Genomic DNA, 72089 nt, shown 5'->3' on the forward strand with positions numbered 1-72089 from the left:
TTTGTCTTAAGTTTAATGGTTCCTGCACTTTGAAGAGTCAGCTAATGAGCTCCAGGATGAAAATCAGTAGTGAGAGGCTTTGCTTTGGCTTATTGTTTACTGGTATTTATGCCTATTTTAATTCATTATATTTCTGAATGCAGTAGAAAGCCAGACTGAGTCTATTCAACATTGACTTATCTGTGAGGATGTATTAAGGCACAGAAGCACTTTGAGCTGGGCAAATGTCAGTGAGCATGCTCACATTGTCTATGTTTGTATGCCTCTTACAGGTATAATATTTACTGGTTTTACCATATCACCATTGTGATATAGTTAGTTTAGCATAGTCTAGCTGATGTTGACTCTATACAGAATTTTGCTGTGTTCGCCCATAAGCCACAGTAGCCTATTGGACAAGTTGAAATGTTTGTGAGAAATGAACTAAACTCATCAGAGTAAAGTTATTTAAGACACACAAACAAAGTCAAGTATATTTTCTGCAGAAAGGGCCAGGCTTCTATCTCAGTGATTGAGGAGGATAGAATGACAACAATCAGTCCCAGTTTGCAACCTTGTATGCAGTAGAATTACGTGCATCTGTTAAAACAATTGAAAGCCACCGGACAGGTGATGGGATCAAACTCCTTATTTTGACACCATGACGAGAAAAACTTTCAACTTCGTTGGTAATTGGCTCGTGTGGAAGGTGCCCTGGCACTTTTTATCGTCTTAAGGACGGCCTCGCTCAGATCCTGAGAGATGGACTGAGGAGGGGCCAGGCCCACAACTGCATTACAGTGGGGTTCAGATGCCAAATTTGGCAGAGAGAAGGTCTGCCCTGTGGGCCAGGGTTGGCAGTGAACAGGGCGGAAGAGGGCCGGGAACCAACGTCCCCCCCCGGTGAGCGTTGGCCCACTAACAGGACCCTATAGCACCTCTGTGCAATCCTGTTCAGCACATGGCGTACCAATAAAAGTGGAGGGAAAGCGCGGCACAAGCCTTCCGGCCACCCTAGAAACAGTGCATCCAGGCCAAAAGGGCTGCATGGTTGTCTCAGGGGGAATCACCCATGGCAAGGATTTGTCTCCCTGGATGCAAAGAGATCCACTTGGAATGTTCAAAGGTGAGCTGACATGTACGCCACAACCTCTGGGTATAGTCCATTAAAACTATAATAATACGTGTTCGTTTGTTCGGAATTATGGAAGGTAAAAAAATAAAAGATGACAGAAAAATGTTTCCAATTTCTCAGTTGTTGTTTAATGAAGTCAAATCACAGGACAGCGGATGCAGGTTTCAGAGACAGCAAAAGTCAAAAAAGTGAAAAAGTGATCTGCCTTCTCAACAGCAAGGCTTTTTAAACATCTCTAAACAAAGGGTAATGATTGGTCTTTATTGTGTTATGTGTTTTCAGAGATCATCCTCTTCCTGTCGTCTTCTCCTTGCTCCCGACCTGCACTATGCTGGAGAAGGGAATTATGCTTCTGGCCTTGAATGTATCTATGGCTTGGTCAGCTGAGTACGGAAACTACAGAAGGCCTTTGTTTAAAAAAGATACATCGCCTTGCCTCTAGCCTTATATTATGGGAAAAACATCGTAAAGTTTACAACAAGTTTTTATTGCTACTTCTCCCCCTCCAACTGTCCCTGCTCACGAGCCTGAAATGAGAACATTATAGATCACATGTTATGAATGTATCGATTGTTCAATTGATTATATAAGAGTAAATGCAATTAATGATGGGGGCTATAACATCATTAACATTTAAAAATTAAAATCCTAACAAATTCCCTCAATAAATACGTAATAACGTATTTCTAATTAAGCTAAATAGAGGTTGGGACTAAATATCAATATAAGTCTTGTCCACCTAGCAATCATCTTTATTAGGTAAATACTAAACATCAGACCCTCAATACGTTCTAGTGAAACAACTAAAGTAATTACCAACATACACAACAATGAAAGGAAAATCAGTGAGTGATACAGAGGGAAACATTAGACTCATTTTTACATTTATCAGAGTAAAAACAACACTAAACAGTTTAATTAAACATTTTAAACCTTCATGATCAGTGGCATTAGTTAATTTAAATGGCGCAGTACCTAAAATGGGTCTAACCTTGGCGCAAGCCAGGCAATCAGTTTTACCAGTAGAAAAGGCAGTTTACGTTACCCGCACCAGGCATTCGTAATTTGTCATTTTATCCAGTTTCAAGGGGCCAACTTGCTTACAAAAAATGACGTTAGTTAGATAAGTGACAAATCTCAGTCTGAAAGTTAGAAGAAACAGTATTAGACATTACATTGATTTTCAAACGACTAACACAAAACATAGAATCTTTCACTTCAGGGGTTCAAAGTCAAATACAAAGGGTTAACATTTCTAATTTCACATTCTAGTTGTGGTTTACCTTTACTAAGGGTGATTCTTTTGTTAATATCAAGAACCCACCCCCACCCTTCACATGCACATCTCCCCATAATCCCAGATGGAAAACAATTACCACAGGTTATTGTATGGTGATCAAGGGGTCAGTGGCTCTGAGCACGTCCAGAGCATGCATTTACCTTAAGATTGGGGCCTATCAAAAATGGGCAGGACACTTAATCAGTGATACAGTGAGTAATACACAAGTTGGTGGCGGCTTTTTTCTTTTTAGACAATTAGTTTAACTTATCCGTTTTAGAGCCGACACCTGGTTGCAAATTATTTAACTAGCCTCTTCTAAAGGAGAGGTCGGTAGAGAGGAAGGTGCACAATTTGTGAGGTGGGGCCAAAATGCTCCAGCTTTACCTTTTACTTAGAAGTACGTTCAATTATTGCTTACCGGTTTCACCACCTAGGTTCAAGCTCACCTTCTCTGTGAACGTGAACTTTGACCTGCACCCACTCTCCTACCTGTAGGTCTGGAGTCTTGCTAGGAGTTGCTCCTGGCCCAGCCTGCGGCTGCACCTGGTCAAAACAAAGCTTGAGACAGACAATTAGCACAGTTAAATCTCGTAACAGTTAATTTGCCAGACATCAGAAGAAGGCACGTGACCTCCCTCTCCTGACGTCCCTGGCTTAGCAGCAATTCATGTGGTGTGAAGTGCGTGTGTCTGTATGTGTATGTGTGTAGCCCCTGAAGAGGTTGTCATTGACATGAGCGCCAGCGGCGGGGTGTCGGTTATCTTACATAACCTATATAATCTTAACCTATATAATCTCCCTCTTTTTTACACCATGTTGTGGTGTAAAACTCAATAAAACAAAACAAAACTGAAAAAGAAAAACTTAACTGACTGAAGTCCCTCAATTGGAGCAAACGTAACTACATTAACTTTAATGATACCAAAAAAATAAAAGTAAAACAACCTGTGGATTTATTCAAAAACCTAAAACATAAAGAAAAACTATTCTCATCCTCTTCGTGAAGGGGAAAAACAAAAACAGTCTGCGAAGAATAACTAAAACTACCCTAATGTGCTTTACTGGCCTGTTTGGGTAACATGAGGAAATCAAGGGTCAAATTAATTTTAACCTACAGCATCTAATCGCTATCTAATTTTGTAATGGCAGAAGGGGCAATAACTCAGTAAGGTTCAAGTAAACTAATCACTGCCTGAATAGAGCTAAATTCAAAGGGGAACACAGGGCCAAAAAATAAAATAAAATAAAATAAATCTAGGGGATGGACGGTGGGGCCGGCAATAGAGCAGCAACTCTAGAACATTATTGTCTCTGGTGGCTTTGAGGAGCAGGCAACAATTGGTTCTGCAAGTTGTGGACAGAACTGGCCTGTAGCGGGCACAGGAGACCCATCAGTCCTCCTCTAGGTAATCCAGTGTATTCTCTTTTCCCTTATCTCGTATTAGTCCATGGCTGTGAAGTTTATTATTAACCCTCCACCGTTGTGCCGCGCGAGGAATTCCACAAATCATTTTCTCTTTGGGGGTCTCAGTGTCCCCCGCTCGTGGCACAAACACTGCTGTGTGAGGATATGCACTTTTTTGCGTCCACTTTTATGTCGGATCGCTTCTCTTTATTTCAGCCACAGCGTTCACAGAGATCGCCACACTCTGACGCCTTTGTGCTCACAATGTGCCACCAAACTATATTTTCACTGGTCGCCACTTCTCCAACGGGTACTTCGGCGTGACCGCAGCGATCCACACCCTGTGGAATCTATTTTTCCATTTCCCTTTCAGTCTGCGATTGCAAAACAACAACTGAAAGAGGCTTTGTTGAAAGCCTGGAAAAGCATCACAAAAGAATAATGCAAAAGTTTAGTGATGTCAATGGGTCACAGGCTTGATGCGGTTATTGCAAGCAAAGTATTTGCGACAAAATATTACAGTTTATTCACTTTAATTTATTTAAGGTCTATCTGTTCCAATACTTCTGCTCGCCTAAAAATGTGGTGTTCCTTTACAAAAACATGCTATCTTCTAAGTTGTGTATCGGATCCAGATGTTAATACCTGGAAATGACAGCTGAAATGTTGAGCTATTGTCTCATATTCGTCGTTTGGTGTCAAACCCAAATGTTTCCAGTCTACAGCAGAAATGGAATTGGCCTCACCGTTCCAATACTATTGGAGGGGACTGTATAAAAGCACATTTATAACAGTTTGCACTGTCCAAAGTGCTGAACATAGTGCAATCAGTAGGTAAACAATTAAGGTAAAATAACAATACCCAAAATAAAAGACATAAAGCCCATACATCCATATATAAACAAAGATAGTAGTGCAGAGGTAAGATATAATGGGGAGGAAAAACCAGGGTGTACAGATGGGTTTTGAGCCTTGATTTAAAGGCAGAAATGGAGGGGGTATCGCATATGCCAGGTGGCAGTTGGTTCTACAAGGGCGGAGCAGCTAGTGCAAAGTACATTTCTGAGAGTTGTGCCATTGGCATGGCTGCATACACTGGTCACCAAAAGAAAGTGATTGTCTACAGTAGACTTAACAACACCACTGATGAGAGTTCAGATGGCCAGAAAGATGATGATGGTGACTTTGTCATTGTGAGCTTTTGCAGGTAAAACCATTAGATCTGCTAGGCCTTGTTTAAGAAAATTGTCTTGAATCTTTGTCAACTATTTACTTTATTTACTTTAAATACACCTTAAATAAGTGATTGTCTAATGGATTTTTCTTGCATTACAGTTTGAGATATATATCAATGGCGCAATTTACCCCATGGTATTCTCTCCAACGGCACAACTTACACCACACCGGGGGCAAGTTGTGCCACAAGACAACTTGTTTTTCGAAAGCTAAATTTCTTCAACAGTTTATTCCAGATCCCCTATGGGTAAATATGGGCGTTACATGAAGCCCGCAAAGGCTGCGCCACATTTAGAGTTGATTGTGATTTATAAAGGGAAACAGGCGTAGGACGTGAGTGCGCACTGTTTTATAAATCCTAAATTTCTTCCGTACGCCAGCTTCCACGTGAATCCCATGCAAAGCTTTATAAATGAGGCCCCTGGAGAGGAGGTCTGCTCCTATCTTCAAAATACACTGTTGAGAGTCATATTAACTTCATACCAGCAGCAGTCGCTGTAGTTTCATAGGAATTATTTATGAAAACTCTATGTAGTAAGACAGGGCTTTTTAGAAGCAGCGCTGCAGCAGCTGCAGCAGTTGAGACATTCCATGTGTGGCCAAAAAAAGCGCAAAAGGCAGCAGTAACGGATGGCAATGCACTCCGAATCGTTGCGTTCCGAATCGCATACTCTTTCTTTTTTCTATTCTACATACTACATCCGACGATAAAAATAATCTAGTTAGGATGCAGTAGGCATACTATTGGGACATACTTTACTCTCTTATTTCATCATAACATTGCGCCTTGATCTTGCCTCTTGCATTTATATCCGTTGCATCCCTGTTTGTTTTCATATGGAGGCTTCGTCGATGTGACGTCACTTCACGTGCGCACTGGACTGTGGGTCAGAATCGCCCAAATAGGATGCAGTTTTCAACACTAACAATCTTGGCCGCATGAAGTAGGACATCTGGGTACTTCTAACCATCCTAAATCTGGCCACAAGAATCGGGACATCCTGAATCTTTTTTCTACATACTATATAGTAGAAAGTATGCGATTCGGAACGCAACCGCAGTATGTGTGTGGAGGCTGTAAGACTAAATGTTGCAGCCAAACAGGCAAACTTTGTAGTTTGGATGATAGGTTGTGTAATGGCTTTTCCTGTAGCATTACTCCGAGGGGTAAGGGTTAGATGGAAGTCTGACGCGTGTGTGAATTAATGCAATGTCCAAAAGATGCGTATAGTTGGATATGTCAATCCTTTTATTGACTACAAAAAAAGCATACTGTTCCAAAGGTTATTGCTCTTTCGTATTAACACAAAATAGGCTCTTTCCAATACAAACATTTAGCACGATAGAGAGCCGCTTTTTTCAGTTTTGTGTGAAGAATTGTGTTGATTTTGAAGTGTTATTTATTTCAATACCACCAGATAATGTCCAAGGATTTATTGTCATGTGCAGAAATAAACAAACTGGGGGCGCCCTTAGCTCAGTTGGTAGGGCGTCCCACCCCCCCGGGCCGGGCCCAGCAGCAGACCCTGGTTCGATTCCCGCCCGCGGTTCTCTGCATGTCACTCCCCTCTCTGCCCCATTTCACCTCTGTCTCTCTGCACTATCAATAAAGCATAAAAATGCAAAAAAAATAAACAAACTATAAGTGCAATTTTTGAAACTATATGCAAACTACTGCAAATGAACACTATAAGCACACTTTTAACAGTATGAACCGGAAACCAAAAGTAAACAAGCCTATGCCTGGGGCAAAGCTGACAATGTGGGAAGCACCTTGATGGTGACGAGTCGCTGCCTGTCTCAACTTTATTGTTTTTTGTAAATATACACAATTTTTTTATTTGGTGCCTGCAATGTGGGAGGCACCTTCACACACTGGCTGTATGCAATTGCACACAGACACTGAGAGTCAGAGTGAGTAAGACCATCGAACCTCCATCAGACGTATAGAGGGTAAGACAACTTTCACACTCCTCGTCTGTCTCTCTTTCTTTCAAACTTATTTTTATTCAATTTACAATTTAAGAAATATTAACAAACAACATACTTCTCAGCCAACAACAACAATTGTGATTTGCTGTCAATCTGTTAAACTTATTCCTCCGAAGTATGGAATCTTGTGAGGGGATTTGCGAAAAGACAAATTTCAATGTAGCCATTAACTCATAAAGTAACTTTACCTATAACAGTGGTTTTCAAACTGGGGGGCGCGGGGTTATGGCAGGGGGGCGCGGATGAATATGTGAAAAAAATAAAAATAAATGTAGTTTGTTTTTTAGATCACGGCATAGCTGGACAAGAGTTATTATGCTTCATTCCTCTACTGAACCAGCTGATCGTATTTTAAGGCTAATTCAAATTTCAGTTGCAACATCTGCCTTTCATTACCCTACACAAATAAATACGAAAAATAGCCAAACGAAATAATGGATAAATAAAGCCAGCTCAAATAGGTAGGCTACAGTTTGTGAAGGTAACGGAAGTAGGCTATCCTGTAAACCCTGTTGGCTCACGCATACGCCCCAGTGAGGCAGAGGAACTTCATATGTATTTCTGATCAACTTTATTGGAAGCACTCCACAACAGCTGCCTGTCTCAAGGACTACACTGATGCCACAGAACTATGGGAGTCGGCCCATGGATGACTGCCATGCAATTAGCACAGACACTCGTGGGGCTGCAACGGATGTCAAATAAAGGTGGCAAGAAACTGCTTAATCCAGCAATCATGAAAACCCAGAAAAGGAAGGTTCTTCAAACAGTTAATAATTCAAGATTAATCTGGGACCCTAAAGCAAAGCCAAAAGGCATATTATGTGGGCATTTAAACATATGCAGTATTAAATCAAAAAGTGACCAAGTTCAACATCTTCTCCATGACACAAATCTTGACTTTCTTTGCCTTTCTGAAACCTGGCTTCATGAATACTCACCCTCAGCAGTTTTTTTCTGCACCTGGTTATAATATATATATAGGTATATAGAAGGGACAGATCGGGCTTCTCAAAGTGCACCAGATTGAGGAATTTTACTTTTAAAAGGTTAAAAAAATTTATTCGGGGGAGCATTCCCTCAAACACTCCTAGGTGTACACGCAGCACACGCAGCTCACGCAGCACACGCAGCTCACGCAGCACACGCAGCTCACGCAGCACACGCAGCTCACCTGAGCAACAGCAGTAGCACGCTCACCTGAGCAACAGCACAGGCTTCACCATCCCCACCAGGCCAGGCTGGGCCAAGGCTCTACCATCTACACGGGATATCACCAACCCTGCACTGAACGCAGCAGCTCCATACAGCAAGCTAGCACCAGCTACCACTATGCTACAAACGTGTGAATGCAATCTTACCTTAGGTCGACTGAAGGAGAGGATCTCTGGTCTGCAAGCTGAACTCAGGGGTAAAAACGACATCATCATGGAGCTATCCTCTGTTGCTTCCACTCAAATGAAGCACCTTGTCGCCCTAAGATCCTCTGGCTGCGGCTCCCTCTGCATGGCAGGCGATGATCCTACTCTCCCGTGGCCCGGCTCCGCCATTGTGGGATCCTCTTCTCCTGTCACTGTGCCCGGGCCCGTGTTAGCCATACCCAACGATCAGTGGAGTCTACTTGGTGCAAAACCTAAGCTGGCAGCGACTGTCAACAAAGGGGATGGACAATTCCCGCTGAGCTCGACCCCTGTTAAACCGATAAATTGGTTAACAGCCCGCAAGGGTAAACATTGTGGTCGTCCGCGGACTCCCCCAACACCGCAGCGCCTGGAGCTTGGCAACAGATTCGAAGTTATGAGCCTACAGGAGTTTCCATCAATGGCAAATGGCTCTAGCTCTCCTCCCCGGTTCCAGCCACGTCCAGTTGGCCACGGTTCACCTGTGGACAGGGATACCACCACTGCCCTGGCACGCGCCACCACGTCCTACCCCTCCGCTGTTCCGATACCCGCCGCCTCCTCTTCCTCCGCTGTCACTTCGCTGCCCGCCGCCGCTTCCTACGCCGCCGCTGTCTCCTCTCCACCTGTGGCCGGTGTTTCCCAGACGTCTCGTCGTTCCAACACGGGAGAGAACCGACGCAGGATGCTGCAGGATGCCATCATCAGACGATCAGAAGGATCCACCAGACGCCCGGCTCAACCTACGCAACTTTGCCGCTCTGGACCGCGGGCATCAACACTGCAGGCTAATGATCCAGCCCGGCCTTCACCTGGTTGCTCTGCAGCGCAGCAGGGCCGAGCAGCGGAGCTCCAGTGCCTCCTCATTGGCTCATCCATGGTCCGACAAGTTCTCCTGCCGAGGGCGGAGACCTTCTGCTATCCCGGTGCCCAGGTATCCCACATCAACTCAGTGCTACCACACATTATCCACAGTAATCCCGCTGCATCTATGGTCGTGACACATATCGGCTCAAATGACCTTAAGTCAGAAAAGTCAGAAAGTCTTAAAACTGATTTTAAAGCCCTAATCGATTCCGTCTTGACCGCTGGGAAACAATGTATCGTCTCTGGTCCCATGCCTTCCCCTCGATTTGGTGACATCAAATTCAGCCGCGCACGCCAACTTCATGTTTGGCTCAAACAGTATTGTCTCTCCATGGGCATTCCCTTTGTCGACAATTTTAACGTTTTCTGGAACAGACCGTCTTTCTTTGCCAGCGATGGTTTGCATTTAAACAAACAAGGGAAACATCTTCTGGCCAGCAATATGCTCTTAAAAATAAAATCGGTTCCTAGCGTCACTCCTCTTGCAAACTCTGTCCAGCATGATTGACTATCTCCACACCTGGTCAGTCAAGAGTTAGTTAGCTCACGTGACACAGCCTCCATGACCACTAGTCCCCATGCATCTAGCGCCCCCTCCAGGCCTGGAACATCCATTACTATAAAAACTCACCCAATCCCTGTATGTCAGTCTGTCAGATCATCATTAATCCCTCCTCATAGATTTTACAGGTCACGCCACAGACCACTTGGGATTACAAGTAACTTGAAAAATGTACCTATTATGTGTAATAGGTCAATTGTGTTGGACCACCCCGCTGTTGATAACCTGGACATGAGCATATCAAAGCTAAACTCACCAAACATCCTCAAAACAAGAAAGGGTTTGGGTTTTCTTCACTTAAACATAAGAAGTTTGCTTCAGCACAATAAACTAGACCATGTTAACATCTTAGTATCTCAGGCTGACCCAGATGTCTTGGTTCTGACTGAATCATGGTTGAAGAGCAGTACACATGACTCTATGGTGGCAATAAATGATTATAGTTTATTCAGAATAGACAGGACCACACGGGGTGGGGGAGTGGCTGTCTATGTTAAATCACATTATTCTGTATCATTACTACATGCTGTCTCTGTTCGAAGCTGCTTTGAATTTATTGCTTTGGAATTGTCTTTATCATCCAATGATTGTTTTGTTGTAATTGGTGTGTACAGGCCCCCTTCAGCAGTAAATAGCTCCTTGAGTGAGCTAGCACATTTAATCTCTCCATATGTAAATAGAGAGGTCATTATGATGGGTGATTTTAACATTGACTGGCTTTCTGGTGCCTCTGAACCTTTTAAAGAAATATGTAGCAACCTAAATCTTACACAAATAATAACTGAGCCCACAAGACCAAATCTAAAAAACCCAGCAAAATCAACTTTGATCGATTTAATATTATCAAATCAAAGCAATAAAATAGTTTCTGCTGGTGTCTTTGAGCTTGGAATCAGTGATCACTGCCCGGTGGCCTGTATCAGAAGTATTCATCTTAAAAAATCTCAACCCAAAATCATCATTAAGCGTAATTTTAAAGGTTTTAACGAGCAAGCATTTTTAAATGAACTCTATCAAAGTGACATTCATCTCACAAGTGAAATATCTGATGTGGAATTGGCCTTAGAATTTTTCACCAATACTTTCTCCTCCATTTTGAACAAGCATGCACCCCTTAAAAAGCACAGAGTAAAAAATAGATCAAACCCCTGGTTCACAAATGAATTGTCCGATATATTTGCAGAGAGAAATAAAGCATGGTCCCTAGCTAGACGCTCTGGTGAAAACTCCAAGTGGACTGCTTTCAGACAAATCAGAAATAGGTGCATATCCATGGTTAGGAAAGCTAAATCAGACTACTACCTCGAACTAATTTCAAACTGCTACTCCAACCCTGCACTATTTTGGAAGGCTGTGAATTATAACAAAAACAATTCTAGCACTGTTCCCAGTCAGTTAAAAATAAATGATCATATTTTAAATGATCAGAAAGAAATTGGTTTAGCTTTCAATAAACACTTTATAGCTGCTGGTAAACTCTTTCACAATGGAGTATCTACGCCTTCTACGCCTACCACCACGAGAAATAAAAATAGCATACCACCTGTCTCTAAAACTCCTCTTTTCAGCCTTGTTCAAGTCCCAACAAGTATTGTTGTAGATGCGCTTCTTGCCATCAACCCCAGGAAGTACATGGGAGAGGACAATTTGGACCCATTTTCAATAAATCTCTCTGCTCTTATCATATCAAAACAAATAACCCATATTTTTAATCTTTCCATCTCTTCTGGTATTGTTCCTAAAGTCTGGAAAAAAGCTCACGTCATTCCATTACATAAAGGGGGTGACAAAAGTGATCTTAACAATTACAGGCCAATTTCCAAACTCCCATGCCTGGCAAAAATTCTAGAATCAGTCATTAATACTCAGTTGAAATCCTTTTTATCCAGTGCTTCCATTTTGAGTCCATTTCAATCTGGTTTTAGGGCAGGCCACAGTACTATATCTGCTGTCACTTTGGTCTTAGACAACATTGTTACAGCTATCGATAAAAAAATGCACTGTGCAGCACTTTTTGTTGATCTGTCAAAAGCTTTTGATACTTTAGATCACCATTTGCTTTTAGAGAGGCTGCATGAAATTGGTTTTGATTATTCTACATGTAGCTGGTTTAGGGACTATCTCTCTGATAGACAGCAGTCAGTTAAGCTGGGAAGCTACCAAACTGAGTTTTTAACAGTTAGAAATGGTGTTCCGCAGGGCTCAATTTTAGGTCCAGTCCTATTCACAATTTACATCAATAACATTGTTTCATCACTACAAAACTGCCATGCCCATTTGTATGCTGACGACACTGTACTGTATTGCATTTCTGATTCAGTGCAACAATCTGTTCAGAACCTACAGAGCTCTTTTAACACCCTGCAGAACTGTCTAGTGGATCTCAGGCTTGTCCTTAATATAGAAAAAACAAAATATATGTGCTTTTCCAGAGCAAGAATTACACATTTTAATGATCTTATTATTCACACAAATAATGGATCTCATATTGAAAGAGTCACTGAATATAAATATCTTGGCATCTGGATAGATGAAAAACTCTCTTTTACATTTCACATAAAAAATCTTGTCTGTCGTCTCCGACAAAAGATTGGCTATTTTTATAGGAATAAAGCCACCTTCCCGTTGTTCAGTAGGAAAAGGATTATTGAGGCAGTTTTTATGTCTGTCCTTGATTACGGTGATGTGGTTTATCGGCATGCATCTCGTTCATGCCTTAAACTCCTAGACTCTGTATTTCACTCTGCTTTGAGATTCATTACAGGAGATGCTTATGATACACACCATTGTGTTTTATATGAAAAGGTTGGGTGGTCCTCCCTTAAGGAGAGACGTGATGCACATTGGCATATTTTTATATATAAAGCTCTGACTGGAAAGCTACCACTATATTTGACAGAAATGCTGCTTATTTCAGATGGGCTTTATCAAACCCGCTCAACTGACATGCTCATGTTATATGTCCCCTATGCCCGGTCTGAGCTTGGTAAATCCGCTTTTAGCCATAGTGCCCCTGACTCCTGGAACAGCCTACAACATACAATTAAAATAAATACACTCATAACTGTTAACCAATTTAAAATTATTATTTTGAATCAGCCCCGCTACAATTGTAACTGTTTTAATTAGGCTATTATGTCTCTCATTCAATTGATCTGAATGTTTTAAATTGTTGTTGTCTGTGTGTGTGTGTGTGTGTGTGTAAACTTGTTATGTATTCTCATTGTATATTGTGTATATGTACAAACTCGACGTCATTGTAAAAGAGGGTCACCCCTCAATTGATCTTTCGAGGTTAAATAAAGGAAAATGAAGGTCCAGGGTCCATACCACAGTATCCCAAATTCCTGTGAGAAACACTGTATGTGTCTATGGTTATTAAAATTCATTAGACCAGGGGGGTATTATGTACGAATAACCTTAAAATGATTTCAGCAGAGTGGCTAAACGTAAAATAAGTAAACAGACAGCAGTTTATAATAAATTGCTACATAGCATAATTTTGTGTAGCGGTACGGATACCGTAGGTCACGGGTCCTCAGCGGGGACGGCTGCGCCCCCCGAAATTGGTCAATTTTTTCAGCTTAATTTTACAGTTGAAGAGGTACATAGTGGAAATGTGCAGGACATGCAGTAAACGGCCCGGTACGGAGTCAAATAAAAAAAAAGCCTACACTTTGATGATGATCGGATCTTGAAGCGCTCAAAAACATGAATTTTAACCGGGTAATGCAAACTGCAAATATTCTATTTCCCTTAGCCTACTTGGAGAAAAAAAAGTCAAAATCAGTGCGCCCCGGCAGCAACAGCCTAAAAAAAGTCCTGTTACATCACCACCTTTGCCCTGAGCCTTTGCAAGCTGACCTAGTGCCCAGCGAGGGCCAGACAGCAATAGGCAGAGGTGGTGCTGCCCCTTCCCGATTATTTTTTATTTAATTATTATGCTAGAAATCGCTTACATTATTGGAGAGGTTTGTTTGCTTTATTTATGCACTTGTTACTATTGGCAATAAAGCAGTTTAATATTAATCTGTAATAATATACATATAGCCGATAGACTTTTAATGAGGGGGTTGGAGCCGATTCAGTGGTCTGTACACTGACCACCCATTGTCTGTGCCACAGGCCACTGTGTGCCACCACCAGGGGGCGCTGGAGCTTCTGGCACGGACCAGTCAGCAAGTAGCACGGACCATTCAGCAACCACTTACCACTGGTCATGACCACTAGGGACCAGTGGTCATTGCCACAGTGCGCTCAAGCTAGTGGCACAGAAAAGACAGCGACTGCTCACTGGTCTCACTTTCTCTTCATCCCTGTACATGGTTGTAAAGGCAATGCTTTTAAACATAAGCCCCTTTTACACAGAGATTGCGGCATATTGACGGAACAACATCACTCCAATATGCCGGCTTTGCTTGCTTCTGTGTTATTTACACAGAACCAAGCAACGCCGGCCTGCTGGCGCATCAGTAGTCCCTTTTACACAGCGCTCCGGAATGAAAGAGGTGCTTGTAAACAGCGTCAGGTGTGACGTAAACATTTAGCGCCGCGCCGGTCAGCTGCTTTACAACAACAACAATGGCCGGTGAATTGAGAGCAGAAGTGCTGGAGCTTGCAGTAAGAGGGCCGTATTTTACTGTCCCCACGATGTGCCAGTTGATCTCGCTACGCGCTGAGTCCAACATCACTGGGACAGTTAACCAAACTGACTAAATCAATCCGACCGCTTCACCTCTGTGTGTGTGTGTGTGTGTGTGTGTGTGTGTGTGTGTGTGTGACAGGTTGGTTGTGAGCGAGTCTCTTTGTGAGGGCAGCGATCTGCCAATCAGACATACACATACACACAGTGTGTGAAGTCACGTTACTGTAGACAGAAATAAAGTGTGGATATACGCTCAGACTTAGGATAATAATAGCGGCGGCGGAATGTGTTAGCAAAACAGTAGCTCTGTGGCTAACAGCTGAGCCGGAGCCTTCAGTCAGCTGAAGCAGACAGTCTAGCGGGGCGAGCAGACTATTCCCCCGTTACTAGGTCGACCTTCAAGCTGAACAAGAGCCCTCCGCTGCGCGTCGGGCTCCTGCTTCAGCTTGTCGGTCTTTATTTCTAGCAAGTGACCCGTTCGCTATACTTTATCCCTTACTTAGCCTAGCCTAGCTTTCCATTGTACAACTTCTCCTGGGCAGAAATAGACTCATACACTCTGCAAAATGAAGCGCGGGGGTTTGGATTGAGCAACGGACCTTATGATCAGCTAGATTATACACCGTTCCTTTTATTTGGTGATTTTTACGGGACATCAGGCCGCCGTGGTTAATGTTAAACACACGTCCTTCAACTGCTAACATGGTCGCATGTTTAGAACGTAGACTATGGAACGTCAAACGCCCCCCTGTTCCGCAACAACAAGCTGGAGCATTTAAACAGAGAGGCGGAACTGATCGTGTCGGGAATCTTACTACCCCCCGAGGTAGTAAAATTCCCGGAACGATCACTCGCACCTTTCTTCCCTCGTTCCGCAACTGTCGCATTTACACAGCTGGGGGGAGGGCCGAAAGGCCGGCATATTCCCGGCTTTCACTGGCTGTGTAAAAGGGGCTATAGAGATCCATTGACATCTTTTTTTTTTTTTTGCACTCTTTATAGCCTAACTTATTATATAAAAATAAAAAGTTGGATATTATATTGATATATACACTAGTCGCCCCCAAGTGGCAATGACCACTGGTCCTTAGTGGTCATGACCAGTGGTATGTGGTCACTGACTGGTCCGTGCCACTAGCTGACTGGTCCGTGCCAGTAGCATCATCGCCCCCTAGTGGTGGCACACAGTCTGTGGCAGAGACCATAGTCAGTGTACAGACCACTCAATCGGCTACAACCCCTGCTGCTTTTAATTGTAGGCTAAATAAATTTTAAAAAATTAGGCTATGCCTCTCGAATACCACAATGCAACGTCACACCAAACTCCATTCAAAAATCTGCTTAATGTATTTTAACCTATTTCATGTCAAAACTTAACATACTGTATTTACGTTGTAAATGATATAGCCACTATGATGTATGTTATTGATGCGCGGCAAAAACAGGCAATAAAAGATACATTTGAGCGGCTTTCTTTTTCTTTTTCGTACAAGCAATAGCCTAGCTTCTATCTGCAAAATGACTGTCACAGAGTAAGAAAAAAGGCCACCAGTATTTAATTGAATACCTGAGTTATAGTTTCGTACCTTCCCCAATCAATGCACAACTTCCGATGTGCTTGCTTTGTGAAAGGGTATTTTCAAACGAGGCTATGAAACCCTCACGTCGTCAGGAGCAAGATTCAAGATTCCTTTTATTGTCATTTCAAATGAAACGAAATGCCGTTTCTCGCTAGTTCATCATACAGTGTTTAAAAAAAAAATAATTAAAAATTATCAGACTCTCATAAAACAACAAGCAAACACAGACATATCAATAAAAACAGACATCAGTCTGAATAAAGTGCTGAAAGAATGTTCAGGAGTGTCCTTGACAGTTTCCTGTCAGTCTGTAGTACCCAAGTTAATGGTGGTGGGGGGGTGTTTGTGTGCGTGTGAGGGGGAGGGGGAGGGGGCACAGTCCATTCAGGAGCCTTACAGCCTGTGGAAAAAAGCTGCTCAGCATCCTGCTGGATCTGCAGGGAATGCTCCTGTATCTCCTCCCTGATGGCAGGAGGGAGAACAGGCTGTGTGAGGGATGGTGAATGTCCTTAATGATGGCGGTGGCTCTGCGAGTGCAGCGTTGCTGGTAGGCCACCATCAGCAGAGGGAGAGGGACACCAATGATCCTGCTGGCCGTCTTCACTATCCTGTTTAGCTGCTGCTGTTCATAGGCCTTGCTGCTCCCGAACCAGGAAGGACACACAGGCGGACACAGGTCGCGACTAATGCCGCTCCTCCTGCGTCGTGTTTGGTGCTGGAGAGAGTGCTCCCGTTTGTGGTTGACAGTGTTCACGTCATTTTGCTTGAGCCAACCCCTTAAAGCGGCAACGAGTAACATTTAAATATCTTTTAAACAGCCTCATGTTTCCTCTCATAATCATAAATTACCTTTAACAGCAAACGAGACCATCAGTGCAAAGAAAGACGTTTTTATATAGTTTTTATTACTGCATTTGATCTGGTCGTACACCCAGTTCGATTTTCGGTTCACGCGTGCATGCTCTATGGTCACATATCCGCATTGGTCGCAGATTTCAGTGTGGCGCAGCAACGTGAATTGAGAAGCCTATGGCTCCAGGTGAGGGAAGGGAAGCGGGAGCCTTGTTTGAGACAGTTGTTTGTAGTCATAATGACTGATAACGGGGCTGAACCATCAAAGAAAAAAAAGAAAATGCAATGAAGAAAAGCTAAAAGGAGTGTGATAGTGATAGGCGGGCGGGAGGGCGTTGCCAAGCAACGTATACACAATTTCACGGAGCGAACCTAGACTGCAGTGTTTACACAGTTTACTTTGCCTCACCAGCATCATCAGATGACCATTATTCATCTGAAATAGTCATTATTTACAACAACATAAACACATTACCTCATCGTGATCCATAGACTACTAACTAACTGCCATCTGACGGACACGGACTCGTTCAGCTACGTGAGAGGTGACAATGCATCAACTCATTGCAATCAGGTGTGTTTAGCACTTACTGGCATTAGTTGATGCTGTGTCACTAACCACTCTCTGGAAGCCGAAAAGAGTCCGGTGCCCTCACACTTTCAACACACGGACACGCACCATATTGCTTCCTGATTATTTGAATCTTGCTCTCCCCGCACGAGCTAGAAAACAGCTGGCGTCGTAAAAATACTACCGCTTTTGTTCAAAGGTGTCGCCAACGTGCCGACTTACTCGTAGTAGCTTTAAGGCTTACAATAATATCAAACATGTTTGATAATGTCTTAGCGTCAAGTCGGGAAGAAGACTGGCTGAAATCGGGTCATAAGACCACCTTACACCAAACGACTGAGATAACGGGCACGTGCCACAACTCCAGCAAGACTCCTGTGATTTCAGTCCGACATTGGAAAATTGTCTGCGACGGTCAAATCGCGTGAAAAATTGTGTAGTGTAAACCCAGCATAAATGTCAAACCGTCAAACCACAATTTTTTTATTATGATTTTGACTGCTTAAACTCCTGCCATGTTATTTGGAAGTTATCACCCGTTGTTGCTGTGATGTGGGAATAAAATGTTTTAATTCTTCCGGAAAAAAAAGAAGAACAAATATCTCAATAATATCCTGATTTCTTTCCCACGAGTCCTGCCGTTTATTGACAAATCTAAAATGGCTGATCTTAAAAACGTTAATTGGTTCTGATATCTTCCAACCGCTCTCACGTGCAGGCATGCATTCATCATGCATGCACAGGCTGGTGTGATGTCATAGGGTTAATTTCAAAGGTTGATTGCAAAGTTAACCAATGTGGTTATTTGAGAATAAATAACATGTTAGCTTACTTTGTCTCAATTTTCTTTAATCATAATATAGCCAAATAATAATAATGGGAACAATTATATAAAATGTAAGGATATAAAAATTAAATAAATATAAGTATAAATCATAATAATACACATTGAATAATAATAAACTTATTGATTTAATTCAAGGGAGGCAATTAGCCTTCATTTTCTTTTATGGGGGGCAACATGGGACCTGGAAAATGGATAGGGGGGCGCTGGCCCAGAAATGGTTGAGAACCCCTGCCGTAGGTGAACAGACACTGCACATAAAGGATGCACTCTATTACACATGGACAACAGTGGTACTGTTCAACTATATGCACTACCAATGCACAATACAGTACAGTATTGGTGATATTCATACAATGTACCAGTGGTGGAGGAAGAATTTTATTAATTTACTTCAGGTTTTCTCTCCAGGAATCATAATCTCAGTGTCTGCTGCATCGTGGATGAAGTGGAAGATGGCGAGGGTTTTGCTGCGTAGCAGGAGGATACGCTATTCCCTATGGTTCCTCCTGCTCTTTGCTGTAGTAGGAGGTGTGGTTCTCTTCCACAAGCCACTGTCAGAGTTTATCCAGCAACGAGGCACAGGTTAGTCTCTACTTGGCCTACTGCTATGCCATATTGTCCACAGCCCAGAAGGGTCTGCTGGAACATCTTCAGCATCCCACTTCCAGGACACTTTTCATGCTTGTGGCAGCTCATTACAAAGCTAGTTGTACTGCTGATCAATGTAGTTGATTCAGCAGTGGTTTTACTAGTGATTTATAGACAATGTGGTAGTGAAGTGATAGGAATCCTTAAATTATTGGAGCACTGATGCATTTGTGTACCAAAAAAATACAGGTTTTTCCTTAATTTTCTTGTCTCTTTTATCCTCTCCCCAGGCATGGAGCTTGAAAGCACTCCACAGCAGTCCACAGAGGTATGTGTTTACTCCATTTCTCCCAAAACATATATAGACACATGTTGCTCCCAACTGTTATCGCTTGCAAAGAAGTCTTGTCAGTCTTGTCCCTCTCAGTGGGCCTCATTTATCAAACTTGCGTGGAAACTGGTGCAGATTGTGGCGCTCCCCACGCCAGGTATCGCGTGGGATTTATCAAACAGTCATATCTCGCCAATCTCGGCATACGCCAGGCCAGCCTTGATAAATGCGGCGGCTGAAAACAATCGTTATTTGAATATCACGCCCCTCTATTTTCTCAGTTTAGAGGCCTCGCCCAGAGGTTTTACGACTGGTGGAGGTCCTGGGAAAGTTGTGTATGCGCTTCATTTAGCGGAGAATATCTCAACTGTTATAGACTAATATGACCCCAGTGAACAACGTGGGATGTGTGACAAAATCTCTATCCGGGGCGAAAGTCCTGAAAATGACCAAACCAGGTTACACTAGTATCACACTACGTGGTGAATGGGACTTTTTTTCCCTTTATAGATATCCTCATACTTTTTTACCAGATTAATCTTCATATTATGAGAAATACTTTTTGTATTACACTTAGTCTAAAACATTTAATGAAATATGCAAATTAGGCAATATCTCATTCAATATGCGTACATACAGTACGTAGTAGGTTGACTTTTTTTTAGCCATTTTCATTATATATCAATCAAATCAGAATGTTTACACTCTTCTATGACCTTATAATCATTGTCATTGTGAACATTATGATCCCCTCAGAAAATCTGTAACTTCAAGGGTTTATATATACACATATTTAATGAGATATTTGCTAATTTGCATATTTTATTACATTTTTAAGACAAATTGTAATACAAAAAGTATTTCTCTTAATATGAAGATTAATCTTGTAGAATGTATGAGGATATCTATAAAGGAAAAAAGAGTCCCATTCACCACGTAGTGTGATAGTGTAACCTGTCCTGGGTAGAGATTTTGTCACACATCCCATGTTGTTCAATGGGGTCATATTAGTTTATACCAGTTGAGATATTCTTCGCTAAATGAAGTGCATACAAATCGTATCCAGGACCCCTACTAAACGGTTTATATAGGCTACGCATATTGAATGAGATATTGCCTCATTTGTATATTTTATTACATTTTTAGACAAAGTGTAATACAAAAAGTGTTTATCTTAATATGAAGATTAATCTGGTAAAAAAGTATGAGGATATCTAAAAGGGGAAAAAAGTCCCATTCACCAAGTAGTGTGATACTCGTGTAACCTGTTGTGGTCATTTTCAGGACTTTCGTCCTGGGTAGAGATTTTGACACACATCCCATGTTGTTCAATGGGGTCATATTAGTCTGTAACAGTTGAGATATTCTCCGCTAAATGAAGTGCATACAAATCGTATCCAGGACCTCTACTAAAAGGTTTTCATATTGATACGCATATTTAATGAGATATTGCCTCATTTGCATGTTTTAATAACAATTTTAGACAAAGTGTAATACAAAAAGTATTTCTCTTAATATGAAGATTAATCTGGTAAAAAAGTATGAGGATATCTATAAAGGAAGAAAAAAAGTCCCATTCAGCAAGTAGTGTGATACTAGTCACCTGTTGTGGTCATGTTCAGGACTTTCGCCCCGGATAGAGATTTTGTCACACATCCCACTTTGTTCACTGGGGTCTATAACAGTTGAGATATTCTCCGCTAAATGAAGCGCATACAAAACTTTCCCAGGACCTAGACTAGACATGGATATGTGCATTACGGCAAAGAAAAGGAACTTCCCATAAGTAGAAATTGAGTTTTATTTTGGAGCATTACAAGCGGCATCAAAGAACGACAGAAGGCATCAGTGGAAGAAAATAACTGCTGCGGTCAAAAGTGTTGGTGTTGACAACAAACGATCTCCAGCTGAGGATTTTGCGTTTTAGGTTTACATCAGTAGCCTATCGCTCAAATGCTATAAAACAGCAATTTCTTTAAATAGATAAAGAAAAAGTGGTCTGACTCAAAAAAGCGTGTTGCTGCTCTGAAATGCAACACCAACTGGAGGTGCGGGCATAATATAAGTGGTAGAGGAGAAAAAGACGCTCCAACTGTCCGATAATGGTCCCCATGAAATAAATACACGTCTGCAGAGATTTGAATGATTAGAATATATTTACCCTTTTAGATAGCACTACTCAAAAAGGTTTTAAAAACAAAAAATAACACATTTTGCGTTTTACTGTATGACAGCATACAGTCACGAGTGGTCAGCCCGGCCGTCAGCTGCACAAGCCGACCCGGCAACGATCAGCTGTGAGAGTGCCCACCGTCCTGCTCTACCAGCGGATCGGAAAAAACAGCCGAAACGTGCCGGTTAATGGTGGAAATAAATTGCTCGCTTTATCGATCAATGACACATTAAAAGAGGAAATAAAATCTCAAAAGTGCGTCAAATAAATATAATGTTAAGCTGAATGTTGTGCCGTGTATTTTTTTTATCATAAAGAGCAGCGTACTACTTGCATAGCCTACATATGTTATACTTATGCCTTGTTTCCACCGAGTAGAGCGGGTCGGTCCGGGTAGTTTGGCTTTTCATTTGCCAAAAGTTGGGTAGGGTACGGTTTAAGCGCACCTAACCGCTCTGAGCCGCTCCTAATCTCAGTACTCCTCCGTAGTCCGTAGGGGTACTAGCCGCCTGAAAGGGTGCCTAAAAGGCGGAGTTACACACTGCCGTCATTTGATTGGTCGAAAGAATAATTTCCGCCATGTGTAGTCATCTCGGCAAGAGTGAAGAGAGTCTTGTGTTTTGGCTAAAAATGTGAGCACAGCACTGTTTATTGTGTGGTGTTTTACCTCGTCAATAAATTAATCAGTTGGTTAAACTGTGTCCCACTGCTAGTCACGTAGCTGCCGCAGCCAGCACTGTTCGCTCACTGTCTCTATGAGTTGCACCGAGCCGTCTCTGTGTGTTTACGCCATAGATAGTAGTAAATACACGCTCACAACAACACAGGGGGAATAAATAAAGAAGCGGCTGGTTTGACCAAGCAAAAACGAGAGACCGCTGGCTTGACCACAGTTGGTCGAAAGAATCATTTCCGCCTTGTGTAGTCACCTCGGCTAGAGTGAATAGAGTCTTGTGTTTTGGCGAAAACGTGAGCGCGGCACTGTTTATTGTGTGGTGTTTTTCCTGGTCATTAAATGAATCAGTTGGCTACACTGTGTCCCACTGCTACGATGTCACGTAGCTGCCGCAGCCAGCGCTGCTCGCTCACTTTCTCTATCAGTTGCACCGAGCCGTCTCTGTGCTCAGAACAACACGGGGGGAATAAATAAAGAAGCGGCTGGTTTGACCAAGCAAAAACGAGAGACCGCTGGCTGTACCACAGTTGTTCCACAGCCCGATAGTTTGACCCATATTCTGGCGGCGGCTATCGCAGTCCAGCCTAAACCCGCCCTACCAGTAAGGGTAGGGTCAGCGGTGGAAACACCACAGAGATTCTTAAAAGTGAGCTGTCCCGCTCTGAGCCGCTCCGACCCGACCCGCTCTACTCAGTGGAAACGAGGCATTAGGCTAACAATTTGAATGAATGCAGCCCCCGTGCCTCAGTGTCCCCCAAGCTGCTCCAAGTCGGAGCTAACTGCCCATACGCAGTCCCATGCAGCGCTCCTAAGTGGCCTGTGTGCGCACTATTGAATCAGCGCTCCTGCTCAGTTGCACACCATAAGCTGCACATTTCTAAGTGATTAATATCTTTATTTCGGTCTGAGCAAACACTGCATTTGTATTATCTTCTAATAATTGTCCAACAAATTCATCGGCTACCCGGCACATCCTGCACTGCGAGTCAATGCCGTTTACAAACTTGTGTACACGAGCTGAGAGCTGGCGTGGGATTTGAGCGTACCCTACGCTCACGTCCATATTGATAAATGCTGTGGTTTGCGTGGAAATGTGCGTACACCCACTTTTCTGTGTTACGCACGGTTGATAAATGAGACCCACTGTTTCTGATAGCATCTGTGTAGAGGATGACCTCACTGTGCATTCAGCCAGTATTCACTGAGCAAACTGTTCCTGTCGAAGCAGGCCAATTCCACAGGATGTCATTGCAAATTTTTTTTCATATTTATGTTTTTTGCATAAATTCCAGCTCAACATAAAGATATATTTTATTCTGTTACGTTTTCAAAGCATTATTAGCTTAATACCCGCAGTTAAATTTCACTTTGGTTCCTGTTGTCTTAAGACAGTTAATTGCCTAATAAGGTTTTTGAATGGAATGGTTCTAATGGGCCTAAATAAAACTTAAGAAATTAACCAAGGTTTTCTGATATATGAGTGAGATATCTCACTATGGGACACGCCCCTCGCGCTGTCCCCCAGAAGCAATTTTACACTACGCCAGTTGTGACTGGCCAAGAGATGTGACGGCTGCCTTGCAGATGAGGGACTTCCTCCTACTACATAAGTCCCATTGTCACGTCATCTCTTCAGTCTATAGGCTAAACACCTCTTCCTCGCTCGGGGCAAGGAGGGTGATCTTGTGAGATACATCACTCATATCAGAAAACCTTGGTTAATTTCTGAACCTTAAGTTTTCTTTCAATATTCGCTCGGTATCTCACTATGGGATATAGTAACTCCCGTATTGCCAAAGAAGCACCAGTACACAAAAACCTGTCAAACAGGCATGTTTACTGATCCAACGCTCAAGACTGTGTGAGACAGATTAGGCGCAGTAACATCCAACCTGTAGAGTCTAGTGAAAGTGTGAGGCGTTGCCCAGCTGGCAGCCGCACATATCTCTTCCACTGAGACCCCCTGGAACAGTGCCCACGATGCGGCCATGACGCGAGTTGAATGTGCGTGTAGGCCAATAGGGGGATCCAAACCTTTGCTATTATAAGCCATGGCTATAGCCTCCACTAGGGGAGAACGGGGTAAGTAGGCACACTTTTTACTCTAGTGAGAATTGCTCATCACCAAAACATCTGTCAATAGCCATTCCTACATTAAATTGAAGCTTAAGGTGTTGGCTAGAAATGTGTGTCTCTCTTTTTTTCCAACTTATTGTAATGAAGAAGTAATTTACCATCAAAGACACTCTGACACATTGTGACAACCAACCCCATCAAGGGGTCGGTTGTCACACACTATGGGGTTGTTTGTCACAATGTTATCTTAATGGGAAAAATATTAAAAAGAAGGCAAGGAGGCAGAACCAAATTTGAATGTTTAATTGCATTGTCAAGTTGACAAATAGGCCTACATAACGTTCTGTAGCCTTGGCAGCTGGTCTAGTTTGGGATGCACTGGGTTGTTTTGATTTTGTTGCCCTTTTTTCTTTTGCTTGCTAGCTGCCTTTTCCTGCTCTATTCTTTCCTTCTCTGGGGTGTCAGTGAGGATACAGCTTGACAATTTATTTCGTTATTGGGTTCCTTTTCTGGCTGCAGCCTTGAGATAACATGTGACAACCAACCCCCCAAAAAATTTGACGACCAACCCCAACTTGAATTTCTTGCTAGCATCAAGGCCAACAACCATCTGACAACTAATTAGCTTGCTAACCACAATCTAAACTATAGTTTACCCTTCACACTTTCTGAGGGTAACAAGTGTTTTGTTATAAACCCATTGTGTAAAAGCCTAGAAGAAAAATACTGAGAAGCAAAATATTTGGAATTTGACATGAAAAACACAAAACATCCTCTCACCTGAAATGCAGCTGTCTTCCTCCAAGGAAGTCTATGTATGTGACCTCTGATCCCAATTCTGGACCTTTTTTATATCAACATTTCAGAGCTAGCGCGCTCTGGTGGCGAGATATAACGAATGTGACATCCAACCCATGTGACAAATTACCCCGTTCTCCCCTATCCAGTGTGACAAATGCTGCTTCGAGAGAGGCTTTCCCAGGTGTGACGTAGCACATGATACAAACAGCTGCTCGGATTTCCTGAATCCAGCTGTCCTATCAACATAGACGCGTAAAGCCCGTAACGGGCAGAGCGCATTCAGCCGCTCCTGCTCCTGAGAGGAGAAAGGAGGAGAATGGAAAGCCAACAGCTCAATAGGGCGGTATGATAACGCAGAGTTAACTACCTTGGGAACAAATGCAGGATTCGGTTTTAATAAAACCTTTGAGTTCCCCTGTAAGAACTGCATACATGCCGGGTTTACCGACAGAGCATGGATGTCACTCATGGGTTTAGCCGAGGCCAACGCGAGCAACAAAGCCGTCTTAAACGAGAGCTTTTTAAGCTCTATCTGTTGTAAGGGCTCAAACGGTGGGTGTGACAGCGCATCAAGCACCGTAGATAAATCCCACGGAGCAGTCAAGTTCCGCGACACCGGCCGAAGACGGCGTGCACCTTTCATTAACCGGCAAACAATAGGATGTTGGCCTGCCGTTTTGTCTCCAAACCCTATTTGACAAGCCGATATAGCGGCCAAGTACACTTTGACGGTGGAGAAAGCCTTGCCTTTATCCAGCAAGTCTTGTAGAAACGTTAGAATAACAGGTACGGGGCTCTGGAAAGCTATTTCCCCAGCTTTCACGCACCATTCCTCGCACGCACGCCATATTCCGTCATATGCGTAATGTGTAGAGGAAGCCCTGGCGCCCTGAATAGTCACAATGACATTCTGTGGGAGACCAGCAGTCGTTAGGTTCATCCTTTCACGGGCCAGGCCCACAGAGCCATGCGCTCCGGATGAGGATGGAAGATCTCTCTGTGCGCTTGCGTCAGGAGATCCCTGCGTAAAGGCAGAGGCCAAGGCTGGCTGTACAGCAGCTGGACTATTTCTGCCAACCAGTATTTCCCCGCCCAACGGGGGGCTATAAGGATCAGTGCATGACCCCTCTCTCGCACTCTGGCGAGAGTAGGAATGATCAACTCTAATGGGGGAAAAGCGTATAGGAGGACGCGTGGCCACTCGTATGCCAGAGCATCCAGCCCCAACGGGGCGCTCCGACCGGTTAGGGAATAGAACAGAGGGCACTGAGTGTTCTCCTCTGATGCAAAGAGATCGATCTCCGCTCGACCGTATCTCTCCCATATCTGGGCCACGACCTCGCTGTGGAGTTTCCAATCCTTGTAGCTTGGGTCGCCCCTGGACATCAAATCTGCTCCCCAATTCCGTGCGCCCGTCACGTGTGTTGCTCTCAGAGACAACAGGTGAGTGTTGCTCCACATGATAAGTCTGTGTGCCAACGTGTGCATTTGACGGAAGCGTAGCCCCCCCCCTGTCGGTGTATATACGCCACTACCGTGGTGTTGTCCGTCCTGACTAGAACATGTTGCCCTCTCAGAAAGGGAAGAAAATGTTTCAGCGCCAGCGACACGGCTTGAAGTTCCAGGCAGTTTATGTGAACAAACTGCATATGTGAACCCCACATGCCATTTATTGATCTGCCCTCGTATACGGCTCCCCAGCCTGCTCGAGAGGCATCTGTCGAAAGGACTTTCCTTGCCAGGATAGTTCCCATGGTAACGCCCGTAGTTAAAAAGGGCCCGCGTCTCCAAGGGCGCAGCGCCAAGGCGCACGCCATGGAGACCAAAACGTGGCGGGTCTGGTTCAGTTTGAGTGATGCAACCCATCGCTGAACCGGCCTCATATGTAGGCGGCAAAGTGGGACTACTACCAGCGCCGACGCCGTCAGACCTAATAGTCTGAGGCACGTTATGTTTGGAGAAGGAATCAAAACACTCTTTTTCACGTTTATGTGAAACCCAGGGCCATAAGGTACGATATTAACAAGCTGGTTTGCGTCTGAGCCTCTTGGGGTGACTGTGTGGCTAGAACCCAGTCGTCTATGTATGTCGCCAAACACGTTCCCTCCTCCCTGAGAGGTGCGATAGCAGCCTCTGTGCACTTCACAAACACCCGTGGACTAAACGAAAGGCCGAACGGGAGAACCAAATACTCGTGCGTTACGCCATGGGAGGCGAACCTGAGATATTTTCTGTGAGGCGGATAAATGGGGATAGGAAAATAGGCGTTCATTAAATCTATGCTTGTGAACCAGTCTCCTGGGCGCACACAGCGTAAAAGAGCGGCGTGCGTCAGCATTCTGAAACTGTACTCCCTCATGTATCTGTTCAGAGCGCGTAAGTCTAATATCGGCGGTTATAGTTTTTATAACCCAATCCGATGCACCACATGCACGCCACTGTTGGGCCCGGCCAGACAGTGGCCCCAGCCCCGCTGGTTTCGCTGTCGTGCCGGGCATGGTGGGCTGCGCACCCACCAGGCACCGTTTTGTTACATTCTGTTCCTTTTTTATGTTTATAGTTTTTTCTGTTTTCGCATGAAGCTGCGCCCTTGGCTCGGAGCCTGGATGCGCGCTTTGAAACATTTTTAATAAACACTTTATTGGGGAAGGGGGACACGTGTGATTTTGTGCACTGGTGTGTGCTTTTGCACTCGCATGCATCCACGCTGACGGACGGTTTCGGGGAGCTGGTGCACACGCCGCCTACCACCATAGGCGACGCGGTGCGGGGGAAAAAGGAATCATCCTCCTCGTCCTCATCAGAGCCGAGGCTAATGGATTCCTCTCCCGACTCGGAGTAACTGCCCTCGGCTTCGTCAGGCTGTGCCAGTAGGCTAGCCTCGACAGCGTCGGGTTGGGTTAGCTCGAGCGGCTGGGAACCTGGGAACCTTGTTTAGCTGGCCTGTTTAGTGACAGGTCAGCTAAACAAAGTGGATTGCAGCTAGTTTGGGTACTATCAGCTACTGTATGGTGACAGTCTAGCTTTAGCTTCTCAACTCAGAGGTTTGCTGTAGCGATGTAGGCTAGCGTTCGGTGACCGAGGGGTTAGCTCGCTCTATGAACAGTTTGCTAGGCCGTCTACAACTTCCTTCCGACAGGTGCTTCTAGGAGCGAGAAGAGGTAAAAGACTGAAGAGATGACGTGACAACGGGACTTATGTAGTAGGAGGAAGTCCCTCCTCTGCAAGGCAGACGTCACGTCTCTTGGCCAGTCACGACTGGCGTAGTGTAAAATTGCTTCTGGGGGACAGCGCGAGGGGCGTGTCCCTTAGTGAGATACTGAGCGAATATTGAAAGAAAACTACGCTTAATCTACAGTATACAATTGCATCAAATGTGTCCTGAATTGTTCTAAAGGAATGGCAGATTTGAAACGGGTATTTTCTTCACTTCAAGGTTCAGATACAGTAGAAAGAGAAAGCAGAACCATTTCATGAACTAGTGGCGCTTTTCCACCACACATGTAGCTCGACTCGACTCAACTCGACTCAGTTCAACTTGGTTTGGTAGCAGCACGGGTCGTTTTCCACCGCAAATAGTACCTCCTGAACGTGGGCGGGGTTGTCGTAAGGGGCTGAAAGCCTACTCTGGAGCAAAGTAGCAAAGCAGAAATTACGAGCAGTTGTTGCACTATTGACTGAACCAACCGCCAAAAACACGGATGAAAAATGTTTAAGAAATACCCCCCTTGTATCTGTTTGATCTGATGTGACTCTGCCACACATCTGTAGGGATGCGTCACGTACATCCCTATGCACGTAAACACGGGCATGATAAAGTTGACTGTTTAGTGCTTGTTTCAGGATACGTGTTTTCAAATGCAAGCCGTGTCTCAGCCTGAATATTTTATTGAGGTAATCAGTTCAGTCCGAGGCTTGTAATGTAATCGCTCGCTATCATGTCTGTCCCAGCTGGCTACTATTCTATTTAGCCTAGCTGCTAGCTGCCCTACATGTCTCCTCTCGTATGTTAAAAGTAACTTCCCCAACAACCAACACTGGGTAAGCTTAGCGAATATATGGAAAAAAGATTCGGATCTGTGATGCAAATCAAATGAAAGAGAGCCAGAGTAGGCTGCAAGCGGCGTAAATACACTCAAAAGTCCCGGAGAGTTGGGGAGAATAAACAACAGAATGAAGCTGGTAGTCTCTGGCCAATCAGAAGCGTCGGCAGACGGCCGGCCACTGATTGGCCAGACAGTAGTCTCTGGCCAATCAGTGGCCGGCCGTCTGCCGACGTCACCTTTTAGCATCGGTTCAGCTCGCTTGGAACCTAGAGCGAGGCGATACCAAAAAAGCAGCCGCTACCAGGTAGCATGAAATTGCGGTGGAAACGCCAAAAATGCGAGTTGAGTCGAGTCGAGTTGAGCTGATACCATGCGGTGGAAAAGCGCCATAGGTTACTACTGTAGAGCTATCTTCTCTCAGCTCACCCCTGCTTGCTCTCATCTCTGCTTAGATCATTAGCACCAATAAGAAAGTTCCATCAGTGCAAACCAAGTTGAACATGATGTTTAGGAACATTGTGTTGCTCTAATCATCAATAATAGGGTTAGAGCAGAGTGTCTTCCTGGGGTACAGTCATGGGCTTTAATAGGAGATAGATTGTTTACAGCACAGCACAGCACTGTACAGGATAAATAACTTAGGCTTTGAGGTAATTATGTCTGCATATGTGAGTAAGTGTGTGTGGTCTGAAAAGGAAATTAACAAGAAATCACATTCACTTTCATATCAAATAACATATGTTCACAATATGCAAAATGATAAAGGAAATATCTACATTAGTAATTGCCTGAGCACTACTATAGGTAAACAACCATACTGTTTCACTAACACAGTGTATCAATGGTCAAACGCAAGCCAATAAAGGCGCCTAGTGTGGTCAAAGGAGTGATAACAGAACAAAGGGCGTAATGGCTCATTAACGTGACCGTTACACTAATTAGGGACCCGCAAATTCACACACAAAAGATCGCCGAAATGGCTTTAGGCTATATGTACCGAGATAACATTAATATCAGTGGCTAACATATAGTAGTGTGACATTAGGCTACTAACTTCAACTAAGGAAGCGTAAATTATGATAATGAAGCGGGCAAAATCGCCGTTTTCTACACAGTAATGAGCTAAACACAGGCTGTGACAAACAAGTTAATAAACTCACTCACTGTGAACACTCACAGTGAGTTACTCAGGTAAATAAATATACATGTCACGGTAGGTTCAACTTAAAACATGTTATGTGTCGTTCACAATGGACAAACGTTTTCAGCAATAACGCACACAAACACTGCTCTGCTGCCGAAATGTCTGCACTTATGTGCACATGGAATGTCCAAAAAGTAATATGTGCGCGGCGAATGTGGGTGCACGAGGGAAGCTTTCCAACATTTAGATTCCATTTCAAGTGTTTATGTATAAGACGTATCTGATATTACAGCTTAGTTTATTGAAAGGTCATGGATGATATTGGGCATTGAGACAAAGCTGAGCCCTGTTTCAGGTAGCTGGTTTTGAGGCAACCCGGAGTTTGTTCGCTCTGAGTTGGTGGAAACTCTCGGTTTTCCGTTTCAGGTAGCAGGTTCAGCGCAACCGAGGGTCAGTTACTGCGGCAACATACGCCGTTGCTCTAACCTGCTCGGGAGGTGGTTAGACCTACCCTGAGTTTGTTACGCTGCAGCTCCGACTGAAGAAAGAGTCACTGTTACAACGCGTCCCTGTAGCCTGGTCCAACCAGACCATCGTACTTAATTTCATTTGTACAGAAGGTCTGGAAGTGCTGTAATTGGCAAACGTTCACTCACTTGGAGGCGGGTGTCTGTTGAAGTTTAAAACTATTGGATCTGCCCAGTGCCACTCTGGATTAGCCAACCAATCACATCACGTTTGGTCAGACGTATGTCATGAGCCGGCTTCTGACGGTGCGTTTCATTTGTACAGGGAAATAGGAAATTTCCGACTTTACTATATTGTTGTCTATGGATCTACCGGTACCTGGCAACGGTAACTTGCTAGAGCCTAACGTTTAGTGATTTGGATGAGAAGGGTTGTAGGCATCCATACTTTCCCGAGCAGATGCACTGGAACACAGACAGGTCTGAACTCGGAACTACCAAGTCGGAAATTTCCGAGTTCCGAGTATAAAGGAACGCAGCATTCAACTGAAACTGGAGCGCGACTTCGACATCATCGTTCTCAGCCACTCGCTCTGATCGCTGATTGGACCGCCAAAAATTTGGACGAGCAGAATCCCTCGTACACACCCCACCCCCAGACTGACTACTGAAGTGAAATGAAAATTGAGCGGAAGTAGGTAGGCGGGCGGAGCCAGGCTAGCGTCCCTGTACAATTTAAAGCAAAATCACTCCATAGAAATCTCCATCGGGATGTTTTTATCATGTATCATTTAATCATGTACTGATTTTACGTTTGATCGATAATTTATTTGATCAGTAGCCTTGTTCTCAGCTCTCGTTCGTTCATAGGCGGCCACCTTACACATCGTAAACAGGCTCTACATTCAGATTAATAAGCCTATTTGTATTGTATGTATATTTTTATTAATAGGACATTTTTAACGTCTGTGCCACTGAACAGATGTCTGTCAGGTTGAAATGTAATTCTGCGGCCCCACGCGATCATTACTGTTCACTTGTGTCATCCCAGAGTCACAGACGAGCTTCGTTAAATAGCCTTATATGAATATAGAATATAATAATTTAAACTGTGATCACTTGAGGACAAGGGATCTGGTAATAAATCAATCAAGCTCTACAATGGAAACTGTCTAATGTGTCAAACGTTAATGTCTTTCACTCCCCATTTAAAAGAAGTGACAGTCTGTTTACTGCACAGTAGGCCTATTATAGCTTGCCTACATACTGACAACACTGTCAGCAATGATGTGCAGAGCAAGCTTAATAGCCTACTTTTGCTGCTGCTGATATGCGTAACTTAATTCTTAAAATAGATTGTTTCTCATATGGAAGCGTAATGATTCTATTGAGAAAACATTTTCCCCCGTTTTTTTCTGAATGGCCAAGGTGATTAGATCAGAGTTATGAGATAATATCCCCGTTAATTATTCTCCATACCATAAACCCATTCATTAATATTTCTAACTCTAGTGGGAGGAGCGGAGAAGTCTTTTTTTTTTCTTTTGAGAAGTGGAGAAGTGGGAGGATCAAGCATTTGTTTCTTCTGTTTCCATGGTGAATCATGTTATCAGCGATCCATTGACTATGGCTTTTACGCACACGCTCCACCCACAGTGAACACGCTCAGAGTTGATTGACCCAACACTGATCCACTGTTCTGAAACCGAAACCCCAGAGTTACTCATCAACCCTGCGCTCTGAGTTGACCAACTCAGAGCGCAGGATTAAACCCAGAGTATGTAAAACCTGCTACCTGAAACAGGGCTCTGGACCTTTGTTAAAGGTGTAGCATCATTAAGTGGCCTATTAGACTACTGGAGGCAATGTGAGGTTCTAAACATGGTTTTCTCTGGTAATACAGCTCAGATTTACCACATCTGTGAAGTTTAAATTAGTAGTTCTTGTACATGTATTTATATTATCAAATCAAAATGAAATATAAATATTCAGATAGTCCATGGATCACAAAGAATACTACAGCAAATTATTAGATAATAATAAAAAAGATATTAAAGAGGACCTATGATGCTTTTTCAACTTTTATGACCTATAAACGTTGTTATAATGATTTATAGTCATGTTTAACCATACTAAAGTGTCAAGTAATGACTTGCATTTAGACGTAGTCCCTGCTGACCATGGGCGTAAAATTGCGTATGGACCGTGTGGACGTGTCCATACCAATATTCAAATGTGCTGAAATTGTCCACACCAATATGACAACGAGATGACAACGACGAGACAGGGTAAATGCGTTGCCTCTATATAGTCCCGCTTTATGTATTTTGTACATGACTCCTGTTGGTTGTCGTGGGTTGTGTTTCGGTTAGCGGCGATTGGTTGCTTAATTTGAGAGCGGTAAAACAGCTTCTGCTGTCATTTCGAGACGGAATCAATCAGCTCAGCTGCTGCGCTATGAATGCGGCTGAAGGAAGAATGTCGGGGAAGAAAAGGAAAGGAGAAGACATTCGGAACTATTTTCACCAAACAACGGTAATTTAAGTTAGCAATCTAACATCTCACTGTAACACTGACAATGACATAGGTAGTCTAATCAAGCGTCGTTGGAAAATAAGATCTGACAGGACATGTCTGTCTGGACCACCGGCCATGCAAAGCGAAGTCTTTGCTTTTTATTTGTCATGCAGGTTATCCGATGCCGACAGGCTACATTATAATAAAAGAGAATAAAACACTGACGTTATCATGCCAGGGCAATAGGTGGCGGTAATGTGTCACGTCAAACTCCATAGAAGAAGAGTGGTCAAAACTAAAGAGGAAATGGCAAAAGAAAAAACCAAAGCAGATGTACGTTTGCGCTGTGCAAATTGCGCACCATACACCTATTGATTCTGCTCTGCTATGTGCTGTAGTAAAGATAGGTTGCCTTGGAAACAATTAAGCCCCCGTAGGCCGCGAGCATCTTGTCTTTTTTACTCGCGCGAATCACCATTCTCTGCAGCCGTCACCGGCTGTGTGTTGTTTCTCTCACACCGGCTCACCGAGGCTCGGGCACGCTCGCGCTTCAGCTGTGCTCCAACTCCCCGGTTCACTCGTAAACTGAAATTCCGAGTCAGGGACAGCCCTACTGTGAAACATAAGCAGCCAAGGATGTGTGAATATAATAAGTTTTTTGTGCAAAACGATTGATAGCCGCTCAACTCTTGACTAAACTGTACATAGATACGATAAAACTGGTTTGGTTAATAAACTAGTGAGCGGTTGGATGCTGGGTCTGGGGTGAGGGCATTTCGCCAAATTGTGTGACGTTTCGCCAAAATGTGTCCCCACCAATATGAACATCAAAGTTACGCCACTAATGCTGACCGTCTGGGGTGGCTTTGCAGAGCGCTAAACACTAGGGCAGCCGGTCGTGATTCACTTGTTAAAATTTCCGGGATTCGTTACGTAACGAATCCGGATTTTTCCATGTATGGTAATGCTGCAACGTGCTTATAATATTAGGCACGCTCCGGCCCCCACCTGCCTGCTCAAATCTGCCCGTGCGCCGCTGAAAGTGTAACGGAAGGAAGGTAACCAATCACAACGGAGTTGCTCTATAGGAGTCATAAATGAGAAATTAAGACAAGAAAAGTAGTATAATAGGAGATATTTAAAGGTTAGTTAATCATCCACATGACGTTATTGATAATGATACGGATGATGCAGTTAATGGCTTCAATATTTATTTTGTAAATGTTGGACCAAAGCTGTCTTAAAAAAAATCCCGTTGTAGGGATGGGTATGGGTTTTTTTTTTCCAATACCGGTTACTACTCTGTATTTTTTAAATGGTTCCGGTGCTTAAACAGTACTTGAAACGGTACTTTTAAGCCTAAAAATGCACACACTGTCAAAAAACAATGCCCTTCTATATCCAGTGCCAAATTGAACACAATTAAATTAAACCATATAAATACAAGTAACTTGCGAATAAACTATTTTAAAATTTAAATAAAATGAAATTACATAAAATTCACAGAAGTTAAAAGTCAAAGTCAGCTTTATTGTCAACACATTCACATGTACAAGACATGTAAGGGAATCGAGAAAACGTTTCCCCCTATCCCGCGGTGAACATATAAAAAGTAAAAAGTGCACAGGCACAAACAACAAACATACGAGACAACACTAAAGATAGACAATGACATATAAAATAAAATATAAAATATTGGAGTTTCTGTATAAATAAATAAATAATTAATTAATTGTGCAAAAAGGCAGTCAAATTCAGTTTAAAAAGACAGTCGTTAATTAAATACAAAAATAAAAATAGCAGCAATATCAGTCTGTAAGTGTGTAGTGATAGTGAGTCCTAGTTAGTCCAGAGTGTAGCAGGCAGAAAGGAGGCGGTGGGGGGAGTTCAGCTATCTGACAGCCCTGTAGATGTGGCTGAGGGGAGAAAGGGGAGAGAGTTCAGCTTCCTGACAGCCTGGTGGACGAAGCTGTCTCTGAGTCTTGTTTGTATTGTCAGTATTGTTGTATTATCTAAAGGTGCGAACACACTAGGCACTTTACACGCGTAAGATTTACGTGCGTAACGCAGCTAAAATGTTGCTTGATCATTTTGTGTCAAAAATGGTTATACGCGCGTAACGTGCCTAGTCTCCCTCCCGATATTGTATTTCCCTAATCAACCATGGCTGTGATCAGACCTGACCCGACACAACAGCGTGCATGTCCGCACAAAAACAACAACAACACGGCCAACAACTGTGCCAAAAGACAAACTGAACAGCACAAATAGCCTAGCATTAAAACAGCATTGCATATTCACGGCAGCTACATAACAAACACAGTTACAGCAGCATCGGTGCACGGCGGCACAACATAAAGGCAAGTAGTCAAAATTACCCTACCTGGCTGTGACAGGGGACCGTGGCTGGCGTAGATCAACACCGGTGCTTCGTGTACTTGTCGTGAAAGTCCCGCGGACATATTCGTCATGTTTGGGTTCATAATATGAGGCGCTAGCCGCCCGCACACAACAAGTTAACTAATGCTATACGGCGCTAACTTGTTTTATCGGCCAAAGCACAGCTACACATATTCACTGAATTAACCAGGAAGTCCATTCTCCTGGTTTACTTTCCCCACGTCTTCTAACCCCGAGCGGCTTCATACAGCACCGGCCGCCCGCAATACATTTTCCTCCTCTGTGTACACTGTTCTCCCACCGTGCCGGGTCAAGCCCAACGCTGATTGGCCAACGCGGCTAATCGTCACGCGTAGGAGCGTAAAAAGTTCAATTTTTTGAACTCCTCGCGTAGCTGCGTAGGCGCGTATATACGCGGCTAAAATGTTGCTTTAGCGCGAGTGGCGCACCTACGCGCCATGTACGCGCGTAAACCAATGGTTCCCTATGGAAAAACGGACGATTTTATACGCGTCTGTACGCGTGTAAAGTGCCTAGTGTGTTCGCACCTTAATACAACAATACTGTTTCAAACAATATAATAATGGAGATGAATGTGGAGACTACCAGGGGCCTGTTTCAGGTAGCTGGTTTTACATACTCTGGGTTTAACCCTGCGCTCTGAGTTGGTAAACTCAGAGCGCAGGGTTGATAAGCAACTCTGGGTTTTCGGTTTCAGAACAGTGGATCAGCGTTGGGTTAATCAACTCTGAGCGTGTTCACTCTGGGTGGAGCGTGTGCATAAAAGCCATCGTCAATGGATCGCTGATAACATGATTCACCATGGAAACAGAAGAAACAAATGATTGATCCTCCCACTTCTCCACTTCTCAAAAAAGAAAAACAGAAATCTCCGCTCCTCCCACTAGAGTTAGAAATATTAACGAATGAGCTTATGGTAGCCTATGGAGAAGAATTAACGGGATATTGTCTCATAACTCTGATCTAATCTCCTCGGCAATTCAGAAAAAAAAACAGAGCAAACATTTTTTGTCAAGAGAATCATTTCGCTTCCGTATGAGAAGCCTATTTTAAAAAGTTACGCATATCAGCTGTAAAGTAATAAAGCTGGCGCGGCACAGCATTGCTGCTGACAGTGTTTTATATTTGCTGTATAATATGTTGGCAAGCTATAGTCTAATAGCCTACTGTGCAGCAAACAGAACAGACTGTCGCTTCTTTTAAATGGGGAGTGAAAGACATTAACGTCAAGACACATTAGGTGACAGTTTCCATTGAAGAGCCTGATTGATTTATTACCAGATCCATTTTCCTCAAGTGATCACAGTTTACATTATTATATCATTTTTATATTCATATTAGGCTATTTAACGAGGCTCATCTGTGACTTTAGGATCGCAGAAGTGAACTGTAACGATCGCGTGCAGCTGCAGCGTTACATGACTCCACCTGACATAAATCTGTTCAGTGACACAGACGTTAAAAAACATACAATACAAATAGGTTTATTAATCTGAATGTAGAGCATGTCACGATGTGTAAGGTGGCCGCCTATATGAACGGACCGAGGGCTGAGAACAAGGCTACTGATCAGATAAATGATTGGTCAAACGTAAAATCATCAGGAAATGATAAAAACATCCCGATGGAGATTTCTATAGAGTGATTTTGCTTCAAACTGTACAGGGACGCGTGTGACAGTGACACTCTTTCTTCAGTCGGGGCTGCAGCGTAAAGTGAAAACAAACTCGGGTAGGTCTAACCACCTACCGAGCAGGTTAGACCCACGGCGTATGTTGCCGCAGTAACTGACTCTCGGTTGCACTGAACCTGCTACCTGAAACGGAAAACCCAGAGTTTCCACCAACTCAGAGCGAACAAACTCCGGGTTGCCTCAAAACCAGCTACCTGAAACAGGCCCCAGGTAATCTAATCTCCATCTAAAAAAACTTGATCTAAAAGCAATCATATTGAGAAGAACACCTTAAATAATAAAAGAGATACACGTATAAAATATCCATATAAAATGAAATGCAGTATTGGACTAACAGTACTATAAGGGAATAAGTAAACCCAATGAGAACCAAAGACTTAAAACAGTCAAGGAAGATCTTGTGCCTTTTGGAATATTAATAGTGCTCATTTGCATTCAACTTGAAACAAAATTCAACTGACATAAACAAAATACAAAGATCTCTTCTGTAAAGATAAGACCACAACTATCAACTTTGGCAGATTAACAATTTTTGTGCAGAACAATTATCATGTTTGCCCTCTCAGGATGGATACGAGATATTTAATGTACATGCTGTTCTTATGTGCAGCGCGCTGTTTATCATTAATATAACAGCCCGTCATCAGACACACGTAGCGGATGGTTTTATACATAGATCAAGTTATCCAAGTCAAAGCTTTTTGTATGGGCAGAGAACGTTATTTTAAGTGTGCCTTTATGAAGTTTCTTGTTAAACGTTTCCATATCGCCGGACTGCCGAGTCCCGCTGTGTGTTGTTTTGGGTTTGTCTCCACCACCGTGCGTAAAGGCAGCATTATAACAGCTGACGGGAGGAAAAGGGAAAAAACAGCTGACGAACGAGGCAGCGGTCAAGAAAACCTTTTGCTTTACTTCATGCAACTCTCACCTTTTAATCTATAAGTACTTACAGTGTTGCACATTTTTATAACAAGCTTTGGCGACTGACTGGTTAGGACATTTGACATTAGATTCAACCGTTTTTCCTTTCCCCAACATCACCTCTTTTTTGGATCGATGGAAACAGACAGAATCAGACACTCTAAGATGGCAGCACCCTAAACGGAGAATTTTAGCCTTTATTTCTTCTCTGTAGAAACAGACAGGTGATGTCACGGTTGCAATGCCTATCTTTTAAATACAGTGTATTGGCTGAACATGGATTTCTGGTAATACAGTTCAGATTTACAACCTCATTAAGTCAAACGTGTATTCCTCTGTTCTGAACTTCTTGCACATGTTTTTACATTATAATCTGAAAGCAATAATCTTTGGAAAACCCATGTTTGCTGCAGTCTACTACAACTTGTGACTCTCCCTTTGCAGGACAGAGAAAGATTGAGATCTGACAATAATCACGACCATCGAGCAGCAGACGGCATCTTGTCCAGCCCGATTCCTCCAGTTCAGTTCCCCAACTTTGAGGACCGTAGACAGACTTTTTGGCTTGAGAGCTGGAAAAAGCTCTCCGATATCAAAGAAATACGCCGGCAACTAATGAAGGAGATGTGTGCTAAATACAAAAGCAGCATCTCCAAGACTGTCACACATCGTCATGTGGCTTACCTCTACGTGGAGGACAAGTACAAAGTGTTGTACTGCCAGGTGCCCAAAGCTGGCTGTTCCAACTGGAAAAGGATCCTGATTTTGCTGGCAGGCAAAGCCAAAATTGCTGAGAAAATCAACCATGATACAGTCCATGATGGTCACACTCTCAGAACTCTAGACAGCTTTAACCAAGAGGAAATCATGCACCGTCTAAAGACATACACCAAAGTCCTCTTTGTTCGAGAGCCCTTTGAGAGAGTGGTGTCAGCTTTCAGGGACAAATTTAATAATCCCAACCCATACTACCACTCCCTCTTTGGGAAACCCATCATCTCCAAGTACAGAAAGAACGCATCCTTGGAAGCCCTGAAAACAGGTGACAGGGTCACGTTCAAGGAATTTATAAAGTACCTGCTGGATGTCAACCGGCCAGTGGGAATGGACATGCACTGGGATCAGGTGAACCAGCTCTGCCACCCTTGTCACATAGATTATGACTTCATCGGCAAGTTTGAGAACATGGAGGAAGAGTCCAACTTTGCCCTGCGATTGGCCGGGGCACCACCCAACATCATGTTGCCAAGTTTTAAAGATAGAAATCCAGTTGACAAGAAGACCTCATTGAATATTACACAACAATACTTTTCACAGATCAGCCTGGCCGAGAGACAGCGACTCTATGACTTCTACTACATGGACTATCTGATGTTTAATTACACCAAGCCTTTTAATGATTTGTATTAACTGAATAGTAGACACTTCAAAGTCACATTCCACTAGGTGTAAATCTCTACCATGATATAAATCTTAACTCAAAAAGGCTCGTTGACATTCTCATATGGACTTTTGCATCCAAGCAAAGGGATCAGAGACTGGGCGGCTGCCTGAACTACACAATGCTGCAGGAAATGATCTGTTCATATTTTACTTCATTCATTCACTGCTTAAGCCTACACATGTCCATGGTCCCATGCATGGACCTAAATAAATGCCATGATGAGCTCGGCGAACGACTTCTGACATGATGGCCCCGCCCCCTTTGTGGGAAAAACAAACCGCACGTGCAAAGTTGCGGTCCAAAACAGCACAAAGAAAACGATCAGAGGTAAATTAGTTCAAATCTGACCAACAGACACAATGACACATTCCTAAACAACAACTCCGCCAGCTTTAAATGTTAAACTACTGAACTGCACAGCGCTGCAGGGAAAAAAAAATCTGTTTTCGTCCATTCATACCGGTGACGTCAGACGCACGCCCCTCTACAGACCAATCAATGTCGAGGAATGTCACGTGACGCGAAATGAGCCTATAGCGGCAGCCCTGAGCTACGAAGAGCATATATCATTGTGAGATGATCATTGTTGTTTTTGAGAAATGAAACACAATCGTCACTCAGTAAATGTGCACAATGTAGTTTGATGGTTATCAAGAATAGGGTGTTGTAGGCGGCCTTTACAGTTAAATAAGCAGGAAAACTACAACATATACCCACTTTGCTTGTCTTTTTACCTCTGTATTTATTTATTTATGTATTTATTTATTTGTTTATTGAACAGGGACAATGTACAGCACATAAGCAGTACCAGATTTAGCTATAAGATAATTTTCATCTGTAGTCCCTGGGCAGGAAACAGAGTATTACATCTCTGTCAAGATGGGAAACCTAACACTGAAGTATAAAAACAATAACACACAATTTCACAACAGTAAAACACAACAACACAATACGAACAATAAAATCACAACATTTAGGACACCACAACAACAACAACATCACAACAGTAAGACACCAAGAAAACAGGACATCACAACATTAAGAAAACAATCTATGCATGATGGGTACATGCTTGGGTTGATTTCAGCCACTGTATAACCTTGTGGATTAAATTACTTTTATTTTCTTCATTATTTTACATAAAATTACCTTTGAAGTAAGATTTCATTCACAACTTTTTTTTGACCTGCACAATATGTTGCCTTTTAAAAAAAAATTATTTTTTATATTTCTGTGGCCTGATGTTTTTGTTGTGCAAATAAATTAAATCTAATCAAAAGCATGGTGGTGAATTGTAGGTGTGTTTAAATGTAAAATTGTACAATCTTCACACTAACAAAAGTTACTCACAACATTGACACCTTTCCAGCAATGTATTCAGTTGGTGTTCTTTACCGCAAGGTTGATTTTCTGATCAATTTGAAGGCCCAATATGGAAAATTAAGCATTTTGTTTGCTCATTTGTTTTCTTGTGGAAACAGTAAAAGGTGTGTCCTTCAGAGATTACAATACAGAACCCATATGCATAATCTAAAATCCAGATAGGCGTTGTTTAAATATACCTGCATGGATGGATGGATTTATAGATGGATAATGTACTTTATTTATTGCCATGGGGAAATTGTAGCATTGTAGCAGCAGTTATTGTGGATTGTATCAGGAATGACTTTCTGTAGTGGTCAAATAGCTGAAGGAGTAATGCTGTCCATCATCTTCAGCAGCTTGTGCATTATCATTCTCTCAGCAACCAACTATATGGGCTTGAAGAGTTTAACAAGGATTTGCTCATGAAGTACAGTCTGCTCTGTCCCTCCATGCACAACCCCCATGTTACATTTGCAGTCTGTTGTTTAATTAAATGCCCAGGTTTCTGTAGCCCTCCACCACCTCAACCTCTTCTCCCAGAATGGAGATTCAGCCTAGTCCTCCTGGTCCTCCCAAAATCCATATCCATCTCCCAACCTTGGTTACATTTAAGAGGAGGGTGTAGCTCCTACCATGCCATAACACTACTGTCCACCTGTTCCCTGTCCCTGTACACTGTCCCGTGAACTGCACACAGAACTGACACACCTTGTATCTGCTGAATCATCTGAATATTTCATTAAAATAGGCCCATGTGAAAGTGACAGGTGTTAATTGAGGGATGTGAAATACAAAGGCAGTTTGAACAAAAGAGGCTAGAGTCATTGGAAAAAAACTGTTATAGAGAGATCTTAACCTTATCATGCAGATTGTATCAGGGCGCTGTCAAGGCTTCCTCTCCCAATGCCACACCACAGGTCCAGCGCGATACACAGGCGTAATGTCGCTGCCCGTATGAAAAGAACAAGAATAAATCTCTTATCAATATATCATGCGAAGTGTGTGGTGGACAAACCGCCGTCAAGACCACTTACTTTTAAGACAGGGGACAATATACTGAGTCAACTGCATATGCAGAAAATAATAAACACTGCCACACCACACCGCAAACACTGATTAAGCACTGTTCATAAGACTGCCTAAAATTCTACCTTTTAAGGTCAACATAATGAATAAAGCAATCTTTAAACTACTCCCATTTGAGTGACTGGCCTACTCCTTCCAAATACTTTCAGTTGCAGGCTTCACATTCAATTATGTGTAGGCTATGCACAATTTATAGCAACATTTCATATCATTAACTAAAAGAAAACAACCAAATCCCTGTATATCAGGGTACACGATGTGACACACACACACACGTTGTAGAGTACTGCTTTAGTTAATTCAAGAATCCTATACAGTGACATTTTAAACTGTACATTTAATTAAATTATTTTATAATTTGATATATAATCCGCCATATCTTTGATTAGAAACTTTAAATTATACAACCAGACAGGCTATAAAACATAAAAAAAAATTCTTACAGAATATAGTGTCCCTAAAATAGTGGGTAGGCTACAATGATATATGCTTTGAGGTTTAGGGTATAGGCCTATACAGAATGTGTTCAATTTAAGTTATTTTATTTATGTTTTGTTAATGCAGCATGTTTCTGTAAGTGGTTCTATTATTCCTAAGGGCCCTTATGATGTTTCCGTGTGGAAACGGGGACGTTTCGGAGGAGGGGAATAATGTAACCTACTTCCTGTTAAGTGCTTTTATTATGAAGGGGCAGAACGGAAGTGTCAGTCGTGTGAATCTGACTTGGGTTGCGTTCCGAATCTCATACTCTTTCTTTTTTCTATTCTACATACTACATCCGACGAAAAAAGAATCTAGTTAGGATGCAGTAGGCATACTATTGGGACATACTTTTCTCTCTCATTTCATCATAACATTGCGCCTTGATCTTGCCTCTTGATTTTATATCCGTCGCATCCCCGTTTGTTTTCATATGGAGGCTTCGTCGATGTTACGTCACTTCACGTGCGCACTGGATTGTGGGTCAGAATCGCCCAAATAGGATGCACTTTTCAACACTAACAATCTTGGCCGCATGACGTAGGACATCCGGGTACTTCTAATCATCCTAAATCTGGCCATAAGAATCGGGACATCCTAAATCTTTTTTCTACATACTATATTAGTAGAAAGTATGCGATTCGGAACGCAACCTTGGTTTTACGGCGGAGGCCCTGAGTTGTAAATGGAATGCACCCTGAATGCGGCAGACACTCTTGTGATAGGAGTCGAACGGGTCCACCCAGCCCTAAAGGATGGATACGTCGGCAAACCACCATAATAACTAACCAAATAGAGATTAGATACTTCCAATGACCAAATATAATGATATTATGATGTATTTCTGGCTAGAAATGTTTTCAAAACATATGTTTATGCACTCACTAGCTGAAGTGGGACGTATTTGTGTCACCATGGCAACCCTTGACAACAAAAATGTGCTCAGTGAAAGAAAAATCAGAAAAAAGATTGGAGGGAGTGCTCTTGTCAGCTGTGTGTATGTGCTATCTTTGATTTTGCCCCGTTTATCAACACACATGTACCCAGGGCCGGCGGTATGCCCACCCAATCAAAAAAATTAAAAATAAATATATATATATATTTTTTTGTAGGTGGAAGTCCAGACCCACTATCGGACGGACCTGTTCATTCGCTGTCCAAGAAAATGTCAAATAAAATTCAGACAATTTTCTGGTCGTATAATACATCTATGGTTATGGTAATTGTATGAAGTTTGTCAGTAAAGTGTGCTGTATTTTGCAATGTTTTGTTGAGGTTGAGCTAAGGTTCTATAGTTTTATACAGTAGGCCTACATTACTTGTGATCATCATTCTGGCTGATGAAAGTCTACTAATAAATTCAATGCATTGTCTGTTTGACATGTGTGGCATACAACGAGACGCTTCAGCAAAATAGTTTATTGTTTTTTTTAGTAACTATAGCCTTATGCTTTACCTACTACATAGTTTTGTTTTGTTGTTTTACTACGAAGTAGGCCTAGTAGTAACTATATATTAGTTGCTAAAAGAAACTTTAAAAAACTAAGTAGTAGGTTATGCAGACTTACTAGAATGTTGTGTAGCTTGTTGTAAAGTGTTACCGTATTATTATTTTTAATATCATTTCATCTTTTTGGATTAAAATGCATTGGCACCCTCAAGTAAAGAGAGTTAAGTTTAAGATTCAAATCTACTATTATGCGTGACTGCTCATTTTCCATTGTTCCTCAACCTCTCCTTTGTTACAGACAAATGGTCTCTTTTTAGGTCACTGTCTATGGGCAAAACCTTTCACAGGCTGGTGTCTTGTTGTCAATTTACATTGAAAAAAGCTGAAAGACCGGCTGGGCATTCTCTCAAATCGTCGACATATTGTACATAACCACATGATGGCAGTATTGCATCTGAAATATTTCACACCCCAGCACTGGTTGTGCTTTCTTGCTTCTTCATCACTAAAGCCTGTTACATAGCCTACTCCGCGAGAAGAAAGAACAAAGTTCTCGGTGACAGAGCTGCGAGAAGTTCTTTCTGGTCTGACATTACATAGCCTACTTCACGAGAACTCAACTGCCGAACTACTCACCGCGGCGCATTGTTACCATGGTAATTGACTCAGTAGCGCCAGCTGATTTCACTTCCCTTTCCTCATTGACTTCAGACTGACCAATCACACAATAGTTCTCGGACAAGCTGCGAGAAGAAAGTTCGGCCCGGGTGATGTGTCGAGAACAAGCTGCGATAACAGCTAAACAAGAGCCGAGAGAACAAAATGACGTAATTTTCTTCTCTCAGCTCTGTCACCGAGAACTTTGTTCTTTCTTCTCGCGGAGTATGTAGCAGCCTTTACTGACCAACATGTAGCAGGTAAAACTTCATCACCTCCTGACCCTGGACCTGGAGGGGTTTTAGTTTTACATGTAAAAAGTTCTTACTATTTTTGTGCATCTCTTTCACCTATTCCTAACAATACAGTGTTGCTTCCCAAACATGTGTAAGGAAATCAGTTTGCACACTCCATAAACCAGCTTACATCCCCAGTTTTAAACAGATTGGGGTTGTAGTAAAATAAAGGTGCATCTCACATCAAATAATGCGTTAACATCTCATTCTCATCGCTTTACTTTGAAGTTCTCTTTACTTTGGAGTCATTTTCAGAGATGCTAGCAGTTCTCACAAGAAGGCAGCCATTATCTCACCGTCCTGATCCCATTAAAAGGGAGATACTGTATGAGCTTTCAATAAATCACACTGTGCTCCCGCCGTGTTCTGAACTGTGTCTTCCCTTCGTCAAGCAGCGTGAGTAAAGGAATTGACAGAGAAGACACCTGCCCTGAACTACTGCTGGGAGAGAGGGAGGGAAAGAAGGAGGGAGGGATGCACACTGCCTCACAGGAGAAACACACAACAAGGCAACAAACTTGTGGGGGCCATCACTTATAGTGACAGGCCAGGAGGTGCAGTGCTATTAGCAGGCCGTAGGGTAAGCCCTTAGCATGGCCGTCCCACCTAGGATGGATGGGCCTCTCTCTTGGGACTAAATTAATACTGGGAGTGAATTGCTTTTAGAACAATGTCCTCCTAAGGAGCTAATCAGACAGGAGTTATATAGAAGTGGCTGTAGGCTGGCTGGTGTGGCTGCAGCACTATGGCTCCCTGGCGGAAGGCAGGTGCACCACATCAACTCACTGCAGTTTGTTCAGTGTAGGCAGAGCCGGCCCGAGGCATAAGCGAACTAAGCGGCCGCTTAGGGCCCCCGACTGCCTGGGGGGCCCCCTCCAATTTTTTTTTTTTTTTTAAAGTTTGTGTGTTTGATATTAACATCATATTGTGCAAATGTGAGTTATCATACAAAAAAAGGAATAAAATGTTTTGGTCTAGATAATTAATAGCCTAAAAATTTAATCAGTTCCATCTGGGAGGAAATCCGAAATTATCTGATCATGTCACGTTCACATCCATGCACAGTGTGTATTGAGTTTATTTAAAAACAATTGGAAATGGGGCTGCCCTCAGTTGCCCATGCACTGTGTATAGTCTAGCCTATTTCAGCCTTGTCTGTGGAAAAAAAGATACAGTAGCTGGACAACAGAGTTCTTCTGCTTAGTTCGTCACACTGCATTTAAATGCATTCACTATATTACAGAGAAATATGTCCCGTAAAAGAAAAAGAGCTCCAAGCCCAACCCAGAGGACCCTCCATAATATTTTATTTTATATTAATATATATATATATTTTTTAAAGATATTTATTTGGGCATTTTTATGCTTTATTGATAGTGCAGAGAGACAGAGGTGAAATGGGGCAGAGAGGGGAGTGACATGCAGAGAACGACCGCGGGTGGGAATCGAACCCGGGTCTGCTGCTGGGCCCGGCCCGGGAGGGGGACGCCTTACTATATTAATATTTTTATGGAAAATCCATGTGTCCTTCTTCAATAGCTTCTAATTCATCTGACCCAGTGTCTCCAAATTATTTGTTCACACAATTTCTCAGATTTAGCCTCTTAATTTTCCTCTCAAAGTGCACCAGATTCATGCATTTCACTTTAAAAAGGTTAAAAAAATCTCCCGGGGGGGCATACCCCCGGACCCCTCTAGGAGGGTCTGAATCTCACCTGTCAAATATTTTCACACAGCCGCACAGTGGAGGCACTAGCGGAAAACACTGGGTGTGTGAATGATATTTAACAAAGATCTATAGTTTCAGCAGCACTAACATTGGAGAGGGGCCCCCTAATCATATTTCGCTTAGGGCCCCCTGAAGGCTTGGGCCGGCTCTGAGTGTAGGACACACTGATGGGGTTAGTCATTAGACTTTAGTGATATGTCAGGTTGACACAAAATGGCAGGCAAGAACCCAATAGCACGACATACAACAGTTCAGATGCAGCAACAACGTTTTAATAAAGAGCAGAAGTCAAACCAGGTAGTCGGATAGCACGGCAAACAAGTCCAGTAGGGGCAGGCAAAAGGGTAATCCAAGGTCCAAAGGGTGGGTCAAACCGCAGGCAGAATAGGCAGAATAGGATAGAATGCTGGAGAGCTATGTGAACGCGATAGACAATCTGGCAGAGAACTGAGGGAAATGAACCGGTATGTATACTGGGGGGCTGATTAGCTGATGGGGAGCAGGTGAGTATGGGTAGGCCAGGGGAATTTAGTTAGCAACTAGTGCAGAGCAGGAGGGAGTGGCAGGGTCTGAAATGACATGAGAGTTAGAACCAGGAAACAGACATATGAAAAACTAAATTTTGGCTGAAGTTGTGACATGATAATTAAGACCCAAGTAGGGAGTTTCCTAAAAAAGCAAAGAAAACATTATCAGACATGAAAATACAGTAACATCAGAAATAAATAAAGATTTGTGAGAAAAAAATTGTGAACGATGTCTTGTTTATGTTAGTGTGTCTTGTTTAGTTTAGTACTTTTTACTGTTCTTACCTGCCCAGAGAATACAGGTGTAAAATAGCAGTTTGCTAAAACCTGGTACAATGCATCTCTCCTTAACAAGGTTAATGTTTCTTTTGTACATTGTCCCTGTTCAAATATAGTTACATTACATTACATTCATTCAGCTCACCCGGTTCTCTAGATGAAACCATAAAGTGGACAGGACTGCTAAACTTAACCCCATGCCAACTATTTTACAAGAGATCACACGGCAATCATACATATACATATATTTATATTCTTATATATGTTTGTATTTTGTAGAATATTGTTACAAAGATTAGTATGCTCTGGTGTGAACGGGGCCCAGGGACTGCTTCAGGCAAAGATAGACCATCTTCGAGCTAGAAAAGTTGTGCATACTGTATATCTGATCTCTTTTTGAGCTGATGTTCTGTATAGGCACAAGACAGCTTTTGCAAGGTGTGTAAACCATTTATTGACATGTTGGATGATACTAAACTGCTTTATTCGTGTGCTCTGCTGCTCTTAGTATTTTTATTTGACTTAACTCTGTATAGAATGTGTTATCCTTAATACTGCATGATGTTTAGGCTATCCACCTTCAAGCTATGTTTTCTATTTGTCTTTTTGTTTCAGTTTTTGTTGTTGTTGGTGTTACTGTATTCTGTGTGTATGTTTTGTAAAAAATTATGTTAAAATAAAGTTTAAAAAAAGAATAGCTTAAGAGCCCAAAGCAGACATACAAGGGGGGCAACTGGACATCTTCCCAAAGTGATAAACAACCTTGCTTTGGTTCGGAGGACTGTAAAAAAACACTTATTTTTAAGTATTATATTAATCCTCGTGTTTGCTTTCCAGACAACATTAACATGGCCAATGAGGCTGAAGACAGAGCTCTATTACACCAACATTGACAGACGCACACATGTACAAAATATTCAAACACTCAGCTCCTTACAGACTGCAATGGTAGCAACTGCATCAATGCTTTTGCAAAATCTGACTTTTCACATGAAATCCTTGTTTATTTATGAATGCAGCACCACACTTCAAACACATGTCTTGGTGATATTAACCTCATTAAAATGAGTTGCGCAGCGTTGTTATTAAACAAGCAAAACAAAATGACAAGTGGGAAATCATTTTATGGAGGGAAATCGCAAAACTCTGTGCCTCCCAACAATTAATTTGATTAACTAGTCCGGCCCTTTTATCAACATGCTGCTAGTTCTGGAAACAAGAACTTGTGTTTCCTTTGACAGGACCAAGTCAGTAATAATAACAGTCCTTGGGTTTCAGAGAAATGCTTGTTTGTGTTTTGGTGAATAAAAATGGGGCAAATCTACTATTGTTGTACCGTGACCATTCTAATCAAACCTCAATTGTTTTCATTGTTCCTCAACCCATCCTATGTTACAGACGGACAGAAGTCTCTTTTTAGGTGACTGTCTCTGAGGATAAGCTTTCACAAAATGTTGATCAGTTCACATTGAAAATAGCTGGTCATTGTAAAAAAAAGTTTGACATAATGTGTATGACCACATGATGGCAGTACTGCAACTGAAATATGCGATGCTCGCTGATGCACATACAAGTATGTGTAGTATAGTAATGTGCACTTTGGGAGCCAATTTGCTGCTACCACCTGTCATGCTTCTGTTTGACAATAAAATGGCCCAGAATTCTTCTAATGAAGCTGTAAGCTGAAATGTACATGAATTATGCAGCAGGTTTAATGAACTCAAATCAATAAAACCAGGATCTATAATGAAGCCATTCACACAAGCTGCTATGGGCAGAGTGGTTCCTCAGCCGGGAATAGTTGAAACATTTGGCTGACTTTTTCATATTTTGACTATCCACCCCGTTTTGACAGCATATTGTGCATGCATTTTTAATGTAAAATCACATCAAGCTAAGGGTTCAAGCTAACATCTGGTTGATGATGCCAATAGACAGGGGATCCAATGAGAGTAGATTGTTCAAATTAGACAAGTAAATGTTTTTTTAAATGGGTTTTTCAGTATGACATGTTTTTTAAAGCATCCATCCAAACCACCTTGAGAAGGTGTAATCTGGAACTTATTCAAACAAAAATGTAATGTTTTCACAATATATAAGAGTAATTGTGCGAATGTCTAACTTTAAAACATACTGTGTTTGAGAAGTAATACATCAATGGTTCACAAACCTGATAATATTATTAATAACACTGATTGGTCATTTCCTTTGTTGGCAAGAAAAGGAGAATTTGTTAAAAAGCTGATTAGTATTACATCAATGGTCATTTGTTCCCCTAAAAAAAGCCCTCTAGCAATGAGCTCCTCTAGCAATGACCTCCTTCAACTATTCCTAACAATTCAGTGTTGCTTCCCAAACCGACACACAATCATGTAGGCCTAGGAGAAAAATGTATCATGCTCAACATAGGCTGCATATTAAATTATTAAAAGAAGTTCTATTTACTTTGGAGTCATTTTCAGAGCTTCAACAACATGAAAAGAAGACAAATATTCTTCTTCTATTGTTTCCTCTGTGCTAGCAGCTCTTACGCACACCCAAAAAGGCAGCCATCATCTCACTGTCCTGATGCCTTTCAAAGGGAGAAATTAGCTTTCAATGAATCACACTGTGCTCCCACCGTGTTCTGAACTGTGTCTTCCCTTGGTCAAGCAGCATGAGTGAAGGAAGTGACAGAGAAGACACCTGCCCTAAACTATAGGGGAGAGGTGGAGAGAGGGAGACACACTGCTTCATTCTCCACTTCTGCTTCTAGCAAAGCGCTATCGCTCTCCAGATGGTTTGGAAGTGTAAATCCAAGGCTAAAAAGTCAGTTTGTTCATGTTGTTGTGCCTGTCCATTTTATGTCTTTATACAAAAATAAATTTGCTTTACAGTTCAGTAATGTGAAAAATCTGAGAATGTTTTTATTCCAAACACGTTACCTTTCACTTTGTTTTCTTCAACTACATAACATAAATGATTCAATGATTGAAGCTTAAAGGAGAAGTAAGCGATATTTATTTGTTAATATACGTGATTAATCACTCTATATTCATACAGCAATCACTTAAACAGTATGCATAGTTCATAATACAGGTCTTCCAGTCATTCAGCTTTACAGTAATTGCAGTAGTTATATTTTTCTGCAGTTCCCTTACATTACAACACATTTTAGGGTCTTTAAGCTCATTGGTTTGGCTTTACACAACTCTGGTAGACCCACTGTTCACAACCTACTCAGTGCTACAAGGCATGCAAACCAAGTTAGCGACAAGCTTGGTAGGCTATGTTGTGTGCATTTCTTTTCTCTATCTTTATTTCTTTAGTAATTGGGACTTCTCTGTCTGATTAGGTTTCTTTACTATTGGTACTTCCAGTAGAACTCCCTATTTGGAAACATGAGTCTTGAGATTGGTCATCACCAGAGTCTAATGACTAACCCCACCAGTGTGTTCTACACTGAACGAACTGCAGTGAGTTGACGTGGTGCACCTGCCTTCTGCCAGGGAGCCACAGTGCTGCAGCCACACCAGCCAGCCTACAGGCACTTCTATATAACTCCTGTCTGATTAGCTCCTCAGGAGGACATTGTTCTAAAGGCAATTCACTAGACTCCCAGTATTAATTTAGTCCCAAGAGAGAGGCCCATCCATCCTAGGTGGGACGGCCATGCTAAGGGCTTACCCTACGGCCTGCTAATAGCACTGCACCTCCTGGCCTGTCACTATAAGTGATGGCCCCCACACGCTTGTTGCCGTTGTGTGTTTCTGATGTTGGCTTTGATTGTTATGTTGAAGTGATTCACAACAATTCTACCACTGTTACATTAGTATGTATCCAGTGAAGGAAGACATACTCTGATATTTAACTGTTAAGTAAATACAACTTTGTCAAAATACAGTGTCATGGAAAAAAGTAACAAAAGTAAAATACAGAAGTTTTATCAGAGAGAGTGGTAGAGTAGAAGAGTTTTATCAGCAAAAGGCACTGTCTATATCAAAAGAAATATGACTTGTTATGTAGAACAATGTCTTGTTGATATATTTCTGCATATTGCATATTGCCAGTATTATTGTCTTGTATTAATGCATAGATAGCATTTTACAATTGTAACTGGTTGCAAGTCAGTAGTTTAATCCAGCCAAGTTGATCAGTGGTTAAAGTAATATGTTATGTGATAACTATTCTATTTGGGCCACACAAACCAAACAGTTATTTTAGAGGAGACCATCTGAAAAGTTTAGATGAGAAATGTCTGGTAGAAGTGCTAACAACTTATTTAAAAGGGACATCTAGACACTACTTTTTATAGGGGAACAGGAAGGTTGGAAATAGGTTGGAAACCACTGGTATAATCCTTAACAACTGTATCTTATAAACGTAGACGTAAAACGTAAAACTTTATGTTTTTTTCTATAATAGCTTGATCAAAAAGTTGCAAGTAAGTTAACTGTAACAGATAAATGAAATGCAGTAAAAAGTGAAATAATTCCCTACCAAAATGAAGTGGATTTGGGGTATAACGCATCTAGATGTCAAATTAGGTATAGTGACATGTATCCTTTATCAACAATAAAAGTCTACATTCCACAATAAATTGCAAATGAAAGCTCATGGTTGGTTTATGAACAGCGGCTTTAAAGCTTTAATTTTTGCTTAAAAAAAGAAAATAGAGTCTATTATCCCTCCATATGGTATGTGTGACAGCTCCTGGCACCTCCTGATTGGCAGGCTGCCAGGAGCTGATTGCTGATCCTCAACACCCATGTTTGGGTTGCCCTCTCTTGACGAATGGTTTGTTTTGGTTTTGGTTTTGGTTTTGGGTTAGGGTTAGGGTTAGGGTTAGGGTTAGGGTTAGGGTTAGTTATGTTGAGTTAATGCTGCTTTACACACACCATACACTCATTCACTCACACAGACACCGCACCCATTACTGACTACTGACATTCACGCACCATTTATTAGTTTAATTTTGAATTGGTTTAAATAAATTATAATTTGGTAAAACTACCTTTCTTGTGTGGTCTCCTCTTTTGTCATTCCCTTGAGCCGGGCTGTGACATGTGCATTTTTTAGATTACTTAACCACCCACAGTTCTGTTTACTTTAAAAGAAGTGAAAAATCAAAGGACATAATGTCACCCAAAAAACTGCATCATTCTTTCCGTGGCTGCAAAAAAAACACCATCGTTCAGGGGTTGAACTGTATTTTCACCGTCTTAAGTTTGCTGGGATTGCATATTGTGACCATAAAATGTCATCAGCCAGCAGCCTCAGTCCATATCAGGCTGTCTGCTGCACGGAGCACTCTTCCCCTAGCCCTGGGCCCTGGCCACACTAGCTGGCACCCTTCCCCCCGTCGCCTCTCTTTCTCTCTTTTCTCTCTGTCTGTGTTTTAGCAGGGTGCAGTGACCCGCCCCTCCCTCCCTCCCTGTCACCCTGAGGCCCTCAGCTTCCATAGTGTCAGTGCAGAGGCCTCAGTGTTGACAAAGCAGCAGGCCTTCAGAAGCCACATCAAACCCTGTCCCAGCCTCTGTGCTGTTAAGGAGCTCAGTGCACAACAAAAGGACAGGGACTCCACTTTTTCGGTCTCAGGCGATTACTAGTTCCAACAACATGGCTGCCGACGCGAGACAAAAAGGCCCTCTAGGAAAGCTGTCCCTATCACCACTTACAAACACGGAGTTGGATCAGCTCAAACCGTTTCAGACGGGATCCGTGATTTCTGACTGTTGTAATGACAGTGTTGTGATGGATGATTGTAAATATGAAGCATAAGTCAAGGGTGCGGGTTGATGCCATGATGACACATACACTCTAATGAGGACTGTGGGTGCTCCACAGTGCCAGGGACTTCCCCCCGAGGCACGTCGGAGCGCCGGGAATGCTATGTGATGCATACCAGATGTGATTGGCGACATCACACTGTTCACGTTGTTACTGCTAACCAAATAGTAGCAGCAACAAAAGACCATTTTCCCTCTGTTCACACATTCAAAGCATGACGCTTGATATGTGTAAGACTGGTTTGAGCCAGAAGCAGAATAACACATTTCAGAGGATTTGTGTAAGACTTTCAGAGAGTATCGCCCTCAGAATAACTGCCTGGTTACAAGAGTTTGGTGGAGGATACAAAAAATGGACACCAAAAGTCATGGTATCACTGCTTTCTCACCGACTAAACAGAAAATGCTTAATGCCGTGGACTTTCTACTAAATGTATCCTTTGTATTCGAACATCTTAATTCAACCCATAGATTTGGTGTTTTCCAAACAGAATGAGAAAGGTCTCCACTACCTGAAGAACTTCTTCACAGGTATCAAGCAGTTACTTTCAGCTTGTATATGTTCTGTGATTAGAGCCTCAGACCACATGATGGCAGCAAAAGAGATTCTGTAGCCCAATCTCAAATACTTCTCCAGTACATGTAGTCTAATGATTGAATATCTAACCTGACGGAGAAAAAACCATCTGATCGGAGAAGCAGCATTTCAACCAGTAGTACCACTGTCACTTAGTTACATCATAGTTGACCATTTCACCCATTTGAGAGCAGAATATGTGGCCGGTTTTCCCAAACTGACTCTCTCCAAGAGTACATAAGAGGATGTGAGATGAGTAAAGGAATACGAACAAAGGCAATCATTTCTACACCAAATTCTGTTTATCTTTTTAGATAGATTTTTTTTTAAATACATACATACAGCGAATTGACAATATGGGCAAAGAGTGTTTTTGTTGCTCACGCTTATTGACTCACTGCAAGTGGTGTAAATTATACTTAAAGTATCAAAGCTAAGAATATATGTATATATATATATAAGAGGAACACTTTTCCCAGTTGGTTAATACTGTCTTTACTAAGTGTCTCAACCATTCACATGATTACCCGATTATTACATTATAACTTGACAGCATGAGGGTCAATGCAGTTTTACCTGTAAAAGTGTGTCTCATAAAAATCAACTCTCTACAGTACACCGAAGGAACACGCTCTCTTAGTGCTCAGCTTTTTTGGGTATACTTAATTGTTGGCATTAGGCACTTGAGCGAATTCTGCACTGTGCTTGTTAGGTGTTTGTGTGCAACACAACCCCAAACGTTCTATTAATAAACTGACACCTTCTTACCCCCTCTCTCCCCCTCTCTCTCTCTATCTCTTTCTCTTTCTGAAATAATGAACAATAAGTGTCGCTGCTGCACCTCAGACGCACACCAACATCAAGCAGAATGTCAAATGGCTGGAAGAACGGAGCGATTGACAGCAACCGGGCTCCAGGCATGCAGATGACTAAAAGCAAGTTTCAGAATGTTCTTTTCCAACTTCCTCCACGTGCCAGAGGGGATAGCAGCAGTGTTGATCTCATGTGAAATGCTTGAAAGAGATTCTTGCAAATGCCCGCGTTTAAGAAGGGTGGATGTGACTGTATTTTATCTACTGTTTTCAACTCGGTGCATAAAAACAGTCTGGAGGTGACCGGGTTTAAGTGGATCACCGAAAGACATCCATTGGCTGGATGGCCCTTAAGGCTTTCATGTAAGTTAACTGAGTGTGAATACTTGAATTTTGGCTCAGGTGTGAAGTGACCTTTAACCCAGGACATAAATAGTCCGCCACCAAATTTTGAGAGAATTTACAGGACTCTCACATTAAAGGGGCACTGTGTAACATTTGAAGTAATGTATTAGCTAAAATCAATATCCTCATTCATAAATATGTCCTCATTGGTGTAAAATCACCTCTGCCAAAAATCTGAATTATCCTTCTGAGCGGAGAATTACAAATATTAATATTACATTTTGTACATTGAGCAGGCAGGTCTTATGGAGGAATCCATGTTGGTTGGAATGTCATCAGGTGCATTGTTTAGAATTTAGAATTGTTCTTGTCCTTGAAGGCCACTGTAGCTTCTGTTATAATTCGAAAGGGTTGGGGTTACCCAGGGAGCGTTGCATTCTAGAACTTTCTAGAACTTTCTTGATGATGTCACATTACACACTGCACCTTTAAGTATGCCCATACATAATCATCATTCAGCATAATGGTTTATGTAAAGTGTTGCTACTGTCCAGCAGATGGTACTACATCCCAACTTTGTGTAAGCCAGCATCCTAATAAAGAAAAAAAATAATGTATTGAACTGGTTGTAAAATCTGAATTTTAAATCAAAATAAATATTCCCACAAAAGCTAGCAATTAGTTCTACAAATAACTGTTTGTATGTCTAATGAAGTGTTCAATAATGAAGTAATTCTCCAACGGGATATGTTGTAGCGTGGACCATGAATGTGTTGTACCAAAGGATTACCTAACAATCGTCAAAGTAAGTGACACAATATTTGGGGAATTATACAGCCACACAGAGCACTGCTTATTCCCAGAGGCACTTAGTGCTCCTGCATGCTGTAACTAACGAGAAATACAAACACTATGTTAGAAAAGCTTTAATAGCGATTAATAACACCTGCTTTTGAACCTACAGTCAATGCTGGTATGTTTGTAGGGTCTTGCATTAATTAAGACATTCATTAATATATGATGTCTGAAAGAGAGTTGGCCATTTTGGCTGATTTTCACTTGTTCCTTCCATATAGCAGCTTAATCTTAATCAGCTCACTGAATTTTAACTTAAACTTTGACTTGATTTAATTAATCTTACATCCATACCATGGCAATCGGTAGCCTAATACAGAATGTCCTTTCACCTGCTGATGTGCGGGTCAGGAGGGTCAGGTGTTTGGGTCTGGTCTGAAATCTCAAAGCTGCATGCAAATCCTTAAAATGACCTACTTCTTCCCTTCCACATAGACACTCCGCTAAAATCCATAAATTAAGGAAATTAACTGATGGGGCCCGGGGCCACTTTGTAAGCTATTTAAATCTTTAAATTTACAACATCCCTGCATACTTCATGTAATTGAACTAACTCCGGGCTTGTTTCCTTTAATGAGAAAAAAAAATCCAGATTCCCCTCCAGTTTCTACCTCTGGAAACAACAAATCTGTGCCAGAGGGGAAGATGGGAGCGCTCTGAGGCGCGCTGGGCTCTGTCTAATTACGAAGACTTGGCCCGCTTCAAGGAGATATGCATTCTCACACTGCCACTAGTCACGCTGTCCAATCAAAGAGGTAACTATGTTATTTCCTTTAAAATACTTATGATCTAATTCTAACCTTGTGTAGAAAAAAGCTGTGGGGATATACTGTTAAGTCCCTAGAAGTCAAAGGAGATAGTAAACGAGTATGTTGTCATACAAGATAGAAATAGAAAGGACAATTTAAAGTTACATAGAATTAATTAAAAAAATGTGTTGTTTTTTCGTCCTGGTGATAAACGATGAAAGGCAAATGTTTCCAAAATGTTAGCCTTTATTTTCTGTTGACCAATAATATGTTTCTACACTGGTTGGCGCCAAATATCAAGAAACGACCATCATAGCTCTCTCAGGACGCTGGTACAGGGTAATTACTGGGCTCAATGTTGCATCAATTATTCACAGTTATTTACCCGCAAATAAACAAACATGCAAATAAATAAATAATCGTCTCCTTGGTGTGAGCACCTGCTTGACTCTGATTCTCCGCTTCACTCGGTGCACAATATGCGCACCGCGTTAGCGCTTCATCACTTGCATTGCGTCTTTCCACGTTGAAAACAATGAATAACAATGATCAGCCAAAATGTTATTTTTCCCAAAAAGTCTGGAGGCTGCCTGTTTTCACTGGAGAGTGAGGGGGGGGGGTTGTTCTGGGCAGATATCTCCATCTAAGCCCTGCGCTATAATTGAAATGGCGCATTTGGCTGCAGGCAGGTTGTGAGGGCGCTTTCTGCAGCAGCATGCATGTCCATAGACGTCATTTGATTTTAATGGCCTGCAGGAAATTTGGCGTTACAACTCCAGACATTAAGGCAAGAGAGAGAGGGAGAGAAAGAGGGAGCGGGGACACAGGAAAAATCACCGCATGAAAGATATTGGTTCAAGGATATCGCTTCATTTTCAACATATTTTTTCTGTCGGGACTTTATCAACAAGTTACTGCACCTTTATTGCATGTTGACTGAGTAAAGGACTATGGCACCGCGTCTGACTTCAAACTTTAAATATAGACTGGAGATGGAAATGTATGCCTACTAGTTCTAGCTCAAACTGCCTGGGGAACAATTACATCAGACGAAATCACAATGATTAAAATCTGCTTTCTGCTGCTCTCAATCTATTGAGCGCTTTGCCTGTTAGGTTTCCTAACCTCTGAATCACAACTTCACACCGTCAAGGCGAACGATCTACTTTTGCCAGAAAAATTAAACAAGATAAGTTGTTAGATCTCTGCAGTCATAGTTTCGGGAATAGGAGGGTATCACGTTTTCTCTATTGAGAAAATTGCCCTGGTGAGAGAGTGGAGTTGAGCTAATTGTAGCCTAATCCCTGGCCCAGAGGCGCTTGGTCAGCCCCGGAGCAAAGAATTGTCTTTTTTAGCTCTGCTCTGTTATTTAGAGACGGATTATTGGCTTTCTTCTTCTCATAACAAACCACAGTGGCAGTTTCATTTAGGCAAATAAGGCAGACAAGAAGCTGAAATACGGAGCAGGATTCCGACAAGAGCGCACATTTTTACGCGTATCCAAATAAGTGCGGAGAAGGGGAAGGAGATCATATCATCTAGATGTACAAGGTAAGGACGCTTCCTGTGCGCTTTGGTACAAAGAGGCTTGGTGAGGACAGGTCGAGCCTGCCTTGCAATAGAGCCTTTAAAGCCACAGAGACTCTTTTGCAAGCAGTCCATGCCGGCCACAGCATAGGCTACTGTGTCTTTTAAAGAGAGGCAGTTTTGTGTTGGATACATGCAAAGCAAATATACTTCGCTTTCCCGTGCGGCACTATAGCTTTGTGCTGGAGCTGGATGGTGGTGTAGTTGTAAACTCGGGGGCATTTGGGGGAGAAAAATCTTTGAATTTACCGTGGGGTTACGCGGACAACAGCTGGGACTGACCGCCGGCACGAATTTCCTCTGGACTCCCTACAATGTTTGAAACGGTAGGCTATTGTACAAATATTAATATTCACATTACAATTGATATTACGGAATCCAAAGCTTTTACGCACAGTCGGAATGGTGCAGTAGAGTAACATGAATACCGCTCGACCCCACAGTGGTTTTCATTCGTCTTCTTTTTTAACAGACTGGACAGTTCACGTGTGGGTTTTATCCAGTTTCTGATGTACCCTATTACACGTGTCGGGATAATGCTTTTAATTGTACCGCAGGAATGAGACGCCATATTGAGCATTTGGGCAGAATTAATGGCATAGCACCGGCTTGTGGTGTTCGTGTACAGCTATAGTGGGATCGGATTGTTTCATTTGCAAACGTTTTCGCTCTACGGTTATTTGAAATGTGTGCAATCGGGATTATTTTCTTGGAAATTTTCGGGAAATTGGCTCCAACGACTCGAAAAGTGTCAGTGGAAGGAGGCAGTATGAGAGCAGCTCTAGGGAGAAAGTTGATGCCTTTACGGCTGCTGTGATTTTGTGGAGGAATTGTATGGTGTGGGGAAGAGGGGGTAGAGCGAGTGACGGAACAAAACATTGACTGTAGGATTGCTACATTTAGCCTATTGGTCTCTATTTTCGTATGTCCCCTTTTATATGTCTACATATGCTTTAATTTAATGACTTACTTGATTGGTTGATTGATTCAGAGAGAGCGAGAGAGAGAGAGAGAGAGAGGAGGAGACCGGTGGCGGGACAACCGGATATGTCTATGTCTCCCCAACCCAAACTTCTTAAATCTTTCCAAGTTTTTGTTTCCTTTTCCTGGGATTTGAAATGTAATCCCTTTCTCCTGTAATCGTATTAAAACAAACATGATACTGTTTGTGAGGCGGGCTACACCCAGGCTCCAGTCTCGTGTTGTGCCCTGCGGCCTTTTCTCTCAGAGCCGAGGGGCCGATCTGGACTTTCACAGCAGCCTTCGGTTTACCAGTCGTGACAGTAAAGCAGCCCATATGTGCAACTACAAACGGCTAGATTCTGCTGATATATCCTGCAGGATGAAATGGTATTATCTTAGTCTGTTTAACTGTAGTTATGTAGTTGCAGTGTGGAGCTCCAAGTTATACTATTTTTAAGTTATGGTGTAAACTATTACGTCAGGAGATGTTCGTTTTTTCAACCAGCCCGGTATTAACAGCCTAATTTATAAAGTGGGCAAACTGCGATCTATAGATAAGGGATCATTAGGAAAACATAAATAGCAGAAATGTGTTCACTTCCCTTATATCCAATTATCATTCGGGCATAATCCCTGCAGCTGTTGGCGAATAAAAGCAAAGGCACACGTTGAAGATAATCATTTCCTCTGCTCTTCCAGAAACAGTACGGAATGAAACGAGGGCGTATCAAAGTGAATTAGAAATATATTTTATATATTTTTTAACATTTTAGCAGCTAAACTCAGCTCCGTGCTGACCTCGGAGTGCACCAGCATGCTCCCAAATCAGCTTCCCGAAATCTGTGCCACACCGCGACTGATTGTTTTGGCATTACAGTGTAGTAGGCCTAAACTGTATAGTAAGGTTTTTATCATTTTGTATCATTATTCAAAGCATTGCCAATCTGATATCGAGTCACATTTTGAATGGAATGGGACAACACTTCATGGTTTGGTCGGTTGATGTGGACACAGTAGGTGATGCCTTCTGTCAAACTAAATCTGGTGCGTTTTTACGCACGGTTAGTTATGAAGTTGTTTCTGGTGTGCCAAAGCTAACGAAGGCACAACGACACAAGTGACAAGTCTTTGTAGTGTTATGTCTTTATCTCCTTTAGTTTTAAATGCATGTGTGTTGGTGTGTGTGTGTGTGTGTGTGGGGGGGGGGGGGGCACAGAGAAGAAGTTGCCCCCTCCCTCTCCCCAGATTGGTGGTTGGTGTGTCTGGGCGCATCACGTCTAACACATAAGGCGACCTTTAATTAGAATATTGCAGCAGCAGTTTGTTTTATTCCCCTGGAGGCTGACACCTAGGACCCCCCCCCATCTCTCTCTCTCTCTCTCTCTCTCTCTCTCTCTCTCTCTCTCTCACTCTCTCTCTCTCTCTCTCTAGCTCTCTCTGTCTTTCTGTATATCTGTCCATCTCTCTCCGTCTCCCTCTCCCTGCGTCTCTAACAAGCACCCCCCTCTCCTCCCCTCCGGTGCTGTATGAAAAGATGCAAACATACTTAATTAGAGCGGTGGCAATCATTTCCAGGCAAAATATTCGACCAGACGGAAATGGAAGTGATCTGATACCAGTCACAACGGATACCTGCTTCCGTGTGTAGGATCTTTTTTTCTTCTTCTTCTTCTCCTCCTTCTTCACCTTTATTTCCATGGCTTTTCTGTACACTTGCTTTCAGGAGGGAAGAAGCATGTCACGGTTGTCTCTGACACGGTCCCCGGTCTCTCCTTTGGCCTCTCAGGGAATCCCACTGCCGGCTCAGCTGACCAAGTCGAACGCCCCGGTGCACATCGATGTCGGGGGACACATGTACACCAGCAGCCTGGCGACTCTCACCAAGTACCCAGACTCAAGGTAAGACATACGTCCCTTGCTTTGTTACTTGCATTAGCCTCAGTAATGGAGTTATTTTATACTATACTTTGTCATGTGTATGCAAAACCAATGAGATATTGGAGAATAGAAGAGTGAGATGATTTGCATCGTGTTGCTTCTGTTTTAAATGGGGGGGGAAATACCAATTCAGAGGATTTGAAGTGTCTCAGTCTGCCTTACAAGTAGATTATAGTCAGTTTCTATTTAAACTTAATTAACTTGATTGTAGTCATTTAATCAATTATTGCTTTATTTGACTGGTGTTTGTTCAGTCTATTTAGATTTGAAACCTTTAAAAACATTTAGCTGACTGGCATTAGGACAACTTAACAGAAACTTCTACACTGAAGCTGTCAGTTCATAATCTTCCTTAACCATGTGGGGACATTGCTCTTCTCTTCATTATTTCAAAACTCTCATAGCTTTTAAATGAGGAATGTGTTTGTTTTGATGTATTTCAGTTATTGTTATTGTCTAACAAAGGCATTCATGTTTTTGTATTTGAAAATGAAGGCTGCTGTCAAGCTGTACATTAGAATACCTTTGAGATCTTTTAGTGCAGATTTAAACTTTGGCGTTTGTGTGAATGAAGGTATTACACACACATCTCGGCATGCACTTGGCTATTCATACTTTCGCTGCCTTTTTTTGTCATTAGATCATGTACAGTACATGCCTGGATCCCTGTCATCAAAGCTGATGTCGGGAAGCTTCAAATCGGATTAAAATCTGTCTCGATTATGTAATAAATATTGATTTCCTTTGACTATTTTAGAAGCAGCATTTACCACCATCAGAGCTTACATATCGTCACCATTTGTGTTCAAAACCAAAGGAGTTATTTTCAATATATCCATTTTAGGTATAAAGTTCTCTGACTTCCATATTGTGTTTTCCTGTTTTGTGAGACAATCAAGTCATTCATATATAATTTCAAATGGCCTCTAGAAGTTGAACATGGCTCATGCTGCAGTCAAACTTTTGACGTGTCAACTTTCTCGTTGCTGAATATTTGAGAAAACAGTAAAAGAAAGGAACTCCTGCTCTCTTATCTGACATCTGATTCTCTCATACATAAAGCAAACAATGTCATCTTCATTATCTTGAATGTACTTTTGTTATAAGTTTAAGTTGCGATGATTCAAATTGTGCAAGAGTCGTTGGTATAATCCACCCTCTCACTTTATTAAAGAAGGCGGCGCCAGGGGAGATAGATGTGACTCGGACAAAACGAATAACAAAAAATATCTGTTCGCTTCATTTCAAACGTATGAATTTCCCTTCTTCATAATCTAAGGGATGTTTTAGGCCCCCCCCCCCCCTGCCTTTTTCATCTAACTCAGTGTGTCAGTCATCACATTATGCAGTGTTCGATTCTGCAACAAAGTCCCATGTGGGCCAAGGTAAACATTCACCAGGTTGTTAGAAAAATATGCAAGGAAACAATCCACATAATCCCTTGGCACATGAAGTCTCGATATTCATAGAGTCAGCTGACAGAAACATATCCCTGACAACTCTCCTTATTATTCCTGACTGTAACACGTCATGAGACAAATAAAGCTCATCCGAGACAAGGGTTTATGATTATTTGTTGTGTTTGGCCCCATTGTCTTGTTATCATATTGAGTTTATGCATGGCCAATATTATTTTTTAATCAAATGTGCTAATGTTTTTTTGGATCTTGATGTTTTTGAAGCTGTCAGAGGATTTCAGTTGTTGTGTTGCGCCAGTGCAGCTCTACACTTTACAAAGAAGGTATTCATACAGTAGATGGACCCACACACCCAATATTGCGTAAGCATCAAGAAAAAATAATTAGAAAAATAAAATGGAAAAATAAAATACAATTCATTTGGTTAGACAAATGAAAAAACATGAAACCATAGACACACATTGCTCCATCTCTAGCTCTGTCTCCTGTGTCTTTTTCTCACTCTGCATTACACACACACACACACACACACACACACACACACACACACACACACACACACACACACACACACACACACACACACACACACACACATGCATACACTCGCTGTTCCTCTCCCTCTCTCTCTCGCTCTCTCTCAGCCTCCTCAGTGTACAGTTGGCCTCGGGGCTCCACTTTCCGCTGGAGCCAGTGGAAGGAGGGGCCCTTTTGTGTGAATTAGGATAATGGCTGACAGCAGAAAGCAAAACAATTACACTGGCATAGCTACATACGCTGCTGCTGCTGCTGCATTCGTCCAATGTGCTGTCATCAAGGTCACGTTGGCAAAAACTGAAGAAAAAAAAACTTGACGACTGAAAGAGCAGGGTTAAAGAGTTTAAAGTTGATGATTGCTTTTAATAGATTGGTCCCTAAATAATGTAGCGTGCCAAGAGAAAGTTAGTCTAGTAACTAATGTTCGGCTATTCATCTTCTTCTATGCGGGGCCACATTAAGGGACAGGGATCATGAAACATTGATGCACACTCTATGTAGTTCTCAGAGAGGACAGTGCATGAGCAGTCACTTGGACAGAAGCTGAGGGAAATTAGGGGGAAATGTCCCCAGAGACAAGGAAACTATTTTGAAAAGACCTGGACATTTGTCTCTTTGAAGATGAGTCTTTGGTGTCCATAACTGATAAATCTGTGCTGGCTTCATGCGCTTAGTGGTATTCTTTATATTATCGTTTTTTTGTTAGCTGAAATCACCATATTTGACATAGCAAACAATATCTCATAATACTATATGTTTCCTTTAGTTTTCATTCCATTAGATTGGTGGGCCTCCTAGATGTTCTGAACATGGCCTCAAGTGTTTTTTTTTGCTTTTCCAAAAGCACTAACACACTGCCATGATCTTATGTAAAATGAATGTTGGATAATACAGACCCATGTTAAAAGATTGTTGTGTTGCTGTTGCTGATTATGTTTTGAAAAATAAACACGCGTAAAAATATTCAGACTAATATACAGTATATAATATGACTAACAGTCTCTGAAAGTCTTCATGTTCAGCAGAATAAAAAATGTATTTCTAGTTCGGAAACCTTTATCGCACACCCTTTAGAAGTGCTTTTTGGGGACCCTTTAGTTTATACTGTACAACATCTTGAAGATAGGTCTCAGCGAATCAGAGGCAGGCACAGTAGCGATGTGGTTTCGAACGGTGTAAAGGTGGTCACTGTTTGGTTGTCATTCATTAGTGTTAGAGTTTGTTCTGGCAGAATCAGTGATACCTGTGCTGCGTCCCCCATGCCACCTCCTGCAGACACTTCTCTGGCAGCTCTGTTGAAGCTGTAGCCGCTGTAGTGAGAATCCTGCCAGATATTGCCCACCATCGGCCCCTTCTGCCCGCTCTCACTTGACACCACTGGGATGGGTGATCTGAGCTCTTTCTGATAACCTCCCACACCTACTCTCTCTCTCCCTCTCTCTCTATCTCTCTCTCTCTCATTCGCTCTCTCTCTCTGCATCTCTTTCTATTCAGTTCTGTTGTAGCTCTTTTTTTTAATTCTCCCTCTCGCTTCACCACTTCAGTAGTCTCTTTCTTTCTCTTTCTTTCTCAAAATCACTTTTGTCAATAACTATGTGAACAAAATCACTTTTGTCAATATCTCAGAATACCTGCCCTGACTGTGTGTGCGCTGAAAACAAATCCTATTGGCTCTGTAAACGAGCTTGTTGCTAGCTATGATGGGACCCCCTTGTTTGCATACCAGTTTACAGAGCCTAGGCTGTGTATCAAAACCACAGTGCGTACAGATAGCAGATTTTGACAACACGCGTTCTCCAGAATCACTTACTACACCTTTAACTTCTCCCCAAACATACGCACACACACAAACCAGCTTCTCTCTCCCTACCTGTTAAAAACACCCTGTCCCCCTTCAATTCAAGGATTTAACAGAAAGGGAAAAAATGAGGAGACCAACAGAGAAAGAAAGAGAGAGAGAGGGGGAGAGGGGGAGAGAGAGAGGAGGGAGTAGAAGAGAGGGAAAGAAAAAGAAAAACAGGCAGCATTTTAATTGCTTTTTAAAAAAGTGGAGATGAAAAACAGAGTTAGCCTGGAGGGGTATGGTGAAATTCTAGCTGGAAGAATTGCAAGACCATATGAGAAAGGAACACCTCGGGGCCAAACAGGGAGATGAGTATTGGTTTTTTATAAAGCATTTTGCATCGATTTCCAGAGAGAAAGCGAGTAAGGGAGAAGGATGGAGAAAGAGAAAGAAAGAAAGAAAGAAAGAAAGAAAGAAAGAAAGAAAGAAACAGAAAGAGAGGGAAGGATGGCAGGAGGCGAGAGAGAGGGAGGGAGAGCCATCATTGCTTCTTCACACAGTCAAGTCAAAGAGACAGAAGCAGGGTGAATTTGACATGATAGCTTCAGTGTGTTGAACCGACACATCGGGGTCAGGAGATACCTGATACAACCATTAAATACAAGCTCACACATTTTTGATTGAGTAAAAACTGAGTCTTTGGGTGAAGCCAGCCCCTGATGTTTGTTCATTGACATTCCCACTGCGGCTCCTTTCCAGTGTCTCGTAATAGAGTTTGACAATGCCAGTGCTCAGGCAGCGCCGGGTGTATTTATGTATCGGTCGGCATGTTTGCAAAATAGTTTTTTTCCGCGGTTTGCGTTGTCATATTACTTTGTTAGCCGACCTAGGATCTGTTGCTTAAATGAAAGAGCTAATTACATCAAATATGATGATAATACCATAATGCCAAGAGCCGTTTACCCAGAAAGAACATGTTAATGTGCAGCAGGACAGTTATAAGACATTATGTGGAACCTATTTCTTGAGTAAATCACAAGTACGACTTCTTTACACTGCACAGGCTTTCCATTTGTTTCTGCAATCACAGCTTTTTTTTCTAGAAATGAGTCACAAAATGTAAGCAACTTCAGAGTTAAACCAATTGACGCTTTGAAATACTCTATAGGGGAAAAAACTCCTCAATATAGGCTACTATTGCAGATGCAAAAAAAAAATTGATAATTGAATATGGATATCTAGCTTGTGGAAATGAATAAAGAGTGACCACAGTGCATGGGGCCCAAATGTGAGTATAAGACCTGCAAGAAAGTGGCAGGGGGGTGGGGGTAGATGAATATCTGTCCAATCGTATCTGGAGGCACAGCGCCGGCATGGTGTGATGAAAGTTTAAAGACAACTGCAATTTCTACTCTTTGCCTTGATGAGCCCCTGTAGCCAACTTTAACTACGCCCTTCATCTTGCAATGACACACCAGTGGAAGGGGTTAACGCTGGGACGCTATAGGCAGCAACAAGTGTCCTGTTATCACACCAAAGTTTTGTCAATAGTTGGCGAAATCTGGAACACATACAATTCATTTGAATTCATTATTGTGTGTTACATAATAGGAAAATGTTATTGAGGTAATTTTTTTTGATCATTTCTGTTATTATTTTGTATTCTACAGTCTTTGCTTTGCCTTTAAATTTTAAACCAAATGATTCATCCAATGAGGCCTCACACCTACAGATAGTATGGGAGAGTCATGTTTATTATCCTTCAAATGGATCCCTGATAACAAATGTAATTTTTTTAAAGGCGGCTACATTTTCAGTAAGGTGGTCCAATAGTAAAACAAAATACGTATCTTTGATTCAAAGTTTGAAATCCCACAGATTACATAGTAACCCAAACACTTCAAGCTAGTTTTAAATGCAAGAGTCATCAGCTTCGTATAGATATATTCAAGCATACTGGCATTATATTCATAGAATTGAAGGGAGATAGTGTCTCATATAGACAAAATAGAAAACATGTGGCATATATCATCAGGATTGCAGCTGTCCAAAGTCCTTTTACAATCACAACAAAGTCATTTGTTGAAATAAAAAAGTTGTTTCCCTCACATTAGTATGTGGTCCTCCACCATTTTCTACCTGGGTTTCATTTCCACCCCTCTGACAGATGGAATAATAGAGCTGTAATGCTACATTCATGCTATTAATTTCTGTAAGTACAAGCAGCAAGCGTGTGTGTTGTTATAATCTCTCCGCAGAAGGGACACTTCAAACAAGTCTGGAATGGAGGAACTGTGCCTTAAGCCCCTTGTTTCAACCTGAGATGCTAATGCATTTCAAGCTTAGTGCTAATAAAATTGAAAAATAAATGGAGGGTAATTGTTTCATGCATTTGAAGGGAGCTGGCTCATTCCATTATGTGTGCGGCTGCCTGTGTGCCTGTGTGCCCGCGTGTTTATGTCTGTGTCTGTTTCAATTTTCAGAATCAGTCGTCTGTTCAACGGCACGGAGCCCATCGTGTTGGACAGCTTGAAGCAGCACTACTTCATAGATCGGGACGGCGAGATATTCCGCTACATTCTCAGTTTCCTCAGGACCAGCAAATTGCTCCTTCCAGATGACTTCAAGGTATATATCCTCGGCACAACATACTGTATTGTGTGTACTTGTCTGCAACATCAGTGTGTAAAGCCATCTGCTCAGACACACAGTCTCGTGTGAAATTCCCGATTTTTCTCAAGATAATACACAGTACTGTGAATACGTTTGTTTTTATTTATATGTACCTGCCCTCCTGGCGGTTGCATATTTTCAAAATAGACCTGATGCCACAACAAAGCCGCAAGTTGTGTCTTCACAATGCCTGACGCAGACTCGCCCACCTCCCATATAACACGTCAATTACCAGTAGAATAAGCCTTTCCCCAGTAATTATTTTGGGGAAGGAATGTGGAACAGACCCAGTTGGGGTTTACAGTGGTGTAGAGGTAGAATCCTAACTGGCTAAAGCCCGGTGATGTGTGTGCCAGTGCCCTGAGCTGTTGGTTTTCACTCAGAGTGGTTTCTATAGAGGTGAGACCAAGTGAAATAGCCTGTACGCCCCTCTGTTCGCCTGCGCTCTGACGACCCACTCACACACAGACAGGAAGTCTCACTGACAGTCAGGAACTCGCTGGGAGAGCTGTGGCATAGAACTGCAGTTTGGCAAACACCAACATGCCATGCCATGTGTCCATCCATCCGTGTACATTTGACTCTTTGTGGGCCACTAGATTCACTTTGGCTCACATTGGACTAGGCCACACACACACCTCGTTCCTGTTTTAGCATCTGCATGAAAGACTTCTATTATTTTTGATTGTAGGTGAACATAGATGGATATGTGCGATATGAACTATCCTTATGTAGTTCTGGTTTGGTCTCCATTTAGTTGCACTGTTCCACTATGTTCTGCTTTTTTATTTCTTTTTTTAACCTTTATTTAATCAGGAATATTTCCATTGAGATTTGAAATCTCCTTTTCAATGGAGTCCTGGCCAAAATTCAGTTTAACATGTGTTACTGAAAACAGGTTTAAAAAAAATTAGGTTGAGAATAGTGAAGAGTAAAACCAAAACTAAAAAACAAAAAGCAGAAAGAGACTTAAATGTCAGGTATCCTTTGATGGTTTATCATTATGAGCAGCCCTTTCCCCATTACACATACTGTATTCTTTTAATCCATTGTTGATTTAAGAGATAGATTAAAATAGATAATTATTACATTTACATTTTAAACCAAACTGATGGCAAAGCTATGAGGCTTTGTCAGAATTACTATACATATTCTGCCCATAGTTCCTTTGCTGTTGAAGGCTTTTTCATTCTTTGATACTGATTCCGAGATGTATTCGATTGTTGACTCCTACTCCACCTTAACGCGTGTGACCTTTTCACCTGGGCTGGCGCATGTGCATCATTCTCTACAAGTGAACAAGGCGAGGCCAAGCCACACAGAGAGCCGTTGGGCCAACTCTCCAGGCCTCACACACAGATAGTCTTAACAAGAGCCAAACCGCAGACAACAGAACATCACATGAAACCCCTGCATATCTCTCCGAAAACGATGGGGGTTGACTCAGTGCCGATTCGTTTTTTTTTCTTTCTTATTCATGCTTTTTTCCCGTGAAGTCTTGACAGTCCAATCAGGCACCGCGGTGGAGGAGAATGCATTGGACCTCATTGTTTCAACTCATTATGATCCTTTCCCTCTTCGCATAAGCCTGTGTTGATCTGCATACCTTTCAATTTGCGTGAAGCCGGGGGACAAAAAATGCAAATAGTGCGAGGCGGAATTGAGCATGTCCTTATCTGAACACAATCAGGCTTGCCGTCGCCAGAGGGCTGGGTCTGTTCTGCTGCTGGCAGCCGCGGCGCTGTGTGTTTTGCTAAATCAATGTGAAAGTCTGAGCAGAATAGGAAAGAGGAATTCTTCAGCCTACATCAGTGGAACAAAATATTCACTATTAATATCCTCCCTCATCTCATTATTCAAACTGCAATTAATCACGAGACTGTAAGCAATGCTCAGTCACATCGAGTGCACGGTTACAAAGCGTTAAGAGTGAGTGGTTTCTGCCTTGGTTTATTCCTGCTATTGTATTGCACTTTGAATCAATAATGCGTGGTTTATTTAGCTATCAAGTGCAACAACAAAAAATTGAAAAAGGATTATATTAAATTAGATGAACCTCTGCTGTTCTTTTTGTTGGTGGCTTGTTTAAAGCTGTACTATTACCTATGTAACAGGAATGTGTGGTCCCTTTATTGACTGCTCTGTCATGTCTAAATACTTAGATGAATAGTGAAGCTATTGGTTGTATTCTTGTCGCTAGTAATATATTTCTGAGTTCACATTACTTCCTGAGTGCCTGCGTGATTCTGGCGCAAACTTAGTGGGGAGACAGTAGAGACTGAAAATAGTATTTAGAGAAGAAGTCTAGTCTAGTCACAGTCACATTTGATTGAAATGGTTATTGTGGACAAAATTCCAGTGAAATCTTATGTACAGCTTTAATCAACAACAACCTGTGAACCTCCACTTGTGTGGCTTTTAGTAATTTCTTGTCCCAAACACACAGAAAGTCATTATCAGTATCCCACCTCCCCCCACCCCCGACTCAAACATAGTGATAGTTCCCTTAATTTTTCTCCTCTCTCTCTCTCTCTCTCTCTCTCTCTCTCTCTCTCTCTCTCTCTCTCTCTCTCTCTGTCTCTCCATTCCTCTGTCCTTCCCTGAGCTGTTGCCTTGCCGGTGGGCGATCGGGTCGGATCATTATTTTGAAGCTCAAACGGGGCTGTCTGGACACGGGGTTGGGGGATGAATTGTCTCTTTGGAGCTGGCAGCGGTGTGGCAGCTCCAGGAGCCAGGACAGAGCTGTCGGCCCCCTCTGTCTCCCTCTCATCCTCACCTCAGCGTTTTAGGATCACTCGGTTGTTGTGCGCGCTGCATCGGGGAATGACTAAAGTGCCTCGCAGACAGACCCCTGTTAAAAACATATCCATCCATGGCTTCAGACCTGTGAAGGATGGAGGAGCCATACACTTTGATACGGGGAGCCGCCCGAAGGGAAGCGTCTCACTATGAGTTTTGTCAGCTGCAGCGCAAGAGGCGCCAGGAGAGGAAAAGACGGGGGAGAAATGGAGAGAAAAAGAAATAAAAAAGAAAGGGCCCAGCATTCGCATTCTGAAATCTTAAATATTAGACCGTCAGCTTAAGATGTGTTGCGTCAACGCTCGTCCAGATGGAGTTGTGTTTGGGGTGTAGTAGTTCACACGCCTCAGATGAAGGCAGAGCTTTGAGATGATGGGGGTAAAGCCAGGCAGAGAGAGGGAGTGCTTTTCAAGGCTAAAGAGTCTGACAGAAGCAGCACAGTTAATGAATATGCTGTTTGCTGCCATGCACTGTCTCTATACCCAGCAGTGGTCTGGAGTAAAGGGAAAGGGGAAAAAACAATTTTTTAAAGAAAGGGCTCCCTGGCAGTCCCCAACACCTACCACCACTATGATGCAGACTGTAAGTAACATGTTGTTTCAACAGTAGTAAACACACATACCCTGCGTTCCGATATTCCATACTTCCAGCTATTTAGTATGGTACATAAAGATGGATGTCCAAATGCATGTGGTCAGATAAAGCATACTTTACATGTGGTTGAGATTTTTTGTGTTGAAATCGGCATGCTTATTGGGGGATTCTGACTCACAATCCAGTGCCCACCGGAAGTGACGTCCCATCGACAGAGCCTCCGAGTGAAAACAACCAGTGATGCAACAGATATATAAGCAAGAAGCAAGTTCAAGGCGCGATGTTATGATGAAATAAATAATTAAAACTAGAACCCAATTGTATGCCTACAGCATGCTTACTAGATAATCTTTATGATCAGCTGTACATAGAAAAGGGGAAAAAAATAGTTTGCGATTTGGAACCCAACAAAGTGTATTCAGACTTTACCAAGATTTTTCTTTTTCCTTTGCATTCTGTACCAAAAGCACAATCAGTTATTTGCTGTGGTTTGACAATGTCCACTAAAACAAACAACATGAACATCATGGAAGAAGAAACTTTGAATAGCAGGGAGTGATGGAAGTCCACTAACTGAGAAGGAATGAAGCTGTCACTCTTTGTCACTGGGAAACACTAATCAGAACACAGATTTATTCACTACTAATTGTTTAGCAGGAGGACTAGCAGCATTTAGGTGTAACCTAATTAAACCTTGTTCTAATAGAAGCTTAACATCGGGCCACACGCCTCATTAACATAAAACTCCCTCCATGTTGAGGAATACATTAAAACATCCTCCTTGGCTGATGATTGTCCTCATGTTCATTTGCACATATCTTTTTCTTCACCTCCCGTCTGCGTCTGTTCAAAAGTGAACCTCCTCCTGCCTGTATGTTCTACGGTAGCGGTGAATGATGGTGCCATCTGGTCTTGTGGGAAATTAGAGGCAAGAGCGCCGGGGCGAATGGCCCCCAGCAAGCCCTGCCCAGGAGGGAGAGGCAGACAATCTGCTGCAGACTGTCTGCACACAGGAATGCACCATCCCCACTTCACTGGAGCCTGCCCTACTGACGGCCTTTCTGGAGTCGGCTCGCTAAAACATGCTAAAGGGCTAGCACGTCTCTGCCAAGAGCTACTGTGGAGGAGAGCCGCGGCGTGGCTATGCTTTGTTTATTGAGAGTGTTGTCGT

General features: G+C 42.3%; 2 protein-coding genes across 7 annotated transcripts in view; both read left to right on the forward strand.

Annotated features, from left to right (window-relative positions):
- Positions 1–6921: 6921 nt before the first annotated feature.
- Positions 6922–39617, forward strand: LOC307250911 (carbohydrate sulfotransferase 8-like; the record flags this gene model as incomplete). Its single annotated transcript, XM_080028185.1, has 4 exons — positions 6922–6990; positions 18762–18935; positions 19232–19269; positions 38652–39617. The coding sequence occupies exons 2-4, from the start codon at positions 18794–18796 to the stop codon at positions 39615–39617; spliced, it is 1146 nt and encodes a 381-aa protein (XP_079884311.1). The 5' UTR covers positions 6922–6990; positions 18762–18793.
- Positions 39618–57466: 17849 nt separating this feature from the next.
- The window catches only part of kctd15b (potassium channel tetramerization domain containing 15b), a gene marked incomplete at its 5' end in the record, with an annotated part of 28408 nt that continues 13785 nt past the window's right edge, over positions 57467–72089 (forward strand). The window contains 3 exons of one of the 6 annotated variants that reach the window (XM_080027342.1): positions 57467–57517; positions 60900–61075; positions 67336–67480. In XM_080027342.1, coding sequence (XP_079883468.1) covers positions 57467–57517; positions 60900–61075; positions 67336–67480 — 372 coding nt within the window. Of the gene's footprint in view, positions 57518–57558; positions 58178–58232; positions 58540–60872; positions 61076–67335; positions 67481–72089 lie in introns of those variants that run through there. The other 5 variants (XM_080027339.1, XM_080027341.1, XM_080027338.1 and 2 more) reach the window with 5 other exon arrangements.

Source organism: Ammodytes marinus (genome assembly GCF_949987685.1).
Source record: "Ammodytes marinus genome assembly, chromosome: 1".
NCBI classification, from domain to species: domain Eukaryota; kingdom Metazoa; phylum Chordata; class Actinopteri; order Uranoscopiformes; family Ammodytidae; genus Ammodytes; species Ammodytes marinus.